The sequence below is a fragment of the Sciurus vulgaris genome (assembly GCF_902686455.1).
Source record: "Sciurus vulgaris genome assembly, chromosome: 7".
Taxonomy (NCBI): domain Eukaryota; kingdom Metazoa; phylum Chordata; class Mammalia; order Rodentia; family Sciuridae; genus Sciurus; species Sciurus vulgaris.
The window spans coordinates 135,130,973-135,203,061 of record NC_136467.1 but is presented as its reverse complement, the minus strand read 5'-3'; the positions used below and the strand labels follow the sequence as shown (position 1 = coordinate 135,203,061).

General features: G+C 40.4%; 2 protein-coding genes and 2 pseudogenes across 6 annotated transcripts; 3 read left to right on the top strand and 1 right to left on the bottom strand.

Moving 5' to 3' along the window:
• The first annotated feature begins 14,122 nt into the window (after positions 1-14,122).
• LOC306665112 (serpin B9-like) lies at positions 14,123-15,620 on the top strand (annotated as a pseudogene). Its single transcript, XR_013766723.1, has 2 exons — positions 14,123-14,434; positions 15,121-15,620. The product of XR_013766723.1 is annotated as a serpin B9-like (transcript).
• Positions 15,621-26,660: 11,040 nt separating this feature from the next.
• Positions 26,661-31,883, bottom strand: LOC306665794 (pseudouridylate synthase PUS7L-like; annotated as a pseudogene). Its single transcript has 2 exons — positions 31,788-31,883; positions 26,661-28,089 (listed from the first exon to the last, which is right to left on the bottom strand). The product of its transcript is annotated as a pseudouridylate synthase PUS7L-like (transcript).
• Positions 31,538-65,482, top strand: LOC306665109 (serpin B9-like). Of its 3 annotated transcripts, XR_013764917.1 has the most exons (8): positions 31,538-31,873; positions 33,447-33,624; positions 37,591-37,728; positions 38,267-38,384; positions 39,741-39,883; positions 40,747-40,902; positions 41,706-42,338; positions 64,852-65,482. XR_013764917.1 is itself a non-coding variant. In XM_079146386.1 (7 exons), the coding sequence occupies exons 2-7, from the start codon at positions 33,457-33,459 to the stop codon at positions 42,108-42,110; spliced, it is 1,128 nt and encodes a 375-aa protein (XP_079002512.1). In that variant the 5' UTR covers positions 31,538-31,873; positions 33,447-33,456; the 3' UTR covers positions 42,111-43,489. The 3 variants fall into 3 exon arrangements, 2 of the variants coding, with proteins under 2 accessions (XP_079002512.1, XP_079002513.1); XM_079146386.1 differs by lacking the exon at positions 64,852-65,482 and having other exon boundaries at positions 41,706-43,489; XM_079146387.1 differs by lacking the exons at positions 31,538-31,873; positions 64,852-65,482 and having other exon boundaries at positions 33,448-33,624; positions 41,706-43,493.
• LOC306665108 (serpin B9-like) lies at positions 53,453-64,708 on the top strand. The gene is made up of 7 exons (XM_079146385.1): positions 53,453-53,727; positions 55,282-55,459; positions 59,689-59,826; positions 60,433-60,550; positions 61,926-62,068; positions 62,901-63,056; positions 64,175-64,708. The coding sequence occupies exons 2-7, from the start codon at positions 55,292-55,294 to the stop codon at positions 64,577-64,579; spliced, it is 1,128 nt and encodes a 375-aa protein (XP_079002511.1). The 5' UTR covers positions 53,453-53,727; positions 55,282-55,291; the 3' UTR covers positions 64,580-64,708.
• Positions 65,483-72,089: the final 6,607 nt, after the last annotated feature.

Here is a 72,089-nt window from a genome sequence, read left to right as displayed (position 1 = left end):
CTCCGGCGGGGGGAGGGGCACCTCGCCGGCAGTTCTACTTTGCAAAGATCCCTGCTTTCGGGGCTACCGCCCTGTCCGGGGGCTACCGCCCCGTCCGCCTGCCCAGTGGGAAACACTCACCCGGCTGCTTTGAGTTGGTCCCAAGTCTCTCAATATCTCCTTTTCTTGAGTCCTGAGTCCACACTGCTCCTCCGGATAGCCGCCCGGAGCCCTGGTGCAGCTGATCCAATTCCAAGCGACGTGCCGAGCCCGTATTTCTCCTTCTCCTCTGGGCAGCCCCCTCTTCAATGCTCCCAGCTGTCTGCGATCACTGTTCCGGCGGGGGGAGGGGCGCCTCGCCGGCCGTTCTACTTTGCAAAGATCCCTGCTTTTGGGGCTACCGCCCCGTCCAGGACTCCTGCCCCGTCCGGGACGGCTGCCCAGTGGGAGACTCTCGCCCGGCTGCTTTGAGTTGGTCCCAAGGCTCTCTATATCTCCTCTTCTTGAGTCCTGAGTCCTGGAGCAACACGAAACGCAGCCACCCTCTAGTCTGCCATCTTGTTTTGAGTGGATCCTGTGTGAGAGTCAGCACAGGTAACTCATATGCTCTTAGGAAAGACTGGCAGAAACCTGAAGTACAAGTATAATAGTACTCCTCATCTAAAGTTCGTTTTTCTGTGGTTTCAGTAACTTGCAGTCAACCAGGTTTCAAAGTTAGCAGATGGAAAATTCCAGAATTAAACAATTTTTAAGTTCAAACTTGAGCAGCATTCTATGTTTCATGATAAAATGCCACCCCATCCTGCTCTGTCCTACAGAATCATCCCCTTGTCCAGTGTATCCACACTGTATATTCTACCTGCCTATTAATCACTTAGTAACCATACTGACATTCCAGCACTGCAATTTGGGTTCAACTAACCCTTAGTTTACTTAATAATGTCCTCAAAGTACAAGAATAGTGATGCTGACAATTCAAATGCACCAAAGAGAAGCTGTACAGTTCTTCATTTAAGTGAGGAGGTGAAAATTCTTGACCTAAGGAAAACACATGGTATCTATAGGGTTCAGGATTATCTGTGGTTTCAAGTATCCACTAGAGATCCTGGAATGTCTCTCTTGGATAATGGGACCACTGGAAAGATCTGACACACATTCTCCTGTACTTATTAATAAAAATACTTCATTAAAAATGGAAAAAAGTGTTCAGTGCTCAAACGGGAAGGACACCAGGGTAACAAGTGCAACTGAGACCTCAGACAAACCAAGTTGCATAGTCATCCTGTAGATATGCTGTATTCCAAGAGAATGTGATGATTACATTTCCTATTTAAATTTTCTATCTAGAACACACCCAATCAAGGCACCCCCAAAAGTAATGGATATATTTAGAAAACAAACATCCCCTTTTTGCAATCCAGCTACTTCTTGTTTAGTACTTTCAGGCATTCCCTTAGAATTAATGGAGAAAATAGAAAGGCAGTAATGACAGGCACCAGATGGGGTCATGTGAGAAACATTCTTTCTCTCACAATTTCCTTCAGACACAAAATCCAATAAAGTAACTAATAGGATGTCTACAAAGTGAGGTTCCCACTGGTTTGCATATTCCTAGGATAGTGTTAAGTTCACATCATTTCTCTCTAATAGCATGCTTTCATTTAGGGGACATGGTAAACATTTTCATATTAGTATGTTTTGGATTATCTACCTGACCACTTTATAGCTGAGCACTCAACTTTCAGACTGTGTTGATGTTGAGCACTACTAATTTAATTATGGCAGATAATAAAAAAAAAAAGAGTGCAGGAGATCTTAAATAAATGACCCATCAACTCTATGGACAGGCCAGGTGGTATCTAAGAAGGTTCTGTAATCATCTGAAAAGAGCAAAGTGGTATGAAGAGAGAAAAGATTTGGGTCAATTGAATATACATCTTAGTATAGTTGTATTGATTTCCATCTAGTCAGCATCAAACAGTCCATATTATTTCAAGATGAAATAGCAATGTAACTTCCATAAAATGGGATCATAGATCACGTGGAAGGACGCATCCACCCTGACTCCTCTTGGAGAAAATGAAAATTCCATTCCTTACAAGGCTCTCAACTAAGAACCTTCTCTTCCTCCTCCTCCAGGGTGGGGGAGCTGAAACCCAGGGCCTCACATATGCTAAGTATGTGTCTACCACTGAGCTGTCTCCTACTCTGGCCTCTGATTTTATCAGTACCTCTCATCATAATTATACTCTTCCTCCCTCACTGAGTATGTGGAACACTTTGATTGCTTATGACAACATTATTTCACAGGGGTTGGAAGAAAAAGCTGTGATCTGGCAAGGAGGACATAGGGACCTTGGGTTTGTTTCTCCCAGGAACTCTCCATGGCACTCATTCGCCATCCCTCTCCTCTGTTAGACAAGGGGAGCACAGTCGACAATCCCCTTAGCACTTTGTAGCTCCAGCAGTTTGTAATGTTCTGGGATTAATTAACGGAATGAACGTGCTTTTACCTGATGACTTCTCAAAATCATGAGAGCCTGATGTAGATCTTGTGGGGAGAGATGAGACAGGGACACAGGCAGTGAGCACTGCTGAAGAACAGGGCCAGTCACCAGTGTTGGGACCTACATAGAAGCCAAGTATGCTGCCTCATGATTAGTCCCAACTCTTCTTTCTCAGGCATGGGATTTCTTCATCTCACCCCAAGGAGTCAAGGGATTTCAACCCACCCTGGGACTCAGATGGTGTCTGGCTTCACTCTTCCCCTGGGACAGAAGAAGACTGAGGGAGAGGAGAGATGCTCAGAACCCAGACTGAGGGTTTTCTTAGATGTACAATGTCTGGAGCTGAGGGAATTGGAAAAAATATGTGCAGGGTTGACTGGGGGTTGAGGAGCAATGAATCATAGATTCTCTCCTGGACCAAGTTCTAGCCAGGCTCTGCAGAGTATCCTTCTCAGCTAGGCCTCAACTGTGGCCTATAAAAACTGCACACAATTTTGTTAATTTCTCTCTTCCACATTAAAAGACTTCAACAAACACTCACGTGATTTCCAACAGTTCAAGGCCACATCTATAGGATGAACCCAGCCCTTTTCCTCAAAGCACCCACCTGAGACAACTCAAGACTGCTGAAAGAATTTACCATTTGTTCAGCTAACATTTGATGAAAAGGCCCTGATATTCCTTTCCCAAAGCATCTTCTAAAAAGGATTTTTCATTGCAAGTCTTTCCGCATCCCTTGTGATATAGAAGTTATAATCTTAAATGGTCTTCCAGAGGTGGAGATAGTAGCAAAGTGCACTTCCTCTTCCTCTTCTCCCTCAGCACCGTTCCGTTGACTAGATCAGTGCGACCCCTAGCTCCAAGAGTGGATTAACAAAGATCATTCCCAGAAGACAGTTGTTCCTGAAACTAACAAAAGAATACTTACATAGGGATTATTTTGCTACTTCTAATAAAGTTTGGGCTTTAGGACTTATTCTTTCAAAACTCAGAAATATGAACTAAAATGCACACAGAACACTGTCTAGATAATCTGATCTAATCTAAGGGGCACAGGTTGCTTCTCTCCATATGCTTTCTCCTCCCCCAACCCACCACCCTGTGAACCTTCAACATACTCTCCAAGACATCAAGTTCAACAAATTCTATTCTCCTAAATGGCAACCATTCCTATGTAGTAACCAAAAATACTTAAAGGGCATTATTTTAGTCCCCTACTTTTACCATGTGATGTACACTTTTAAACACCTAGAAACACCACGTTTCCCAAAAGGACTTAAGTTTCCAAGTATACATTCAGTAGCACTGAATAAACTCCAACACTTACTTAACAAAGGCTAGACCTTGAAGCAAAAAATCCCTCTTCTTCTGTGGGACGGGTACTGGAGATTGAACTCAGGGGTACTCAATCACTGAACCACATCCACAGTCCTATTTTTTATTTCATTTAGAGGCAGGTTTTGCTGAATTGCTTAGTATCTCACTTTTTGCAGAGGTTGGCTTTGAACTTGCAATCCTTCTGCCTCAGCCTCCCAATCCTCTAGCATTACAGGCCTGCACCACTACACCCAGCTAAAAACCCTTCTTTTTAAAGGCAAGAATTTGAAAGTGTCTTACAAACAGGAACATTCTGGCCTAGAACCCTTCCCCTTCTCATCACTAATCAATCCAACATTCAGATACATACATGTGTAAGCTTAGAGATGACTGACAATTTCACTTCCTAAGTGGTTTCAAGAACAGTATTTCCTATGAATTTTAACACATCGTGTACTTGGTGTTAGTTTACTAACTCTACTTTTCATATCTGGCAACCTCTTTAACATCTAGATAGATTAAATTTGTCCTTTATATACACTATTTACACAGCACAGTAAAACAAAACTCACAGATATAAGGGACACTGGTCAATCTAGCTTCATAGAAATACATTGGTATATAGCATTTGCATTTTCTTTTCCTTCTTCTCCCTGAACCAGCACAAATACAATATGCACTGCTCAGAGAAGTGTTTTGATCATTCCATTTCCAAAACATAGTTATTTCATTGTGAATTTTAACAAATAGGTATCTACAAAGTGTTGTATCTACTACCTCTACTTTTAACATACTTTGTGCACTTCTAAACATCTACAAAGACTAGATGTTTCAAATAAGGACTTAAGTTTGTCCACTATGTACATCATAGTATTGAAAAAACTGCACACATGTAACAATGGCTATATCTGAATAAGTGTCTTCTAAGTAGGATCACTCTGGCCCAGAATCCTTCCTTTCTTCCACTTCTTTCTCCTATGTCACATGTAATAATAGGCACATTATCACTCAGAGGTGATGTTACACTTTCACTTCCAAAAGTGCTTTCACAAGAATGCCTTTCTATGAATTTTAACACAAAGTGTACAAAATGTGTTAGTTTACTAACCCCACTTTTGTCATACATTGGCTACCTCTTTCACATCCAGAGACTGAACATTATAGAATTGGGACTGCTTTGCCCAGGATATACAAAATATATACAGTACAGTAAAGTTAAATGAAATGCACCTTACAGGGCAATGGGTAAGCTGAAATTTTCTAGCACATTCTAACAGAACACCTTGTGCAGCTTCTTCCCTCCCACCTCCCTCAGCCCAATGAATGCATAGGCAGTAAACTATTTGGATGTGGTTTAACAAATCCTAACAGTTTTTCCCATTAGTTTTTCAAAGCTATTTACAAAAAGTTTTATTCTACTACTTCTACTTTTAAATGTATCAAACATATCTAAATATATAAAAGGATTAGATATTCCTCTTATGAACCTGTGCTTGATGCACACAGCACTAGTAAATAAAATTGCACATGGTAGCAATGGTTATAATCTGAGGTATCTTCTCATATGAGCATTTTGTCCTTGAACCTTTCCCTCCTTTCCTTCTCTCTACTTTCAGTGCAGTGGACAATGCAGGCATATGCAACACTTACAGATGGCTAAACGTTAGGTCAAAAAGTCATTTACAGAGGACAAGCTTCTTATGAATTTCAACTCAATGTACAAAATGTGCTCATTTTACTAAGGACTTTGTCTTCTACTGGCAACCCCTTTAATATCTAGAGAATGGATGTTGCAATTTGGGACTCATTTGTCCACTATATAAACTACACAGCAAAACAAAATGCACAAAACATACAGCAAACTGACGTCTGAAAATGACCAAGTGTGAACATACTAGTATACTATCTTTTTTTAAAAAAAATTTTTTTTAGTTGTCAAGGGACCTTTATTTTACTTAATTATATATAGTGCTGAGAATCAAACCCAATTCCTCACACAGGCTATGCAAGTGCTCTACACTGATCCACAACCCCAGCCTCATTATTACCTTTTGCAGTTGCTTCCCTCCCAACTCCTCCACATCACTGAATAAGTACAGACAGTTCTATACTGCTCACAGAGGTGGTTTAAGAGTGCCATTCCCAAAGAATATATTTCATATGAAGTTTAGCAAAAAAATTTTCAAAGTGATATTTTACTACCTCTACATTTAAAATACATGGGGTGCCTCTAAACCTCTAGACAGACTAGATGTTTCAAGTAGGGACTCAATTTGTCCACCATGTACATGACAGTCTGGATAAATTGCACACATATAACAATAGTTCTAATTTGAAAATGTCTTCAAATTATTAGCTTTCTCACCCTTCACCCACCCAGTGTCCTATAATGTTCAAATTTTAGGAAGACAATCTGTCCTAGGAATTTTAAGACAAAATATACAAAATTTCTTTACTACTTTTATCATACACTGGCAAACTCTTCAACATCTAGAAAAACCAGATGTAGATTCAGATTCGGTTGACCTTTATATACACTATGGACACAGCAAACGTAAAACAAAACCCAGATATAAGGAACAACTCTTGCCTCATTGTAAGCACTTTGGCAGGGTGCTCCTGAGAACCAGCACCCAACTGTACCACAGGAGGCTTGGTTACTGTCCTCCCTACACTTTTCTTAAGAATTTTAACAAAAAGAAATTTACAAAATGTGTTCCATTTTACCACTTCCACTTTTAACATGTATCAGGCACTTTAGAACAACTAGAAAGTCTATTATTTCCGGAAAAAAAAAAAAAAAAACAACTTGGTGTTGTCAACCATCTGTACAGTAATGAGGAACAAAATGCACCCCACAAAACGATGTTTATAATACGAGAAGTGTCTTTCAGGTATAACCAGCCTGGCACGCGACCTCCTCCTCCTTTTCTGGGTTAAGTATTCTCCGGGAACGCCACTCCACCCAAGGGACGAACGTGGACAAGAGTGGCTCCTGGAGGTGGTCTAACAACTTCATTCCAAAGTCACTTCCGAAAATAGGTCGGATGTTTAAAAACAAATGGGCATTTACGAGGTTACTTTTGACTCTCTCACACCTCGGCAGCCTCCGGACGTTGGGAACGTCCAGATGCAGCGCAAGTTCTAAAAGGCTGGGGGCGCGCTCTTCCTGTGCACAGGTCTCTTTGTCTTAACCCGTTTTTGATAAGATAAAGGCAGACAGAAGGATGTCTGAGTGGGCATCTGTGGGATCAGAACCCACATTAAGTACACGGGCAGAAGAAATTCTGTTTGGGATTCTTTCCACAGAAGGTCTCCTTGATTTACGGGGCTACATCCTACCTTATGAACTGTCACACTTTTTAGGATATTGGGAAATCTTGTCTGGCCCTGATATGATCTGGAAGTGCATTCTGACTTAATATAGTTGTTTTATGTGTTGTTTTTGTTTTTTAACTTCACAACATTATTTTGTGAATTTTTTACAATACAAGAAAAAATACAGAAATGTAACATATGGATACAGCTAAATGCAGAATGATGACTTTTTTTTTCTTTTTAAGAGACCATGATGCCCATTTCTAATAAAAATAAAGAGCCTGTATATAGGTAGAAACAGAATGGTCCTTAGCTTCACAGTTTGCCTAGAAATTATCTATAAATGTGTTTTCCCCCTGCTACTTACCATAAAATGTAAAAAGGGAGTTAAAGGAAAATTTCCTTGTTGGGTCTTACCATTTGAAAGCTGATGTATTCTATTTTAGCAGGGCCAATATATGGAAAATAACTAAATTAAATGTTATTACAAAAATGAAACAGTAATGAGATTCTGGCTAATGAGGGCACTAAATGAGAATAATACATATTTAAAGACTCCACAACAAACAAAAAAGATGTTGTTATAAAAAAAGTTCTAGATACATTGTAAGCATATAAGTTTTTTTCCATGTGTATTTTTAAACAATGGAAATGTCAAAAGTTAGGGTCAGCTGTGTTAACTAAATTACATTATTGTATAGGCTGCATTGAATGGAACTGTATATAATTATCATATAAAAGCATGATTTGCATCTTATGGCAATTTATCCTTCATGAAAACCTTCCAGAGTCCTTTTATTTTGGAATATCCTGTAAACAATGAGATCACCAGAACATGATCGTACAACAGTAAAATGTTCTCTTGCATTGAATTGAAGATATCTTTTCAATAAAAATTTTTAAAAGGAAAAGAAAATGTAGAAAGTACTTAGAACTGTTACTTTCTAAGTATGCAACACCCTACCCAATTTAAGGCATCTTAATCTCCATCAAGGAAAACAAAAAAATAATTTTTGCCATGCTGTTAAGTCCACCATTATGGATAAAACTGCTGCAAATTGGTCAAATGGATTCAACAAACACTTATGTCCACACTGTCATGTTGGCAACTAATACATAACTGGTGATCACTCTGGTGAAGAGTTTAAAAGATCTTCCCTTTTTTCTTGTTCTTTTCCTAGGTCCTTGAAGAGTTATATTGTTCTAAAATACATTATTATCGACCTTCCCAATATGCTTTCTCCTCCTCAAACTGACAGTGTTTCCCTCTGATTCCTTATGTTGGGCTTCCAATTTCTTTTTCTTTTGCTCATGCATTGCTGAACCTCAGCTTCAGACATGGTACTCAGTACAGCTGGTGAATAGGCATCTAAAGGTTCAAACATCAGGCCATCATTAATCTTAGGGGCCAACTTTGGAACATGTCACTCTCTGAAAAAGAAGCAAATGAGGTTCAAACCCAAAAGGAGGGTGTTTTCAGTCTGTAGAACTGTGCAATCTGAAAAAATCTGCAGTTAATCTCTCTATCTATTTATATCAAGTTCAATTAAGGGGGATTAAATGGGAAACAGGAAAAATCAGTTCTCTTAACACAGAAAGGTGGTAGGGATAAAGACACAGATGCTAGGAAGAGGCATCCCAAGTGCATGACTTGGGGGAAGATGAGTCCATCAGTCTGTGTCTCACATGGTGCAGTCACCTGACATGTTACATAGTGGATAATTATTTCAACCCTGGGAAAATTTAGAACTCCCCATAGAGATGAGGAAGTAAGCGGAACTCATATAGTTAAAAATTTGGTGTTAAAAAACTCAGTAGTAAAATAAGTACTAACCCCATTTAAAACTACACAAAAGCACTTGAATGGGCATTTTGTAAAGAAAGATTGATAATAGGCCAATAATCACATGAGAAGAAGCTCGACATCATGACTCATCAGGGAAGTACAACTCAAAACTGTAGTGAAATACCACATCATGCCCACTAGAATAGCAACAATCAGACAATAGACATGGAGAAACTGAAACTCTCATATATTGCTAGTGGGCATTTAAAATTGTGCAGTAGCTTGCAAATTAGTTGGTAGTCCCACCAAAGGTTAAATATAGAGTTATCATATGAACAAGAAATTGCACACCTAGGTCTATATTCAAGGTAAATCCAAGAAAACTTGTTGACACAAAAATTGTACATGAATGTTCATAGAAGCATTATTATTAACAGATAGATAATGGAGAAAAACCCAAGTGCCCGTCAATTCATGAAATTTAAAAATGAACATGTATGCATTCAATATTATGAATATTTTTCCAACACAAAAAGAGATAAATGCCTGAACCTTGAACCATCAAGGATGAACCTTAAAAACATCAGGTTAGTCAAAGAAGGCAGTAACAAAAGATCTCATTTTAAGATTCCTTACATGAAATTCAAATACATAGAGAAAGAAATTGGATTAGTGGTTGCCAGGACTTGTGGGAGAGGGAGGAGGGAATGGAGAATAATTATGAGTACCCCATTTGTTTTTTAAGTGATGTAAATGTTCTGGAGTAAGACAGTGGTAGCAGTTGTACAGTTTTGTGAATATACTGAATATTATGACTTAAAGGGATGAATATTGTTCAACCAAAAATTTGAGATGTAGAGATCTCTGAAAAAAATGAGTTTATCTAGCTGTGCAGGTTGCTAGTTTGGTCCTGGGGCAAATTGCCTAAGTTCAAATTCACCAGCAGCATAGAAAGGTAGAAACAGGAAAAAAGCCTGTTAAATATAAGAATGTTTAATAGTAAACTTCCAGGGAGCAGTAGGTGCAAATTACTTTCATTAAACCTACGTTGGCTAGAGAGGGACAGGAAAACATGAAGTGAGCAGAGACCTGGGATAGAAACAATCTATACAGACTTGTTTCTATAGCTTCTTGGTTGGTTGAGTCTGTAAGGAGAATGCAATTTTGTCTCTATGGCTAATCTTGAAAATATGGGAAAGAAATATGCAGCAGTTATTTTTTTCCTATGTTGATTTTGCCTGAAACTATCAGTTAAACACTTACCTTTTTTTTCCTCCATCCTGCTGGAAACTTAATTTAGGAAGTCTCAGATTACTTCTCATCAATATTATGTTATGCATATTCATCTTTTCACAAGCGTTATTTATCTGTTTATTGGCTTGTTTATTCATTTATTTTTGGATACTGGGATTGAACCCAGGGACACTTAACCACTGAGTCACATGCCCAGCTTTTTTATTTTTTATTGATACCGTATCTTGCCATTTGCTGAGGCTGGCTTTGAACTCTAGATCCTCTTACCTCTGCCACCTAGTTGCTGGGATTACAGGCATGTGCCAAGGAAAAAAGGTGTTATTAAAAGAGTATTTTGCACCATTGACTGAAGTCCTCACTCTCAGGGTCATACAAATGGAGACTTGGCACCTAAGAAAGTGTGCCTTTTATATGCTTTGCCTCACCCTTGTTCAGGCACTCAGGAGAGAAAACTAATTTTCACTAATTCGAAAAAGGATGGGTAATGTGCTGATGGACAAGCTTCTAGTAAAAGCTTCCTGCTTCAGAGGAAAAGACATAGGTTTGCTCTTTTTCTGGGGATAACATGTCAACATGAAATATTTCCAATGTCTTTGAGCTGTTACAAAGAGGGATGGAGAAAGAGTGTGGATCTTGGGACATAAACACTAGATCAACTTGCTAGAAGTGTTTCCTGCATCTGCAACCACTGATGGACACAATTCAGGTCCTGAGCCAATTTGATTCAGTCTCTGTTTCTGTCACATTGCCAAAGTAGGGCTGCTTGTTTATACACCAGTGCCACAACTCGAGCACCATAAGTTGAAGAGTCTAGCTGCTAAAATTTGGGACTCCTGTGTTCTCTCTCTATGTGGGTCCTGGACTAGTACCAATTAGTTGGAGAGGGACTGGAAAAAAAGGTTTTTTAAAAAAACATTTTAAAAATGTTAATGAACACATAGCAATTATAGAAAACAAGGGGTTTCACTGTGGCAATTTCATACATGCATATAAAGTACTTTGATTGAATCCATTCTCTTACACCTCTTCTCTCCTCTTGCCCTTCCCCTGACCCCATCCCATTCCCTATTAGTCCCTCTTCTACTTTCTTGTCATTTTGTATTATCCCCTAGATTCTACATATGAGAGATAGCATGAGATACTTGTTTTTCTGAGATTGACTTTTTGTGCTTAACATGATGGTGTCTAGTTCTATCCATTTTCCTGCAAATCACAATTCCTTCCTTTGTATGGCTAAATAAAACTCTACTGTGCCATATATATACCACATTTTCTTTATCAGTTCATTTGCTAACGGGCACCTAGGCTGATGCCATAACTTGGCTTTTGTGAATAGTGCTGGAATAAACATGGGTATGTGGGTATCTCTTGTACTATGCTGCCTTTGACTTCTTTGGACATACACAGAGAAGAGTTATATAACTGGATCATACAGTAGTATTACCTTTAGTTTCTGAGGAATCTCCCCTCCCCTGTCCATTGTGGTGGAGCTAAGTGACATTCCTAAGACCAGCCTATAAGGGGAACAAACACATTGTATCTCGCTGAATCTCTCCTTTGTGTAAGGTAGGAGGCTCGGAATACAGATTTAACAGGATTTTCCTCCTCTAAAATCCCAGCCTGTCATTCTGCCTTTGCTTTTTGGAAGCAGGAAAGCCCAAAGTTCTAGCTTCTGTGCCCTTCTGCAGTCCACATTGTGTTTTTTTCCCTGCTACTGCCCCAGGGAAACTTGGTTGTCAGTCTCAGAGCTTTTGGTTTCAGAATCCTGTAGGAAACATGTGGGACCAACTGCAGCACCCCCCACTTCCTCCCCTGCCCCAAGAATGGTCTGGTGTTCTAGGGCTACTGTTAAGGGAATCAAGCAAGAAGCGGCAAACAGCATGGCACTGGAAGAGTGGGAGAAACCAAACTATTTTACACAGGTGGGCCCAGAGGAGATTAGCACTCCAAATTCTGAGCACCACTTACCAGTTTTTCACAACATTTATAGGCTATCTAGTGTGCTAAATTTTCTAGTCTAAAGTGATACATTGTTGTGCACAAAGTTTAAAAAAAAAAAAAAAAACCACATGATAAATTGTGGGTAGTGGTTTTCAAGCAGAAGTGTGTTTACAAAAGTAACACAATAAGGGAGACTAGCTCGTCTTACAAGGCCCATGGTAAATCTCTAGCCTAGGGCCAAGCCTTCACAGGGACTTTTACACTTCAAAGGAAAAGTAGTTAGATCCTAGGGAAAGTCCCTTACAATCCAAAAGGAAGGAGTGAATGGTGCTAATTAGGTTCCCTGAAAACCAGCTGGCAGGAACTAGGAGGGGAGCTCTCCCTTTCCCAGGCACTAATTTTTAAAGATAGCGTCCTAGTTTACTTTATATCCAGGCCTGGGTCAGTTACCCACTACACTACCAGTGGGTGACAGAGGCCAGGCGAGGGGAGCAAGAGCAAAGGGTGTCGTGACCCATCCCTGGGCAGGGAGGAGACCCCATCCCTGCCATGCCCCAGGTCACACTGGATGCCTTCCCTGGGGCAGTGACCTGCTGACTGGAAGACAAGAAGTTCCACAGCCAAATAGGGCTGACAAAAGGTTCTGGGAGGGCAGAGGTCCCAGGTCCCAGGATGAACCTGAGAGAGGCACAGCTGCAGGCTCCTGGTCCTGTGATTCAGGGGTCAGACCCCTGTGACCTGAGGCAGAGGCCGTGTAGAAGGTGGCAAGTAAGGGCTTCTTTGAGCAGGGCCAGGAGTGCCTGGGGACCAGGAGAGGCAAGTTTTGTAAACCCCAGGCCACCACTGGGAGATGGGATGTTAGGACCCACAAACTGAAAATAGAAAAACAAGAGAATCCAAGAAGGCAGTGCCTTCACTGTTTAGAGAAATGACTTCTGGGGTTATTGCAGCAGCAGTCAGTGGTGCAGCTGGTCCTTTCTTGTGGCCTGTCCCAGAGAAGAGCAGTGTAATTCCAACAAGACGAAGATGCTGCACAGCCTCCTGTCTTTACTGCTTGCCTCTTGCCTGCCCATAACTTGCCCTGGCCATCACCGTGGCTGTTCATGCTCCAATACCACTCCATCCTACTGACCCTATATACTCACCTCTCCTATCTTCTCAGGGAGTCACAGCATGCCTTCTGCCTTCTTCTGTGTGCTTTTAAAATCCCCATTCTCCAGTTCAAAATCAGAACACCTTTATTCATCTGAGATTTTTCCCTAATTTGCCCCTAATTGATGGACTCTTGCTTTTTCTGAGCATGCTCCCTGTGCTTAGAATCAGGATGCCAGGCACCTTTTCTGCAGAGAGCAGCCTGTCTAGTGGGTCCAAAAATGGATGAGACAGGGAATTACAAGGAGTGATGAGTCAGGGCAGGGGGAGGAGGGGAGTCCAGAATAAGACATCAGAGGCCCCCTGGTGGTGACTGAGGAAGGAAGAGTGAGTGGTTTGGCCTGGTGACAGGGATGAAATAGGGAGTCTTTTAATTTGGATAACAGTGTTTGCCAAGGCTCAGAGGTGATGGGGTTATCAGGGTGGGTAGAGGTGGAGACTGTGAGGGGGGAGAGGCTGCAACAGGGGATGGGCCAGGCAGATGGGAAGTCATTACAAAAGGCATATGTATATCAGACACCAGACTGGGGACAAAGAGGAAATGTGATAGATAACACATTTCTTGAATTGGGATTTTTGTTTTGCTCTGTTTTTATGTTTTTGTGCAGTAGGGAATCAACCCAAGGGCTTGTGCATGTTAACAAAGTGCTGAACCACTGAGCTGCACCCCAGATTTTCAATCAATTATTTTTAATATTAAAATACGCTTTCATTTGAATTATTGTTAATAATAACTTATCATATTGGTTCAGCATCTGCAGCTTCCTACCATTAAAATTGAGTGACAAAGGCCTTAGTCAACTGTGAGGTATAACTTTAAACAGAGACTAGTTTGTCAAATTCCCTAATCCCTTAAAATGCAATTTAATGTAATAAGGGATCTGTATGTATGAAACTGCTCCCCATCTGTATAAGGCATGTTTTAGATATCTGTTTTTAATTTGGGCAGTGCTGGACCACAGCAGAGTTGAGACTTTTCTTGCCCCTTTTCAAACTGTTTTAAATTCGTGCTCCTCTGGTCATTCCTGTCAGAAGGAGGAAAGGCCAGTGCAGATGATGTGTCAGGAAGCCAAGTTTAACTTCGCCTACATCAGTGACACAGGTGTTGGAGCTGCCCTATGCTGGCAAGGAGCTGAGCATGATCATTCTGCTCCCAGATGAGGAAGTGGACATCAGCCTGGTGACTCAAGAGGGCTTGCTGTCCTTTGAACTCAGAATTTCTGTGGGAGAATCAGTGACACCCTGTGCCCTTTTTCCACCAAAAGCCCAAATGGTCCATCCCTGTCCTTGCTTCTTTGTGGTATGATCCCTATATCCAGAGAGTCACCCATCCTGTCAATGGTGAGCAGTGCACTGTGATGACCTAAAGGGCCTCTGTGAGCAGAGCAGCCCCCATGGGCTCTCCCTCTATCCAGCTCCCTAACCGTGATGACCAGTTTCTACACACAGTGCCAAATCCTACCTTACCCAGATGCCCCTCTCCTGCAGTGGCTCACACTGAGAGCCCATTTTTTCCAGTCTTTTTTTTTTTTCTTACCAGTAATGGTTTGTGGTCTTCAAAATGAAGCCTGGTTTAAAACAACAAATACCACTAGAAAAGCATCTACTGGGCATGGGCACTTGTCAGAATAAAACATGTCTCCATAGTGGATGGACAAGGAGAGGGCATCCATAGTCCTCCTGCAGGGAAGTCACATATGGGATAGCTCGAGGGTTGATGGACAAGTCAGAGCCCCCAAAGCTTCCTGGCATATGAAGGAGCTGCCATGCCGTGTGGACAGTCAACATGAATTGTTCATGGAAATGTCTGTGTGCCCACAGATGGCACTGAAGTCTGAATGTGGACTTGCGATTCTGGTCTTCCAGGTGGAAAATAACCTTACTTTTGAGAAATTCATGGCCTGGACCAAGCCGACCTTCATGCAGACTATTGAAGTTTTCCTTCCAAGGTTTAAACTGCAGGAGAATTATGACGTGGAGTCTGTGCTTCAGCGTTTGGGAATGGATGATGCCTTTCAACAGGGCCAGGCTGACCTGTGTCTGTCCAAGGTTGTGCACAAAAGTGTCATGGAGGTGAATGAAGAAAGCGCTAAGGCTGGGGCGGCCTCAGCCATAGCGACTGTGAGCTATTGCTCAGAATCTTCACCAAGGTTCTGTGCTGACCACTCCTTCCTTTTCTTCATCGGGCATAAAAAAACCAACACCCTTCTGTTTTGTGGCAGGTTCTCATCTCCCTAAGGGTGTACTTCCTGTGCAAGGAGAGTTTCCCTCCTTCAGTGTCCCCAGATTCCCTCTGCAGTTCCATGAGCATGGGCCTATAGGTGAACACCAAGTGCAAAGATGTGGGCAGGGTCCTAAACCTTCCGAACAACTTGGCAACTCCTGATGCACCACACTCAGCTGGCCCCATGCTGCCCATTCATTTCTACCATCGAGCCAGGATCATTGAAAATAGGCTGTCCTGATTCCCTGTTGTATTTAGGATGAAGGCAGTACAGATGCCACAGGATAGCTTGCCGGTTTCCTTAATGGCTCCCAACATATTTCCCACTCATTCCACACGCAATTTACGCTACTTACACTGTGCTTTCCTGGTACCTCAAATCTTGTTACACACGTGCCTTAACCTGAATACCTCAACAATAATTATGCTGCTGAATACTGTTATTGCTCTTCTAGTTTAAAAAAAAAAAACACTTTAATGCACATTTTAATTTTATCTTTCTTTGGCATTCACCATTCACCAGGTATATGCTAAGTACTGCATTAGGAACTAGGGACACAAGGGGACAGAGTCATTGTCCTTGGACACCTGCTCTTTGATGTGTGTTCCCAATTCATATAGTGTTTATGTCAACCAGACTGGATGGTTGAATAAGTTTGCACTGACCAGGTGATCCCCTTTCAGCAGGATGCCTTGCCTGGTGGTGTTGTATTTCTCATCTAACCCCAACAGCTAAATTCCATTCAACCCTTAATGTTCAGTTCAGATGTCATCTACTTCAAGACATTTTCTACTCTCCATAATCAGATGTATATCTTTGAGCTTTCACAATAACCACCCATGATAGTTGCATTTTTGTTTATGAATTGCCCGTATTCTTAGTCCTCTGACTAGGCCTTAAATTCTCCAAGGGTTGTGATTATATCCTGCTGTGTTCATGCTACTTATAGTGCACTAATAAATAATTTGATCATGTAAGTCCTCTATAGTATTTAGTGGCTGAATATCACCACCTTCATTGTTCCTTTTAGATGTTTTTATCCCGATGACATTCACATTTACAGAGGCCAGTGCCATCTAATACATTGTGCAAAAATGTTGTGCAACCACGAGTTTTACTGTGCCCCCTAAAGTTTTCCCTACCTCAAAGAAAATCCAATATCTACTAATCAGTGAATACTCATCCCTTCCTCCTTCCAGTCATTGGAAATCATGAATCTGCTTTGTGTCTGTAGATTTACCTGTTCTGCATATTTCTTGTAAATTGAATCATGTTTCCTTTTGTGTCTGGCTTCTTCACTTAGTGTGATATGGTCTAGATTGAATCTTGTTGTAGCATGGGTCTTATTCCTTTTTATGACTAAATATTCTATTACCTGAATCTGACACAATTATTTTATTCACTCATCAAGTGATGGGAATTTGGATTTTACCCTTTTGTGGTTATTTTTAATAGTGCTGCTATGAAAGTACATATATGTGAATTTGCTTGAATACCTACTTTACACTGTTTTGTATATATACATATTTAGGAATAGACTTACTGATCATAAGGTAATTCTATTTAACTTTTTGAAGAACCACCAACCATACAGGTTAAACCATGTAACATTCCTACCAGCAATATATGAGATTCCAATTCTTCGTATATCCTCATCAAAACCATTATTTACCTTTTTCTTTTCTTTATTTAAAATCATGAACATACTAATGGTGATTTTTTTCATTGTGTTGTTTCATGCTCTGCCTCATCTCAGGTCCAGAGCACTGAATAGCCATGGACTGAGATGCTGAAGCAGTGAGCCAAAAGAAAATTTCCTTCTCAAAGTCATTCTGGTCAGATATTTTGGCCAGAGCAATGAAGAGCTGACTAACACAAATGTCCACAGATGATTGCAAAAGGCTTAGAATATGTGGTCCCAATAAATTCCTCCCAGGGTAGAACCTCTCTCTGGTTATCAGATTTGATAGGTTTCCATTGGTTTTAGGATAAAGATTAAGCTCCTTTTTAAGAGCTAACAAGAGGAACAAGAGTTTCTGATTTAACCCATTCTCCTGTCCCCATTTTGCCATTTCTCAATGGCAATCCTTCATTCCTGCCTTGTATAATTTTCTGTGGTTTCCTGACCATTCCCTGCTCTGCCATTTCTTTGGGGCTGTAGAGTGTTGACCAATGTTAATCAGCTTTCCATTACTGTGATGAAATACTTGAGGTGATCGACGCATAAGTAGGAAACATTTATTGTTGGTCATGGTTTCAGAGCTTTCAGGCTTGGTTGACCTCTTTTGTTGCTTTTGGGCCTGTGGCAAGACAGTTCATTATGGTGACAGTAAGTGACAGAGCATAGATGCTCTCTGACATTGTGGCCTGGAAGGCAAATGAGGAGGTGGCTGGTATCCTAAGTATTCCCTTCAAAGACACACCACCAATGACCTAACTTCCTCCCACTAGGCCTCACCTCCCAAAGATTCCACCACCTCTGAGTAGTCCCACAGGCTGGTGACTACACCTTCAACACATGGGCCTGAGGGACATACCATACCCAAACTACAGCACCATCTTCTCCCTAGAAACCCCTTCCTTTCTACAGTCCTGTTCTACCATCCTCCCTGCCTCAACCTATCACTGTCTAACCTTCACTAGTCCTTGCCAGGGTTAAAGACTCCACCTGAGTGCTTAATTATTTTGGAGCAGAAGCCTTTAGTGCACTGGATTAAAATGAGCTGCTCTCCATCTGCCTGTACTAGTTTGGGAACTTCCTGAGGGCAGGGTTTCCTGTTGTATGCCTGCCCCTAGCTCCAGGACTGGGTGTGTCATCGCTGAGGCCCAGTGCAAAGTGCAAGTGAAAGGCCTCTTGTTCAGATTTCAGGATATGGACAGAAGAGTGTCAAATCAAGGGGACCACACAGGTTAAAGGCTTCTGAAGCACACTCCCCCTAGAAAATGCTTATAATGGGGGTCTCTGAGACTGCCACTGCTTCTCAGAAAGCCACTGCCATCTTCAAAAAAAATTTCCTGTTAATCTTCAAATGGTGCTTGTGATAGTCTCTCATTTCTATTATTGCATGGTTTGAATTATTTGTTATCCAAGCATAGCAGGTACTCTTTACAATCGATCATTAAGAATTGACTGTCTTTTCTAACTTTCTTCACAATTTTCGAAAATTTTCTTTGTGGTGATTTCTCTGTCATTTACTATTTTAGAAGAAGTTGAAGTAAATCCTCTATCAAAGCCAGGAAATCCACCTCCAAATGCTGTTTATCCCCTGAAAGCAGAGGAAAACCAGCCACAATTTGACTTCTGCTTTCTAGGGCACCCTTTTGGTCCTCCAAAAAATCCTCAAATGTGTCTTGAAATCCTCAAATGTGTAATGAAAATGGGTGTTTTCCACCAAAATATTGCCTGAAGTCATCATCCCTGTTCCATAATGTAAAGTCAAACCCAAATAAACTGTGAAAATGATTTCTACCACATTCTCTACTACTTAAGCCTTCTTTGTCATATTTGACAAACGTGCCTTTTTTTAGCATCTGATAAATTCCTCATATGCCTCAGCTACTTGTTTGAATTTTCTCTCTGGGTCTTCTTTTATTCTCAGTATTTTTATCTGGATATCATTTTTTTCCCTTTTTTTAATTGTTTTTTTCTATTTAGTTATACATGACAGCAGAATGCATTTTCATTCATTGTACACAAATGGGGTACAACTTTTCATCTCTCTAGTTGTACACGATGTACATTCGTGTAACCATATATGTACATAGGGTAATGATGTCTGTCTCATTCCAGCATCTTTCCTTCCCCCCACTCCCGCTCCTCCCCTCCCCCATTTCCCTCTGCACAATCCAGTGTTCTTCCATTCTTCCCTTACCCCCGTCCCCTTTATGTATCAGCATCCACTTACTGGATGCCATTTAATGCCACTTTCTGGTATGCCTTTTTGATATTCTTGGGTGAGGCATGTCTCTGCATGCCTAGAACTTCATAGCAACACATCCTGTTTCAACAAATTGTTGGAACAAGTCCTCCAAAAAATCCTCAGGCAGCAGGAAGGACAAAAGGGAACAGTGGGCCTCCTAGGTCTCCTCAGGGATCCTCCTGCTTTCCTGTCTCTTCTCCTCACTTTCCATCACCTATTTAATGTATTTGTAACAACTTGGATAATTACAATTATATGTATTATGATAGTAGAGTATTATGAAGATCCTAAATATTTTCTCATATCCTTTGTATTTTTAAATAAATATCCCTGAAAATGGTGTTGATGAGATAAAAGTTGGGCATACTGTGAAACTTGTAAGCTGGTCTTCAAAATGTCGTACTGATTTTCTCTCCCACATACACTACCATTTATGTTAGTGACTGCTGCCTGACTTGCTTTTTATGAACTGAGCTGAACAGTGTCTGCTCCTCACTCTTGTTTGGGACTTGTTCACAACCTCATAAACTATTCATAACACAGCTCTTACTCAAAATTTATCAAGTTAGACCATGTTCCCCCTCAGACCACATTTATTTCAGGGGACACATTTTCCAAAGTGGATATGGCAAAAAAATGAATCCACAGAACCACAGAACCAGAAGCTTGTGTCTGAAAGTTTTATTTATTTCATCTCCTCTAATTTTTAAGACATATTGTTACATTTTTATTAAGGTATAATTGATGTGATCAATCTCACATATTTAAGGTACAATTTGATGAATTTAAACAGTGTATTCTCCAGTAAAACCATCACCTCCATTGAGGTAATGAGCATATTCATTACACTCAAAACATTCCTCTTTTGCAATCCCCTTTCCTACCCCTCCTTGGGTCACTCCACTCACATACTCTCAGAACTCATGCAACTGTCACAGGATGAGCCCTGAGGACATTGCCAGAAGGGAGGAGATTTCATCTCAGCTCTGGAAGGTTCTTGACTTATACCATAGAAAGAAATTTCAGGTTGCATCAAAACAAACTACTAGTAGTAGGAAAGCAAGGAGATGTATTCAAACAAAGCGAACAACAGAGCAGGATACACACCTAGAGGGAGAAGGAGTGTGGGTCCTCCAAAGTGAGGCACACTTTGGGGTCTCAGTCTCCTTCTTTTATAATTTTACTGAATTCCAATTTATTAGATCTTTTTATTTATGCACTGTGCTTTTCACATATAAGAACTCTTTGCCTAATTCAAGGTGACAGGGATCATCTCCTATGTTTCTTATTGAAGTTTTATATTATTAGATTCTACATTTGGTCCTATCTTTTGTGATCATGGTTTTGCATATGTTGAAAGATCATTCTTTCTTTTGCATATGTTGAAAGATCATTCTTTCTCCCCTGAATTGCAGTTGAATCTATTTCTAATTTCTAATTGATTCCACAGATCCGTGTGTCTATCATGATGCCAATACCACACTATCTTTGTTAGTTTTTTGAAGACTGGAGATTGAATCCAGGGCCTCCCACATGCTAGGCAAGTGCTTTACCACTGACCTACATCCTTAGCCCTTTTTATTTTGAGACAGGGTCTCACTAAGTTGCCCAGGTGGGTCCCCAACGTGCAATCCTCCTATCTCAGGAATAGATAGGATAATAGGTGTGTGCTGTCACATTTGGATCCCTCCAAAGCTATTATTATCAAAGTTGTTTAGGCTGTTTTTGACCCTTTGAATTTCCCTGTGAATTGGAGATTTAGTTTGTCCATATGTAAAAATGCCTGATAGATTTGTTGTTGTTGTTGTAGTTGTGTTGAATCTAACTATTAAATCGGACAGAGTAGCTAAATGTCTTAACAATATTTAAACTTCAAACACATGAACCAGACATTTTTTTCTCCATTTCATAACATGTTCTTTAATTTTTCACAAAGTCATTTTGTAGTTTTCAATGTATAGATGTATATAGAACATCATTTCTCATGTTTCTTTCCAAGGGTATCCTGCTTTTTGATGCTGATATAAATGGTGTTATTTTTTATTTCAATTTCTGATTAATTGTAGCTCGTATCTAGGAATATGATCTTTTAAAAATTTCAACCTTGTAAGCTTGCTAAAGTCACTTGATAGTAGCTTTTCAAAATAGATTACATTGGATTTCCTCTATAAATAATTTTATTTCCAGTTAATAAATACACATTTTCTTCTTCAATTCCAATTTGAATGACTCCCCCCCCCCCTTTTTTTGTTATTGTGCTGGTTAAAACTTACAGCCCAACATGCAGTCTTTCATTGTTATTTATCGTGTTAGCTATTGTTTTTCCACAGACACTCTTTATCAGGTTGGTGAAGTTGACTTCTATTTCTAGTCTGATGAGGGTTTTTGAACAGGAATGAGTGTACAATTTTGTCAAATACTATTTCTTTACCTTCAAGATGATCATATTTTCTTCCAGGTAATTAATACAATGAATTATATTGATTAATTTTCTAACATTACACAAATCTTGCATTACTGAGTCACTTTTTACCTTTGTTTTGAGCAACTTGTAGTACGATGTGCCTTAGAGTATATTTCATCATGTCTTCTGTGCTTGGGGATTGTTGAGATTTGTGGATTAATAGGATTATAGTTTTAATGAAATTTTTAGATATTTTAGTGATCATTTCTTAAAATAGTTCTCCTGTCTCCCTCCTCCCTAGGGGATACATATCAAACTGCTGAAGCAGTCCCATACTGCCTTCCCTTCTGGATATCCAGTGGTACCTTGTCAATGATCTAAGAGCATCCTTACTAATATACTGCCTGAAGAGGGCATCAGTGGTAAAGATTCCATGAAGAAATGGGGGAAATAATGACTCAGTCCCAAGGGAAACACTATCTTTCATTTTTGACTGTCTCCTATGCTAACAGAAAATGAATATTCCTAGTGGTACTCTCGGGCTTGAGTAGGACTTATCTCTGCCCTCTAGGATTCATGTTGAATGTAATCCTTATTGTAAGATATTAGGAAATGGAACCAGGTGGGTCATTTACTAGGTTCATTAGGTTCCAACCTAATGAACAAAATAATTTCTCCATTTAAAGCAAGATAATTCTGGGTTAATGAATATCTTGAGAGTGGGTCTCATAAAAAAATAATAACTGGTTTGTGTCCAGTGTGCTTCTTGTTTCTTTTTATTTCCCCCCCAACGGAAAGTCATTAAATACTTTATTGTAAGAATTTTTTAAGAGAGTACAGAAAAGTAATATTAACAATAAGAACACTTGTTTAAATTTATTGAGAATTTACTAGGTGCCAGACACTATTCCTAATGTTTCACAAGATTTTCTAAAATGAATTCCTTATCAGTAAAATTTTAAGATATGGCATATGTGATCATTAGTACCTCTATTCATAGCATCTTGAATTTGTATATTTTTCATAATTTGCTTGACATAACATTACCTGTTACTGACAAAACAGAGACAAACATTTTTTTCAAATCTGAGCATAGCACAACAGAAATTCAGTGGGTTACTAAAGTCATATACCAAAGCAGTGGCAGCGCCTGTGTCTGAGTTCAAGGATTCTCAACTACACCAGCATTTCTTAAACTTTAATAATTCATAAATTACTGTCATAATTACTGCTATATTTTCACTATTACTTTCTGAATACCTTTCAATTGATTCTCCCTTTTTAAAATTAAATTTAGTTTCAAAGGAAATCCAGTATTATCATATAGACTGGACACCAAAATTGTTTGCCATTAAATACACAGAAAGTGGAAAAATACATTCAATAAAACAAAGTGATCTTATTAAATTGTAGTTAGATATTGCTGCCTGCTGATATTCCTGAACAGGAGATCCTCGCTGTTTCTGTTAAAAAAAGTAAATCAGCAAGCATTACTAAAATATGTAAATTAGCATCAATCATCTTTAAACAGAAAGATTGATGAGAGGACTAAAAGCGAATTCGGCTACTTCCTCACTGTGCTTTTTCAATGATATTTAACATTGAACTAGGTACCACCTAAAACAACTCCCTAGGACCTATAATGGTTTTGCATTTCACCACAATACAAATTCCAAAATATTTTGCAAAATACTCCAAAATGATTTGGAAATTTCCTGAAGGATCTCTTTTACTTCTATTGTAGTCACAGAACATCAAAAGGAATCTTGTTTCTCTCAATACACTCTCCAATATGCAGGCAATATGAAGCTGGCAGAAATGAACATATTATCTAAAAAAAAACTTGTCTTCAGAAGACAAATATTGGGTAGATAAAATAGTACTGATGTAGGAAGCATAATCAAATTTAACCATACGCTATCTTCTTTGACCTTAAATAGGTCAGTAAACCACTCAAATGTTTTTAATCTACAAAAAAAGGGAGGGGGATACTACCTCACCATGGGGTGGGTATATGTATGGCTAAAATGAGAGACACTGGCATAACAGACACTCAATACATGACAGTTGGCTCAAAAGTTACAGGTAACCTTTAGTTTATTATGACTGACAAAATGTCCAGGTGTTTTTATCTTGATTAAAAGAATTAAAAATTGTTTTCCTTTACTAATCCAGAAGAACTGTTATTCAGTTTCAAATACAACCTTGAAAACTAAAACTAAACCAAAGGTTATGTTCATGAAGATATGAAATACCCCATAAAAAGTTTAAAAACCTGGGTGACTGGTCATCAGTTGATCCAAAGTACATTATAAAGTCCCTAAACGGAAAAAAAAATCAAGGCAAATATTATTAGTACATAAAATTATTTCCCACATGAATAATATCTGAATTTATTTTATAGTGGCTTGAAATAAATTAAGCAATCCTTCCTTCATTCGAGGCTGAAGTATTTACTAATAAGGTATTTAAAATTACAGTGCCATCTAGAGGCAAAGAAAATAAAGATGGCAAATTTTATTCCTTTTATATTTTCTAATAGCTACTCAACATTTGCAAGAAAAGTAGGATTTTAGTAATGTATATAACTCATTTTCTAATTACATGTATAGGATTTAATTTATCCTATGAAATAAAGTTAAAACATTTTTTCCTAGTTCAGTTGGTAGAGTACTTGCCTTGCACACCCAAGGCCCTGGGTTCTAATCTCCAGCAACACAAAACAAAAAATAAAAAAATCTTACCACCTGAAGAACATTACTGCATTCTCAATTTGATACATTAAAACTGTAAAGGCAATTTAAAAAATGGTACTATAATATATGATTTTTTGGTTTTGAGATTTATTTATTCCCAAATTATATAATGTCAATGACAGTAACTTTTCAGTATTAAAAAAAAAAAAAAAAAAAATCAAACACTCCATCATCTTAACAGAACATTTCTTTTTTCTCTTCCAAACTTGCATCTGAAGACATTTATTTGATAATAACTTAAGTGTCAGGCACTTCTTAAAGCTACTTTACATATTAAATATATTAGTCAATACTCAGGAAATCCTCACAAAAATCCTATGTAGTAAGTAAGGTCTATATTAAAATACCCATTATAAATGTTTAAACTGAAGCTCAGAAACTGAAGTAACTTGCCCAATGCTATAATTAGCAGAACCAGGGTTCACACTGGGGGAGTTTGTCTTCAATAATTGTTCTTTTAATCACCAGGCCAACATGCCTCTCATTGGTAACAGTTGAATTCAGTGCCTTACTCCAATTGTAATACCCGTGTTCTGCTTTTAGGGGGCAATATTTTCTAATGTTACTAAATCCTTTATCACCATTTTTAATGACTACATGTTTGCCATCAATTTGATATATTTCATTTAACTTACATTAGTTAGTTAATGTTGGTCTTTCAAATTATTTCAAATTTCTTTTACTATACATAAAAATACTGCAACAAGCAAATTTTGCATGGCACATAGATTTTTTTCTTCTTTTAAATTTTATTTTCTTATTCTAACATTCCCTAAATGGTTAGACTGACTTAAGTAGATAAAAGTGCCTTGTTATTGACATATAATGTTCCATACTGCTTTTTAGATTTCATCACGATATAATGCAATGAAAAGATCCTCAGATCTTCTCTTTTCAATTAATACATATAAGTCATCCCCTTCCCCCTCCACACACAACTTAACTGATATAAAGTAGTTAAGAATGATTCATGATATGGGACAGTAAAACCAACAAACATTAAGTTTTTCAAATGGGCAAAATGTTTTCTTCTTGTAGAACAGAAAAGTAGAAATAATCCTCTTATTTATCTTGATTCTCAAAAAGAATCAATAACATATACAAAGTCACTGGTAAATTATCAGAGCTGAATCTGAGTACAGATCTGATTCTAAAGTCTGTGTTTTAGATAATAATCCAAAAAGTTAGGAGTCAATATACATTGAGATATAAAAATTATATGAAAGTGTTCATTTCAAGCTTGGTCAAAGATTATCTCATAAAAGGGTAATAACTAACCTGGATTAGCTATTATAAAGAGGGATAATATTTTCCTCATATGTAGTTATGAGCAGTAATTTCAAAAAGAGGAAATGATGATATTATTAGTTAGCAAAATGCTTCATCTGTTTCTCTCCAACCAAAAATGATTTCTTTTTGCAACCTAGTTTTACCTACTTTCTAAGCAAGAAGTTAGAGGATATGAATACTATTTCACAATGTTTTTCTTAAGTGTTAGCTTGCAGTGTTATACATTCCTAATAGTTAAAAAAATTTGGGACTTTTATAACATAGAATAAATTCACTGAAGCATGATAAAATAGAAAAACATAGGCTTTCACACAGATCTTTAATTCAAACCCCTATACTTACTTGCTATATGTCCCCTGGAACTTTAAAGCATCCAATTCCAACTTCTCAGGATGTTGTGAAATTTAAAGGAGATGACAATCATGGAGCTCCTAGCACATGGTAGATACTCAAGAAATTTTAGCTCCCTTTCCTTCAGAGACACACACACACACACACACACACACACACACACACACACATACACATATATCAAGGATATCAGTTTTAAATGTCATGCTTCATTTTTTCCCTCAAACTGTGGCATAACATGAAGTGTCAAGATCAAAAGAGATCAAAAGAGATAAAGTTGATTCATCAATGTGGGAACCTTCCATTTTCACATCATGATCTCCCATTAGTTGGTATGAGAGATGATGGGCATGTTTCAAAATCTGTCTTTGACATCCTAGTATGTTCGATTTCAGAGTAGGTACTTTAAACCTATGTGTTTTTAGTCTATCTCTGCTAAGTATTTCTGGTACCACTACCCTCATTGGTTCTTTGGATACTGAATATTGTATCCAAGTACTGGAAGAACCAACTGGTTTATTGCATATGTTTTAGCTGATTCTTCTTTGATTATCAGATGATAATCTGATAATACTCATCAACATCTTTATCCAAACAGACCAAATCACCCTCCACTACTTTTGATCCATAGTCAGTAAGACACTGCCTCATTCCAAATTTTGGTGCTATGTGCATGAACATGGAATATGTGCATGGAATGAGGAAAAGAGAACCTTGCCTGGATACAACCCTCCTCTGTCAGGCCTAAGGGACGTAATGACTCCAATACTCTCTTCAAATCCAGGCATCAAGGAAAGTGTGCCTTTAGCATCCTCACTTTTAAGAAAATATTTCTTAAAATATTCCTGTATTTACAGGATCATTCGGGTCTTCTGGTGTAAGAAATAATCTTACGGCCTTCACCATTTCATTCTTCAGCAAAGCCAATCCAATTTGGTCTGTATGAACTTCCCAAATCTCTGCGGTACATAGTAATTCACAAGACCTTTATTCTTAACATTTTCTGTGGTCTCCAAAATTCTCTCTCTCAGATTTGCAGAATCATATATTTGATTTTGTAAATTTCTGATGGCAATATCAAAGTGATTCCCTTTGAGTTGTTCAAGTCTAAGGAAACTGCCTGCAGATTGAATATTAAACACACTCATTCTTTTCAATTTCTTTTTCAATATTTTTCAATCTCTCTGGAGTCACTTTTCTAACAATCATTGCTTGATGGGTGATGACTTTCTTGTCTTTAAGGCCTACATAACTAAAATCCGAAGAAATCACACCAAGGTTCATAGTTAAAAAACCACTGCTTCGAACATCTCCAGATTTTCCTTTCATAGTGTAAAAATCGTATATATAACTTTCCTTTCCTGGCATTCAAGAAGAGACCTTTTTCTGTGCTGTGTTTTTTTCCCAAAATCTTACTGTTCTCACTACATTTGGATCACCATCACTGTAATTCTCTTCAGGAAAACATTTAGTTTCCACAAGGTTTCCAAACTTCTTTTTTTTTTTTTTTTCCAAACTTCTTGTTGACAAAATGGTGGACAGCTTTTCTGTGGTCTTCCTTTGTATCAGATTTATAAGGTAAATTTGGAATTTTCTTTCTTTGCATCCAAATATTTTTAAAAGTCAAGTACTTCTTCTTCAGATACCAAATGGCAAAGATCTTTATACTCAAGATTTGGTTTTATAACAATTTCCCTGTGTTTTCCTACAGTTACTAAGAAAGGAAATTCTGCCTAATAGCACTGTTTAAAAAAACCCGTTTGGTTTTTCTCAAGAATTCTGCCTAGTGAGAATTCTGGAGATGGCCCAATTAGCTCAGTTTTTGAATTTCACTTCTCTTTTATATCACAGGCAAACTGATTCAGTAATTCTTTTTTTTTTTTTTCCATCTAAAAAGAAGTTTAATACGTCAGCTTTTACTTCTTCAAACTTGGAAGTACTATCACTGATGGTATCTTCTTTTTCTGAATCAGACCGATGATTTTGGTCATCATCAGAGTACCTAGCCAAAGTATTAAGTTCTTGGTAACTTCCATCTTTGAAGAACAAAGTTTGAAAATCTAGTTTTGGCTTTTTGGCAAAATTATTCAGCTCAGTTATTTTACCAGTCTCATTAGTTGGTTCATCAATGACTTGTTCATCTATCTCAATAAAGTTACCTGGTGAGCTTTTTACAGTACCCTGAATCCAACATGATCATTGATGAAACACAAACATTTAAACCTGATTCTATAATTTGTATCCTCTTCCATTCTTAAGTAATAATGCCTCCAAAAATCCCAATTCCTTGCAGATCATGTTATCAGACATTACCATCTGCTGCCATCCTCTCTCTTCTGAAGACTTTTCTTTATTCACTGATAACTTCTGGAGCACCATCTTCTTCCCAGCATTACCTCATGATCACTTAGTCATGGACACATACACAGTCCCCACGTGGTGCCAGAGCTTGCACTGGTGTATGTCCAGGTGAAAGCATTCCTCTCTGCCTCCTTGTTTCTGGACCTGCATTGCACTGGGACTCTGCCATCAAGTAGGCCATGGCCAGATAAGAAACCTGACCCTGAACCAGAACTGTGCGCCAAAATAAACCTCTTTTTTAAAATAATGAACCCAATCTGTGGCATTGTGTTATTAGCAACAGAAAATGAACTAAGACATGGCACTTAGTATAACTGGTGAAGAGGCACCTAAATGCTTCAAACATCAGACCATCATTAATCTTGGGGACACAGGTTGGACCATGAGGGAAGAAAAGACCTGGGGTAGGTATATTTTGTCTATATAGACAAGTTTTTTTGGCTTCTTGTTTGATTGAGTCTATAAGCAGAATGCAATTTTTTTCTTGATGGATAATCTTGAAAATATGGGGAAAAATATGCAGCAGTTATTTTTTTCTTTGTTGGTTTAGCTTGAAACTGTCAATTCAACTCTGACCTTTTCTTTCCCTCCATGCTGCCAGTGGCTTAATTTAGCCATCTCAGAATATTTCTCTTATAAATAGTATGGTATGGTATTTATCTTTGCAATGGTGTTATTTTCATTTATTTATTTATTTATTTATGTATTTATTTTTGGGTATCAGGGATTGAAGCCAGAAGACCTTAATCACTGAGTCACATCCCTAGCCTTTTTTATTTTTTATTGAGAAAGGGTCTCACTACGTTGCTAAATCTGGCTTTGAACTCTAGATCCTCTTGCCTTTGCTTTCCTAGCTGCTGGGATTACAGGCATGTGCCAAAGAATAAAGGTGTTATTAAAAAAACAAAAGGTTGTGAATGCAACATTTAAAGAAGACTTCATTCTCAGGGTCATGCAAATGCAGAGTTGTCACCTGTAATGGTTAATTTGAATTGTTGACTTGATTGGATTAAGAGATGCTCATGATTAAGAGGCTTCTGGGTGTGTCCATGAGGCCGTGTCTAGGAACGATTGGAATGTGGGATAGTGAACTGAAGTGGAGACCCTTCCTAAGCATTGGCAGCACTGCCAAATAGGATGGAATAAAAGTTGGAAGAACAAGCAAGCAGATGCAGATGCAAGCTCTGCTCTTCTTGAATGGATTCTTGATCACTGCTTTGTTTGTCTCAGGATATCAGACTCTCGCTTCTTCACTCTTCTAAGAGTGAGTTCTGCCAGTGATTCTCCAGGTGGTTTCCAGAAGCCTTGGTCTCAGACTAGGGTAGCACTGTTGAGCTTTCTTGTTCTGGGACTTCTGCATTTTAGACTGTGCAGCTGCTGTTTCTTCCAGCTCTCCAGCTGCAGATGGCCATTGTGGTCCTGTAAGCCAATCTAATAAATCCTTTTCATAATCATACTTCCTGTTGATTCTGTTCCTCTAGAGAACCCTGGCTAATACAGCACCTAAGTGTGCCTCTTAAATGTTTTGTGGTAAACATCTGTCTTGCTTCACTCTAATTCAGGCACTCAGGAGAAAACACTAATTTTCATGAATTTGAAACAGGAGGGGTAATCTGCTCATGGACAAGCTTCTGGGAAAGGCTCCCTGCTTCAGAGGAAAAGTCATTTGTTCTGTTCTGTTCCTGGGGACAACAACATGTCAACCTGAAATATTTCCACTTGCTTCCAGCCTCAGGATGAAAGTGGTACAGAGGGACAGGGAAGAGTGTGGCTCTTGGATGACATGAACTACTAAATCAACGTGCTTGAAGTGGTCCCTGCCTCTGCACCCCCTGATGGACACAAGTCAGATCCTGAGCCATTTGACTCAGTGTCTGTGTCTGTCACATTGCCAAAGGAGAGTAGGACTTCTTATACACCAGTAGCACAGGCTGAGCACCAGAAGTTGGAAAAGAGCCTAGCTGCTAAGATTTAGGACACCTGTGTTGTCTGGGAGGGTCCTGGACTAGTACTAGGTGGGGAAGGGGCTGGAACAAACAGTTTTTAACAACATTTTAAAAAATAATTTTGAGTGCATAGTAATTATACAGAACAATGGGTTTCACTTGGCAATGTCATACAAGCACATGAAGCACTTTGATTAGATCCACCCTACCTCTTACACTCTCTTGTACCCCATGCCCTTTCCCTGGTCCTACTCCCCTTCCCTATTAGTCCCTCTTCTATTTTGATGCCATTTTTTATTAACCCCTGGATTTCATATATGAGAGAAAACAAGAGATACTTGTTTTTCTGAGATTTATTTATTTTGCTTAAAATGATGATCACCAGCTTCATCCATTTTCCTGCAATTAGCTTGTTTTGTTCTTTATGACTGAATAAACTTAGCCATACATAAATGCCATACATAAATGTGGATATATATACATGTATATAATATTTTCTTTATCCATTCAATTGCTAACAGGCACCTAGGCTGATGCCCTAACTTGGCTTTTGTGAATGGTGCTGAGACAAACATGGGTATACAGGTATCTCTTGTACTATGCTGCCTTTGACTCCTTTGGATATACACAGAGACGAGGGGTATAACTGGATCATACAGTAGTACTACTTTTAGTTTCTGAGGAACCTCCCCACCCCGTCCATTGTGGTGGAACTAATTTACATTCCCAGCACCAGCCTGTAAGGAGAACAGACACATTGCATCTCGCTGAATCCCTCCTTTGTGTAAGGCTCAGAATACAGACTTAACAGGACTTTCCTTCCCTAAAACCCTAGCCTGTCATTCTGCCTTTGCTTTTTGGAAGCAGGAAAGCCCAGAGTTGTAGGTTCTGTGCCCTTCCGTGCCCCCATTGTGCTTTTTCCAGTCAATGCCCCGGGGAACCTTGCAGCCTGCCTTTGGTTGTCAGTCTCAGAGCGCTTTCGGTTTCAGAATCCTGTAAAGGGCATGAGGTACACGACTCCAGCCCCATCCCTGGCATACGATTTCCTGTTCCAGGGGATACCGGTGGGTGACAGAGTCGGTGGGGGCGGGGGGCGTGCCTTAGTGACTCATCCCTGGGCAAGGAGCAAATCCTAGCCTGGCTGTGACCCAGGTCATCCTGGGCGACTTCCCTAGGAAAGCGTGCTGTGGGCTGGAAGACAGAAATTCCCGCGGCTAAACGGGGCTGATAAACGGTCTCTCTGGAGCTGAAGCCCCAGAGTGAACCCAAGAGACGCACACCTGCAGGCGCCTGGTCCTGTCTTTGGAAGTCTGTGCCAGGCGAGCAGCACTGAGACCTGAGGCAGCGGCGGTGCGGAAGCTGGCAGGTGAGGGCATCTCTCCACAGGGCCGTGAGTGGTGGGGGAGCAGGAGAGGAAAGTTTTGGAACTCTATAGCCGCCAATGGGAGGTGGGATGCAAGGATGAGAGAGTGAGTTAAATAAACAAGAGAACCCCAGAAGGCGGTGCCATTCTGTGTTTACAGAAATAGCTTCTTGGGTGATCACAGCTGTCAGTGGCGCAGCTGGATCTCCCTTGGGGATGGTCCCAGAGAAGGGAAGCTTGATTCCCACAAGACGAAGATGCTATGCAGCCTGGTGGCTCTACTGGCCTCTTGCTTGCCACTTCACTACCTCCTGCTGGCCCTGACCCTCACCCTGGAGAGTGTTCATGCTCCAATACCACTCCCACTTACTGACCCTATTTGCTCACTTCTCCTGTCTTCTCAGGGAGTCACAACATGACTTCTGCCTTACATCTTCCTGTCTCCAGTTCAAAATCAGAGCCCTTAATTCATCTGAGATTTTCCCCTAATTTGCCCCTAATTGATGGATTCTTGCTTTTTCCTGAGAATGCGCCAAGGTGCTTAGAATCAGGATGCCAGGCACCTTTCCTGCAGAGAGCAGTCAGTCTAGGGGGTCCAATAATGGATGAGGCAGGGAATTACAAGAAGGAGTGATGAGTAAGGGTCGGGGGAGAAGGGGGATCCAGAATAGGACATCAGAGTCCTCTTGGTGGACTGAGGAGGGAAGTGAGTGATTTGGGGCTGGTGATAGGGATGGAGTAGGGAGCATATTAATTTGGATAACAATGTTTGAAAGGCTCAGAGGTGATGGGAGATATCAGGGTGGGTAGAGGGGGAGGCTATGAGAGGGGGAGGCTGCAGCAGGGGATGGGGCCAGGCAGATGGGAAGCCATTTACAAAAGGCAGTTTTGAGCTTTTCCCCAGGGCCATGGGGGTTTTCAGAGAGAGGTCATAAGATCAAGAGAGCACTTCTCTCTCAAGATGCTGTGTGTCTGTCCATCTGGAGTCCTGATGTGGGGAGCCCACGTTCTGCGGCTCCCCAGCCCCCTTGATTGCATTTTACTGAGCAGGGACTGATTGCAATGGGGAACACAGGGACAGGGAGGTCAGAGGCTCTGGAGAGGAGCCAAGAGGTTGGAATAGGCACAGGTCACAGGGAATGGAGTATGGAGGGAGGTAGGAAGATTTGGGAGGGGGCTGAAGGCAGGCTTGGACAATAGGTTTAGGGGGACCTGGGAGAAATGGAAGGAGTCAGGGAGGTTTCCCAGGGTCTAAGGTCAGCCACTGGTGAGGAGGGTCTCATTGCCCAGAGGTGCCCACTGGTGTTTACATTGCACCTCCTCTGGCTTCACCTACCACCTCCCTGCTCTTGCTCTGACCTGCCACCTTCTGGTCTTCTCTGCATGCTTTTCTGCTCTTCCTTGCCCTGCCAGTGTGCTGTCCTACAGGCACCAGTCCCTCCCTCACATGCATTATCTACTCCCTTGGCTGTTGCTGGCACTAATAAGGTTCTGAGTTCTCAAGAAAAATGAAAGCAAAGCAGAGACAACAGTGTTCTCAGCCCATTTCACTGTTTTCTTTCTTCTTGGCCCCCAGACCCTGCATCATGGATTCTCTTTCTGAAGCAAATGGCACCTTCGCCTGCCAGGTTTTGAAGATGCTATGTCAAGACAAACCTTCACAGAATGTGTTTTTTTCTCCCCTGAGCATCTCCTCTGCCCTGGCCATGGTCCTCCTGGGGGCAAAGGGGAATACCAAGGTCCAGATGGCTCAGGTAAACTTTCCTGTCACCCAGGAGGAGGGACTGGTCTGTAAGTCTTGTCTCCTGTCCCCTCCTTGAGTTTTTCCAGAACTGTTAAGGAAGGAGGTGTGTGTGTGGACCATTTCAGGGAGGAGGGTGAAGGAGGAAGGAAGGGAGGAGGCAAGAGTCTCCTCCAGTAAGATTTTTATTTTGTGTGTCAGGCATGGATGGTTTCCCCAATTACTCATCTGAAGAATACTCCCAAAAATTAGCCTCGCAATTTATTTAGAAAATGATACTCAGAACTGTGTGTGCAGCTCAGCAGTAATTCCTGTGCCTAGTATGCACTGAATCACATGTAGAGATCACGGAAGCATGAATAGCTCAGTTGAGCAAGCATTCAGTGAACATCTAGAAATGGTAAGAGTCAGTCTCTGCCTCTGAAGGTTTTAGGGGCAGGCAAGAGACAGGTGCCTGAGAAAAAGCCTAAAAGCTTTTGGCATTGTTGAGCTGTACCCGCTTCTCACACCTTTATGATGGGAGTAGTAGGCACTGATGTTTCAGTGTGACTTTCTGTTTCCTGGGGGACCCTTTTGAATAATGACTGTTCATTTTAATAATTTCCCACCTCTGATGAAGGAGTGAAGGTTTATGCATAGAGGGGACGTTCTTTCTGGTATGTCTTGGAATCTCTTTCTAGGTTTTAGGCTCACTGAGAAACCCTTTCCAACAAAGTGTAAATTGTGAATTACCAGTTCAAAGTCAAGAAATAAGAAGCTGAGGGAAAGGTTGGTCAATGGGCATTACATATCAGTTTGATAGGAGCAGGATGTTCTGGTGGCAGCTGCACAGGAGGGTGACTATAGAAAGGGATGATATAGTGTGTAGTTCAGTCTGTGACTTTACCAGATATGACATGGGAGAGCCACATGCCTCCAGGGTTCACCTGGATAATAGCCACATGCTTATGACACATTGTTGCTTATAACCAGAAGGGAAACTCTAAGGCTGTAGGAATATTCTTAAACATAATTTGTTTTCCTTTGTGTTATAAGGGGTAAAAGATCATTATAAAAATCTACATGACAGTAGAGTGCATTTTGACATATTACATATCCATGGAGTACAACCTGTTCTAATTAGGATCCTATTTTTGTGGTTGTACATGATGTGGAGTTTCACAGGTGGTGTATTCATATATGAACATGGAAAATTTATGTTCAACTTATCTACTGTCTTTCCTATTCCCATCCCTTCTCCCTTCCCTTCATTCCCTTTTGTCTGTTCTACTGAACTACTATTCTTCCCTCCACCCACTTACTGTGGGTTAGCATCCTCATATCAGAGAGAACATTCAGCCTTTATTTGTAAGGAATTGACTTATTTCACCTAGCATGATAACCTCTAGATCCATCCATTTACTGACAATAGCCATATTATGGCTGAGTAATATTCCATTGTGTACATATACCACATTTTCATGTGTGTCGAAGGGCACCTTGGTTGGTTTGATAGCTTAGCTACTATGAATTGAGCTGCTATAAACATTCATGTGACCACATCACTATAATATGCTGATTTTAAGTGCTTTGCTTATACTGTGGAATGGGATAATTGGGTCAAATGGTGGTTCCATTCCAAGTTTTCTGAGGACTCTCCATACTGCTTTCTAGAGTGGTTGTACAAATTTGAGGTCCCACCAGCAATGTATGAGAATACCTTTCCCCCTACATCCTTGCCACCATTATAAAAATCTTTAAAAAGGAAAGTAGAGAGAAAAGAAAAAGTCCCTGTGGACTCACTCTGAAGAGACAGTCATCTGAAAATGTTAAGTATTTTCTTCTAGTTTCATGTCCTCTTTTTGGCTTTACATTTTACACTTGATGATCAACAGTATCTTTATTTTCATAAATGTTCTCCAATTAGTGGGAGGTTTCAGTGAACTAATTCATCTAAAGCAAATGCTCAGTGAGAATTAGCTGTTATTACAATAGTGATATCATATTGTCATGCCAAATTGCTTTTAGCTTTCAGTTTCCAATTGTGGTAATACACACCCACATAATTTACCACCCAAACAATTTTTAAACCTACAATTCAGTGGCATTTGTTCTATTTTTGACAGATGTTCTCCTCAATGATGTATAAAATTTATGAACTGAATTTAGCTGCTTTTTATCTTTTTCTACAAAAGAGTATGCATTGTAAGAGAAATATAGCTATAGAATATCAGAAAAAATTCATTTCCAAAGATCACCTAAGCATTTAAAAATTTGTATCTTTTATTGTTTCTTCTTTGTATGTTCACATTTTGGGGGAATTTTTAAAATTAAAATATGTTTTAAATGATACATAGAAACATAAGAATTATTCATATTTGTGGGGTAACTATGTGATGTTTTAATTCATGTATACATAGTGTAATGCCAAATCAGGGTAAGCAGATCTATCACCTCAAATGCTTATAATTCCTTTGAGGTGAAAGCCTGGAACATTCTTTCTTTTAATTTCAAGTATATAGTACATCATCATTCTCTATATAGGCCTAATGTACAGCAGCCACAAGAACCTCTTGTTTCTAATGGTATCTCAGTGTCCACTTGCCAGCCTTTCCCCATGTTCATATCTCTGGACCACCATGTGGTAATTACACTTTAATGAAAATATTCTAGATTTCATTATTTTAACCTTTCCTGTGTCTTTTCTTTTTCATTTATAACTTTCATTGTGGGTACTTTAAAATTTTTTTTGTAATAGCTGATGTCTATTTCATGTGGATATATGTGCTTTCTTGGAAAGAACGAGTTGTTTTGCTCATAGACTACTTTATATTTTTCTCTAAATTCCTTAGTAATTTTTTGGTACCTTTTCTAACATCATGAGTTGGAAGATTTGTTGTTTCATTATTTCCTTAGAAATATGAAAACAATGTTGATTTTACTATCTTTGGTCAAATTCTTTGGTCTGGCAATATAATATGCATTTTGGTTATTTTCTAAACCATCTGTCATATATTTAGGATAGTAATTTAAATAATTATTTAGAGTCATTTATTCAAAAAGGACTTACTTATTTAGAATAAACAACTTGTTAGTTAGTTGGTTGTTCCTTCAGAGGAGTTGTATCTTTAGAAAGTGTTTTCAAAAGTTAACCTACTAGGTTAATTTCCATGCTGTAGATGTGTTATTTGTAGTGTTATTGACTTTAAGTTTACTATATTGAGGTCCTTGAATATAAACTGTGTCAACTGTGTAATTTGTGTATTTCAGAATCAACTGAAACATTTCATCTGGGCTAGTATATGCCAATTGTTTTGAACTATTAAAGTAGATTATATTTTCTCTCTAAGGTGCTGGTTAAGAACTCATTTATTCTTGCTGCAGATATGGCTCAGTGATAGCATACTTCCTGGTATGTAGGAGGCCCTGGGTTCAATTCCCAGCACTGCAAGAAATAAATCTTTAAAACTACGAATAAGTAAATAAGTAAAATTGTAAAAAGGAAAAAAAAGAAATAATTTATACTTATTAATTATATTGCTCATTTTATACTTTCATTTCCTTTCAAAAATTATCATTATGATTGCATTCTGATCAATTTATTTCTTGGATTTTTAGTATTTTTAACTGCACATTTTGTTGTTGCTGTTGTTGGATAAATGTTAGAGGCAAGTTTTCCTCTATCTCTGACCCAGTTATGCTGGCCATGGGATGCAGGACTCCATAGTCCTTTTCTGAACCTCTCTTGCCCCTTACACTTTTTTCTCTCAGGCCTCTATAAACTATGCAGAGAGCTCGGTGCAGGTGCAAGAGCCATGTCTTTCACTCACCAGTTTCCTGGCCCCTCTCTCCACCCACCCCACCAGTGTCACTTCTCAATTAGAAACAACTTCCTCTCAAAGGATAATTTTATTGGGAATTTGAGAAAAAAAAAATTGCTTGCAAATTCTTATTGAGACCAAGATCAAAACTGAGAGAGTTGTATTGCTTTCCTTCACAGGCCATGTCTTTAAACACAGAGGAGGACATCCATAAGGGCTTCCAGATGCTTCTCACCCAAGTGAACAAGCCTGGCTCACAGTACTTGCTTAGAACAGCCAACAGGCTCTTTGGAGAGAAGACTTGTGATTTCCTGTCAGTAAGTGGAATCAGTAGAACAGTAAAAGTCCTATTTAAACTACCTGGTTTAAAGAAAGACCCTAGAAGAAAGACCCTAGAGACCAGGCATGATGGCACACTTGGGAAAGATTAGTGGTAACCATATGCCTCATGTGCTCAAGGAATTTGCCTAAAGTACTCAAGGCCCTGGGCTCAAGCCCCAGCAACACAAAAACAAGCAAATTAATGAACAGAACCCTAGAGAACTTGAGAAACATATGGCAAACTGTTTTTATAAAGATCCCAATTTTATGATCATACCTTGTATTATTTCAAATTAGACTGTATCTAAAATTTCATGTCATTTCATTCATTCATCTCTGGTTATTCAGGAAGTAGGACATACCTCCTTACAAACTCAGATATTTCGTCAACTAGTAGCTTAAGATTTGATCATGTTTATGAGATATTGTGTTCTCTCTAATCAAAAAAGCATCTAGCCAGCATGCAGAGTGTCTGGAAGCTCATGGACATTTTATTTAGCAACATGGCCTCACTGAACCCTTTTCTCTCCAAAGACATTTAAGGAGTCCTGTCTTCAGTTCTACCATGCGGAGCTGGAGCTACTGTCCTTTGCCAAAGCTGCAGAGAAGTCCAGGAAGCATATAAACACTTGGGTCTCAAAAGAGACAAAAGGTCAGAGTCATTCCAGTCTCCTTCCACCCCACATCCATCCTCCCCGCCCCTCTGCTCCCCCTCCTCCTCAGTGCTAACGTCACTGTTGTTACAGAAGGTCAGAGCATGTTCGCCTGGCTGAGCCTCATGGTGTGCTTGAACCTTAATGGGCTCACAGAAGATGTGATCAATGCTCCAGTTTTCCAAATCAGAGATTAATGGTGTCTGTTCTCCTAGGACCAGACTGACTGATACAAGTGTCCTATTTAATACTTTACATAGAACATACTGTCACTGGCCTGTATTATTCACATGGCAGGTGACCGTCATATTTAGGAGAAGATCATTGGCCAGATCTTCTCCAAGTCCTGCACTTGGTCCTCCTCTTCCTGGGGTCATTTTGGACTGGCTCCCTGCCACCTCTCCATGTTAAGATGACTTCTCCTACTGCACACTTTCCTAGTTCTCACTTAAGCACCCTCTTTAGACTTGAGAAGTCTAGACTTGATTACTCAACTACAGAGCCTCTCTCACAGCTGATCAATTCCACAGACTGAAAACATCCTCCCTGGAGGGTTAAAACTTACTCATTTCTACTTCAGAGTGTGACACGTTCTAACCTTCATCCCCAAGTTCAATGATAGTCTGAGGTTTGAACCATTCACTTATACACCACTAGGAACATCACTATTTCTGCAACAAATGAGACCATAAAAAATGGAGGTAAGTCCTTTCCCCTATTTCTTCTTGGAATCTTTAGTGCTTGTGCCCTCTTGAGGCAGCAAATTAGCAGGGGTGCTCTTAGTTCCTTGGAAAGGTACCCTTTGAAGCCAGTGAAAGAAGGAAGTACCTTCACCTACCCAAATCATTACCTGTTCCAGGGATACCAGGTGTCAGGAGGATGCAATAGTAATATCTCTTCCAGTAATTTCCAGAAACTCCTCCTGTGCCCCTGGTGTGGAGCCGTTCATTCTGGCTGCCTCTGGAATGTGGCCAGGTAGCTGTTCAATGTTAGAATTGGGCCTGACGACAGAGCCTTAGACTTGACACTGCTCTTATCTACAGCAGGTAACTTCAGCTTCTACCCAGCCCCTTTCTCCTTTGTCTTCTTCTCCAACCTGGTGTCAATTTTCTACTTTGTCCCAACCTGCTTTCTTTCAGGGACTTGGAAATCTTTTACTGTCTTCCACTTGGTGATGTTTCAGTGTCTGTCATCATGAGTACCACTCAGAGGTGGCATTTTTAACTTTTTGTACATAACTACCCAAACTCACCACATTCAAAATCAGAATGTTTGGATCGGCTAAGACATCATGTCATGCTTATTCACCAAACGTCATAAAAAGCAACTGATAGAGTCTCTTCTTTTCTTGAAAGGTAAAATTCAAGAGTTACTACCAACTAACTCGGTTGATGAGCAGGCCAGGTTGGTTCTTGTCAATGCCATCTACTTTAAAGGACTGTGGGAAGAGCCATTTGACAAAATATGCACGTGTGAAATGTCTTTTAATATAAACCAGGTAGGGAGAATATTTAAAAACAATCATGCTAGTCTGATAAATAAATTCAATAAAAAATGTTAACTTCATAAGATGTAAATGGTTAAAAATAATTTCAAACTTAACATCTCTCTGAATGAATTTTAAATTTATTAGAAAAAAATCATATGAATATTTATTTAATACTTGCTATCTATTATGGTTATATCCTATTATATCTGTTTCTGATTCTCACACATTTATTGGTTTAACCTCATTCTGGAAACAAAGACTTTCCTGTATATACAAGGAGCCTGGATTGAAAGCAAAAGTATATGATATATATTATGTATATATTATATATGTGTGTGTATATAAAATATGTGAAACCACAAGCAGTATACAAAGAAGGAATGTGATAACACCTTTTTTTAATAAGAGTTTTGTTTTATTTTCTTCTTATGATTTTGCAGTACTAGTGATCAACCCCAGGGCTTGTGCATGTTAAGCAACAAGGCTAAAGGACTGGACTACACCCCATTCTTTTAATCAATTATTTTAAAAATTAAAAGAAGCTTTCATTTGAATTGTTGTTAATAATAACTTATCATATTGATTCAGCATCTGCAGCTTCCTACCATTAAAAATGAGTGACCTTAGTCAACTGTGAGGTATAACATTAATTAAAACAAATATTAGACTAGTTTGCCAAATTCCCTAATCCCTTAAAATACAATTTAATGCAATAAGGAAGCTGTATGCATGAAATTGCTCCCCATCTGTATAAGGCATGTTTTAGATATCTGTTTTTAATTTGGGCAGTGCTGGACCACAGCAGAGTTGAGACTTTTCTTGCCCCTTTTCAAACTGTTCTAAATTCGTGCTCATCTGGTCATTCCTGTCAGAAGGAGGAAAGGCCAGTGCAGATGATGTGTCAGGAAGCCAAGTTTAACTTCGCCTACATCAGGGAGGCCCAGACACAGGTGTTGGAGCTGCCCTATGCTGGCAAGGAGCTGAGCATGATCATTCTGCTCCCAGATGAGGAAGTGGACCTCAGCTTGGTGAGTCAGAGGGCTTGCAGACCTTTCAGGGCTGGGGAGATAGCTCAGTTGGTAGAGTCCTTAGGACCCTGGGTTCAATCCCCAGCACCGCAAAAAAAAAAAAAAAAAAAAAAAAAAAAAAACAGGGCTTGCCATCCTTTGAACTCAGAATTTCTGTGGGAGAATCAGTGACACCCTGTGCCTTTTCACCAGATCTCAAACCCATCAGCCCAAATGGTCCGTCCATCCCTGTCCTTGCTTCTTTGTGGTATCCACAGAGTCACCCATCCTGTCAATGGTGGGCAGTGCACTGTCATGACCCAAAGGGCCTCTGTGAGCAGAACAGCCCCCATGGGCTCTCCCTCTGTCCAACTCTCTATCTGTGATGACCAGTTTCCACACATAGTGCCAAATCCCACCTTAGGCAGATGCCTCTCTCCTGCAGTGGCAGACACTGAGACGCCATTTTTTTCTAGCCTTTTTTTTTCTTACCAGCAATGGTTTGTGGTCTTCAAAACGAAGCCTCATTCAAAGCAACAAATACCACTAGAAAAGCACCATCTACTGGGCAAGGACACTTGTCAGAATAAAACATGTCTCCATAGTGGATGGACAAGGAGAGGGCATCCATAGTCCTCTTGCAGGGAAGTCACATATGGGATAGCTCGAGGGGTGATGGACAAGTCAGAGCCCCCAAAGCTTCCTGGCATATGAAGGAGCTGCCATGCCGTGTGGACAGTCAACATGAATTGTTCATGGAAATGTCTGTGTGCCCACAGATGGCACTGAAGTCTGAATGTGAACTTGTGATTCTGGTCTTCCAGGTGGAAAATAACCTTACTTTTGAGAAATTCATGGCCTGGACCAAGCCGACCTTCATGCAGACTATTGAAGTTGAAGTTTTCCTTCCAAGGTTTAAACTTCAGGAGAATTATGACATGGAGTCTGTGCTTCACCGTTTGGGAATGGTTGACGCCTTTCAACAGGGCCAGGCTGACCTGTCTGCAATGTCAACTGAGACAGACCTGTGTCTGTCCAAGGTTGTGCACAAGAGTGTCTTGGAAGTGAGTGAAGAAGGCACTGAGGCTGTGGCAGCCTCAGCCATAGCGATTGTGGACTATTGCTCAGAATCTTCACCAAGGTTCTGTGCTGACCACCCCTTCCTTTTCTTCATCAGGCATAACAAAACCAACACCCTTCTGTTCTGTGGCAGATTCTCATCTCCCTAAAGGTGTACTTCCTGTACATGGAGAGTTTCCCTCTTTCAGTGTCCCCAGATTCCCTCTGCAGTTCCATGAGCATGGGCCTATAGGTGAACACCAAGTTCAAAGATGTGGGCAGGGTCCTAAACCTTCTGAACAACTACTACTGAGCCAGGATCATGGAAAATAGGCTGTCTTGATTCCCTTTTGTATTTAGGATGCAAGCAGTACAGATGCCACAGGATAGCTTGCAAAGTTTCCCAAGATGGCCCCCAACATATTTCCCACTCATTCCACATGCAATTCATGCTACTTACACTGTGCTTCCCTGGTACCTCAAATTTTGTCACATATGTGCCTTAAACTGAGTGCCTCAACAATAATAAAAGCCACTATATACTGTTACTGTTATTCTAGTTAAAAAAACTTTAACACACATTTTAGTTTTATCCTTCTTTGGTATTTAGCACTCACCAGGTATATGCTAAGCACTGCATTGAGACTCGGGACACAATGTTCCTTGGACACCTGCTCTTTTATGTGTGTTCTCAATTTACATAGTATTTATATCAACCTGACTGGATGGTTGAATAGCTTTGAACTGACCATGTGATTCACTTTCAGCATGATGCCTTGTGTGGTGGTGGTGTATTTCTTACCTCCAACCCCAACAGTTAAATACCCTTCAGCCCTTAAAGTTTAGTTCAGATGTCATTTTCTTCAAGTCATTTTCTTAGTCTTCATAAGTATCATATATCTTTGAGCTTTCACAGTAACCACCCATGGGAGTTGCAGTATTTATTTGTGAAATGCCTGTATTCTTAGTCCTCTGACTAAAGTCTCCAGGGGTTGTGATTATATCCTGCAAGTGTTCATGCTACTTATAGTGCAATAATAAATAATTTGATCATATAAGACCTCTGTAGCACTTTTTAGAGGCTGAATATCATTAACTTTATTGTTCATTTTAGATGTTTTTATCCCAATGACATTCACATTTACGGAGGCCAGTGCCATCTAATACTTTGTGCAAAGATGTTGTGCAACCACGAATTTTACTGTGTCCCCCAAAGTTTTCCCTGCCTCAAAGAAAATCCCATATCCCTAATCATTGAATACTCATCCCTCCCTCCATCCAGCCACTGGAAACCATGAATCTGCTTTGTGTCCATAGATTTACCTGTTCTACAAATTTCTTATAAATTGTATCATATATATTTTTTTGTGTTGTCTTCTTCACTTAGTGTGATGTGTTCTAGGTTGATTCATAGTATGTATCTATATTTTATTCCTTTTAATGACTTTTAATTATTCAATCACCTGAATGTGACACTATTGTTTTATTCACTCATCAAGTGATGGGAGTTTGGATTTTTACCCCCTTGTGGTTATTTTTTTTTAAATTTATTTTTATTGTAAACAAATGGGATACATCTTGTTTCTCTTGTTTCTCTGTACATGAAGTAGAGGCATACCATTTGTGTAATCATATATTTACCTAGGGTAATATTTTGATTCATTCTGTTATTTTTTTCCTTCCCCCCACCCCTCCCACCCCTCTTTTCCCTCTATACAGTACCTTCTTCCTCCATTCTTGCCCCCCCTCCCTACTATGAAAGTGCATGTATGCAAATTTGCTTGAATACATATTTGTTTTAGTCAGCTATTTTGTTGCTGTGACTCAAAGATCTGACCAGAACAACTTTAGGAGGAAAAGTTTATTTGGGGGCTCATGGTTCCAGGGGTCTTAGTCCATAGAAGGAGGGCTCCATTCCTCCAGTGTCAAGGTAACATTGAACATCATGGCGGAAAGAGGGTGGTGGAGGGGAGCAGCTTACATCAAGTTGATCAGGAAGAAGAGAGAAGCTCCACTCTCCAGATACAAAATATATACCCCATAGCCACGCCCCAATTCCTACCTCCTCCAGTCACTTCAATTAATCCTACCAGGATTAATTCACTGATTGGGTTATGACTCTTCCAACCCAATTATTTCTCCTCTGAAACTTCCTGCATTGTCTCACATGTGAGCTTTTGGGGAATACCTCAGATCTAAACCATAACACTATTTGACACTGTTTTGTGTATATACAAATTTAGGCATGGAATTGTTGGTCATAAGGTAATTCTATTAAACATTTTTTTGGGGGGTGGGTCACTGAACCTCTGAGTCACATTCCCAGTTTTAATTTGTATTTTATTTAGAGACAGAGTCCCACTGAGTTGCTTAGTACCTTGCTGTTGCTGAGACTGGCTTTGAACTCTTGATCCTAAGCCTCAGCCTCCCAAGCTGCTGGGATTACAGGCACTATTTAACTTTTGAAGAACTCCCATCCATATAATATTCCTACCAGCAATGTATGAGATTCCAATTTATCTGCATATCCTCACTAACACTTGTTATTTCCTTTTTTCTTATTTAAGAATCATGAACATACTAATAGTGATTGTATTTTTCATAGTGTTGTTTGATGCTTTGCTTCATCTCAGGTCCAGAACAATGACCAACCACGGACTGAGATGCTGAAGCAGTGAGTCAAAGGAAAATTTCCTTCTCTAAGTCATTCTGATCAGTTATTTTGGCCAGAGCAATGAAGAGCTGACTAACACAAATGTCCACAGATGATTGCAAAAGGCTTAGAATATGTGGTCCCAATGAATTCCTCCCAGGGTAGAACCTCTCTCTGGTTATCAGATTTGATAGGTTTCCATTGGTTTTAGGATAAAGATTAAGCTCCTTTTTAAGAGCTAACAAGAGGAACAAGAGTTTCTGATTTAACCCATTCTCCTGTCCCCATTTTGCCATTTCTCAATGGCAATCCTTCACTCCAGTCTTGTATAATTTTCTGTGGTTTCCTGACCATTCCCTGCTCTGCCATTTCTCTGGGGCTGTAGAGTGTTGACCAATGTTAATCAGCTTTCCATTACTGTGATGAAATACTTGAGGTGATCAACACAAAAGTAGGAAACATTTATTGTTGGTCATGGTTTCAGAGCTTTCAGACTTGGTTGACCTCTTTTGTTGCTTTTGGGCCTGTGGCAAGACAGTTCATCATGGTGGCAGTAAGTGACAGAGCATAGATGCTCTCCTCATTGTGGCCTGGAAGGCAAATGAGGAGGTGGCTGGTATCCTAAGTATTCCCTTCAAAGACACACCACCAATGACCTAACTTCCTCCCACTAGGCCTCACCTCCCAAAGATTCCACCACCTCTGAGTAGTCCCACAGGCTGACTACACCTTCAACACATGGGCCTGGGGGACATACCATACCCAAACTACAGCACCATCTTCTCCCTAGAAACCCCTTCCTTTCTACAGTCCTGTTCTACCATCCTCCCTGCCTCAACCTATCACTGGCTAACCTTCACTAGTCCTTGCCAGGGTTAAAGACTCCCCCTGAGTACTTAATTATTTTGGAGCAGAAGCCTTTAGTGACCTGGATCAAAATGAGCTGCTCCCCATATGCTTGCAGTCATTTGGAAACTTCCTGAGGGCAGGGTTCCCTGTAGTTGTATGCCTGCCCCTAGCTCCAGGACTGGGTGTGTCATCACTGAGGCCCAGTGCAAAGTGCAAATGAAAGGTCACTTGTTCAGATTTCAGGATGTGGCAGCAGAGTGTCAAACCAAGGGGGCCACACAGGTTGAAGTCTCCTGAAGCAGGCTTCCCCTAGACATTTCTATTGGGGGGGTGTCTGTCAGACTGCCACAGCTTCTCAGAAACTCACCCCCCCCTTCGTAAAAACAAGTTCCTGTTAATCTTCAAATGGTACTTGTGATAGTTTATCATTTTTGTTAAATGCATGTATTGGATTATTTGTTATCCAAGCATAGCAGCTACTCATTACCATTGGTCATTAAGGACTTTGACCATCTTTTCTATTTTCCACTCTTCCTTCACCACTCTGGAATATTTTCTTTCGGTAATATTTCTGTCATTCCTGTTTTAGAAGTTGAAGTAAAACCTGTATCAAGTCCTTAAAAGTCATGTCCTAATGATGTTAATTCCCTGAAAGCTGAGAAAAACCAATCACAACTTGTGTTCTGCTCTCCAGGGCACCCTTGGGTTCTCAAAATAATCCTCTCATGGTCTTCAAGTGATTGTAATGAAAATGGGTCCCTTCCACCAAAATATGTGTGAAGGAATCATCTGGATTTTTGGATTGTGAAGTCGAATTCAAATGGGCTGTGAAAATGACTTCCACTACCTCCTTCATCACTTAAAACTTCTTTGCCACATTTGACATACAGGTCTCATTTTTAGCATTTGACAAATTTCTTATGCCTCAGCCATTTGTTTGAATTTTCTCTATCTTCTTTATTCTCCAGATTTTTATCTGGATGCCACTTTTATGCCAGTTTCTGATATGCCTCTTTGATATTCTTGAGTGAGGCATGTCTCTGCACACCTAGAACATCAGAGAAATACATTAACAATTGTTGGAACTAGTCTGAGGTCTCTGCCACAGGCAGCAGGAAGGACAAAAGGGAACAGTGGGCCTCCTAGGTCTCCTTGGGGCTCCTCCTGCTTTCCTGTCTCTTCTCCTCACTTCCCATCACCTATTTAATGTATTTGTAGACAACTTGGATAATTACAATTATTTGTATTATGTAGTAGAGTATTATAAATATCCTAAATATTTTCTCATATCCTTTGTATTTTTAAATAAATATCCCTGAAAATGGTGTTGATGAGATCGAAGTTGGGCACATTGTGAAGCCACCTATGCTACCATTTACACTACTAACTGCTGCCTGACTGAATTTTTTATGAAATGAGCTGAACAGTGTCTGGTCCTCGCTCTTATTTTGGACTCACAGTTCACAACCTATTAAAGAAGCCATTCATAACAGCTTTCACTAAAAATTTATCAAGCTAGGCCAAGTGCCCTCTGGGACCACATTCATTTCAGGGGACATACTTTCCAAAATAGTTCTAGAAAAAAATGATTCTATAGAACTTCACATCCTGCACTTGGAAGTTTTATTTATTTCATCTCATCCTCTAATTTTTAAAACATATTTTTAAAATTTTATTAAGGTATAATTGACATGATAAACTTCACATATTTAACATATACAATTCGATGAATTTTGGCATTGTATGCTCCAATAAAACCATCACCACCATCAAGAAAATGAGCATATTCATTACAAAGCATTCCTTTTTGGCAATCCTTTTTCCCTCCACTCCTTATCTGACTCCACTCAAATACTTTTGGAATTCATGTGACTGTCACAAGATCAGCCCTGTGGATGTCCCCAGAAAGAAGAGCATAATTTTCCTGTGTTCATATATGAATACATGACCAGTGAAACTCCACATCATGTACAGTACTAAGAATGGGATCATAATTAGAATAAGTCATACTCCATATGTATATATATACACATATATATAAAATGCCAAAGTATACTCATGTCATGTTTACCTAAAAAAATGATGTTTTATATATATATAAATACTATATATATATACTTTATATATATATACTATATACATAATACTATATACAAATTATATATATATATATATATATATATATATATATATATATATATATAAATTCTTTCTCTCCTGAACTGCAATTGCACCTTGGCCAGTAATCAATTGATCATATATATATGGCTTATTTCTGATTTTTGGTTGATTTTTGTGATTCATTTGTCTATCATGATGCCAAAACTATACTATTATTCTTTCTTAAGACTGGATATTGAACCCAGAGCTTCCAGCATGCTAGGCAAGTGCACTACCACTGAGCTACATCCCTAGCCCTGTTTATTTTGAGATAGCATTTCACTAAATTGCCCAGGTTGGTCCCCAACTTGCAATCCTCCTGTCTCAGGAGTAGATAGGTTTACAGGTGTGTACTGCCACATTTGGATCCCTCCAAAGCTATTTATTGTCCAAGTCTTTTAGGCTGTTTTTGAACCTTTGCATTTCCCTGAGAATTTGAGATTTAGCTTGTCCACATGTAAAAATGCCTGCTTTTTTTTTTTTTTAACCATAGTTGTGTAGCATCCAAACATTAATTTGGAGAAAGCAATATTGAATCTTCCAACCCATGAAGCAGGTATGTTTCTCCATTTTTTAGTACTTTCCTTAATTTATCAGAGTGTCACTTTGTAGTTTTCAATGTATATGTCTGTATTGCATATCATTTGTCAGGTATACTCCTAAGAATATCCTGCATTTTGATGTTGTTATGAATGGTGTTATTTTTTATTTCAATTTCTGATTATTTGTTGTTAGTATATAGAAATATGATGCTTTTGCATTTCAAACTTGTAAACTTGCTGAAGTCCCTTAGTAGTAGCTATTCAAAATAGATTACATTGGATTTCCTATATAATTTTATCTCCAGCTAATAAAGATACATTTCCAATTTGAAATTCCAACTCCCCCCCCTTTATTCTTTCTTTCTTTTCTTTTCTTTTCTTTTTTTTTTTTTTGTATTATTGCACTGGGTAGAACCTAAGGCACAGTGCTCAGTCTTACTACATTATTTATTGGTGTTAGCTATAGTTTTTTAGTAGATGCTCCTTATCAAACTATTTCTAGTTTGATGAGGGTTTTTAAAGAGGAATGGATGTACAATTTTGTCAAATGCTATTTCTGTACCTTCAAGATGATCATATTTTCTTCCAGATTAATACAATGAATGACATTGCTTAATTTTATAACATTAAACCAGTCTTGCATTACTGAGTCACTTTTTTCTTTTGGTTTTGAGCAATTGTATTATGATGTGCCTTGGAGTATATTTCATCATGTCTTCTTTGCTTCAGGGTGTTGAGTTTCGTGGATCAATAGGATTATAATCTTATCAAATTTGGACATTTTCAGTGTAATTTCTTAAAATATTTCTTCTGTCTCCTTCCTCCCTAGGGGATACCTATTGCATTCCTATCAAGCTGCTTAAAGCAGTCCTATACTGCCTTCCCCTCTGGATAGCCAGTGGTACCTTGTCAATGATCTAAGAGCATCTTTACTAATATACTGCCTGAAGAGGGTATCAGTGGTAAAGATTCCATGAAGAAATGGGAGAAATAATGGTTCTTTCCCAAAGAAAACACTACCTATCATTTTTGACTATCTCCTATGTTAACTGAAATATGAATATTCCTAGTGGTACTCTCGGGCTTGAGTAGGGTTTATCGGTGCCCTTTGGAACTCATGTTGAATATAATCCTCATTGTAAGCTCTTAAGAAATGGGAGCAGGTGGGACATTTAATAGGTGATTAGGTGCCAACCCAATGAACATAGTCATTAATCCATTAAGCCAAGATAACTAAGGGTTAATGGGTTAAGAGGGGATCTGATAAAAGGTGGTTTGGTCATGTGTCTAGTGTGCTCCTTGTTTCTTGCCATGGGATACTTTGCATTGCATGGGAACTCTGCCCTTAAGTAGGTCATTGCCAGGTGAGGACCCCTGACCCTGGACCAGAACTGTGAGCCAAAATAAACCTCTTTTCTTTATAACGAACACTGTCTGTGGCATTGTGTTATTAGCAACAGAAGATGGACTAAGAAATGGCACTCAGTTCAACTGGTGCTGAGGCCATTGTTGATCTTGGGGAAAAATGTTAGAACATGTAACTCTAGGAAAAGAAACAAATGAGGTTCAAACCCAAATTGAGGGTGTTTTCAGTCTGTGGAACTAATCAACCCTGACAAAGGGCCTGTACTTAATCCATAAAGTGTAGGCTTCTCAAGTCTGATTAAAGGAGCTTGAATAAGACACATGAACAAAGCGGTTATCTTAACACATAAAGGTGGTAGGGATAGAGACACAGACACTAGGAAGAGGCATCCCAAGTGCATGACTTGGGGGAAGATGAGTCCATCAGTCTGTGTCTCACATGGTGCAGTCACCTGACATGTTACATAGTGGATAATTATTTCAACCCTGGGAAAATTTAGAACTCCCCACAGAGATGAGGAAGTAAGCAGAACTCATGTAGTTAAAAATTTGGTGATAAAAAACTCAATAGTAAAATAAGTACTAATCCAACTTAGTCAAAAGCACTTGAATGGGCATTTCTTGGAGAAAGATCCATAATAGGCCAATAATCACATAAGAAAAAGTTCAACATCATGACTCATCAGGGAAGTACAACTCAAAGCTGTAGTGAAATACCACAGCACGATTCCTTACATGACTTAGTTTCAATAGGCAAATGAATTGAGGGGAAAAAAAAAAAAAAAAAAAAAAGGATTGGTGGTTTCCAGGGCTTGGGGGAGAGGGAGGAGGCAATGGAGAATAATTACAAGTGAGTACCCCATTTGTTTTTGAAGTGATGAAGATACTCTGGAGTTAGACAGTGGTGACAGTTGTACAGCTGTGTGAATATCCTGAATCATATGCTTTAAATCCAGGGATGAATACTGTTAAACCAAAATTTTGAGATGGAGAGATCTCTGAAACATGTGGGTTTTTCAAGCTTTGTAGGTTGCTAGCCTGGTCCTGGGGCAAATTCCCTAAGTCACCAGTAGCATTGCCAGGTAGTGTCATGGGCTGACAGAACTAGCTCCATGAGAATGTTATAGGCCAGACTCTAAGGGAAATGACTACACAGACTCCATTTTGCTCTGAGACTCCATTTTATGTAGGAAATTAGCTTCTCCCATGGGAACACCCGGCTTCTGTGCCCATCATCAGTTACTTAGTGTGACACATTTAACAATACAGAATGATAATTCCTATGTAAAGAAACATTGCTCTCTTTTGATCCCTATTGCTCCTAAACAATGTACCATGTGAATGGTGATTGTGTGGATGTTAGTTACCATTCTTTAGTTTGTTCCTACGTAAGGGTCATTTTGACCCACTTCCCCCTCTGTCAATAATCCCATGATGTTAATGTGTAATTTTGAATCAGAACAACAGACACTTATGATTAATGTGATTTTTGGTATCAGAAAAGCCCCTACAACCCTGTGGTTGGGGCTGTTCTTCTAATAGCCCTTTTAACTTGTCCCCTCAGTGTTGGGGCATTGTGTGAGACAGTCAGCCGGCCAGCTTAATAAAGACTCTCAAATTTGGACTTTTCAGTGGTGATCGTTCTGTTCTTAAGTTGCGCCCCGTAACAGTAGCAGCTGAAAAAATGTCCACTGGATCTAAGGATATTTTATAATAAAAATCCAGGGAGTGGTGGGTGCAGATTAATTTATCAAACCTACTTTGATTCGAGAGGAAAGGGAGAGGACAACAGGAAGTGAGCAGAGACCTGGGATAGGAAGAGAATCTGTGCGGACAAGTTTCTGTCACTTCATGGTTGGTTGAATGTATAAGCAGTATGGCATTAGGTCTTGATGGCTAATCTTGAATATATGGGAAAGGAATATGCAGCAGTTTTATTTTTCTTTCTTAGTTTAGTTTGAAAGTATTAGTTAAACTCACGTTTTCTTTCCTTCATCCTTATGGTAACTTAATTTAGGATGTCTCAGAATACTTCTCTTATCAATATTATGGTATGCATATTATATTTTTAAAAGGCATTATTTTGTTAATTACTTCATTTATTTACTTTTGGGTACTGGGGATTTGAGCCAGGGCTGCTTAAGCACTGAGCCACATTCAGAGTCCTTTTTACTTTTTGTTTTGAGACAGGGGATCACTAGGTTGCTGAGGCTGGCTTTGAACTCTAGGTCCTCCTACCTCTGCCTCCCTAGCTACTGGGATTACAGGCATGTGCCAAACAATTAAGGTGCTATTGGAAAAGAAAATATTTTAAAAGTATGGCACCTAGGGTGCAAAATTTAAGGAAGACCCATAGTTGGAGCCTCCTTAAACTTTTAAGAAATTTTTAAAAAGTATGACTCTTAAATGTTTTGAGGTAAACATATGTCTTGCCTCACCCTGATCAGGCCCTCAGGAGAAAACACTAATTTTCATGAACTTGAAACAGGAGGGGTAATCTGCTCATGGACAAGCTTCTGGGAAAGGCTCCCTGCTTCAGAGGAAAAGTCATTTGGTCTGTTCTGTTCCTGGGGACAACAACATGTCAACATGAAATATTTCCACTTGCTTCCCGCCTCAGAATGAAGCTGGTACAAAGGGGCAGGGAAGAGTGTGGCTCTTGGATGACATGAACTACTAAATCAACTTGCTTGAAGTGGTCCCTGCCTCTGCACCCCTGATGGACACAAGTCAGGTCCTGAGCCATTTGACTCAGTGTCTGTGTCTGTCACATTGCCAAAGGAGAGTAGGACTTCTTATACACCAGTAGCACAGGCTGAGCACCAGAAGTTGGAAAAGAGCCTAGCTGCTAAGATTTAGGACACCTGTGTTGTCTGGGAGGGTCCTGGACTAGTACTCATTGGTGGGGGAGGGGCTGGAACAAACAGTTTTAACAACATTTTAAAAAATAATTATGAGTGCATAGTAATTATACAGAACAATGGGTTTCGTTGTGGCAATGTCATACAAGCACATGAAGCGTTTGATTAGATCCACCCTACCTCTTACACTCTCTTGTACCCCATGCCCTTTCCCTGGTCCTACTCCTCTTCCCTATTAGTCCCTCTTCTACTTTGAAACATTTTTTATTAACCCCTGGATTTCATATATGAGAGAAAACAAGGGATACTTGTTTATCTGAGATTTATTTTGCTTAAAATGATGATCACCAGCTTCATCCATTTTCCTGCAATTATCTTACTTTGTTCTTTATGACTGAATAAACTTAGCCATACATAAATGCCATACATAAATGTGGATATATATACATGTATATAATATTTTCTTTATCCATTCAACTGCTAACAGGCACCTAGGTTGATGCCATAACTTGGCTTTTGTGAATGGTGCTGAGATAAACATGGCATGAGGGTAACCTTAGTATGGTGACTTTGATTCCTTTGGTTTGATATATACCCAGAGAAGAGGGGTGTAACTGGATCATATGGTAATACTACTTTTAGTTTCTGAAAAAAAAAAAAAGAAAGAAAAGTTATTTTACTTTTAGGTCAATTGTGGTGAAGCTAAATGACATCCCAAATTCCAGCATGTAAGGGGAACACACACGTTCCATCTCATGGAATCCCTCCTTTGTGTAAGGCAGGAGGCTCAGAATACAGACTTACAGGACTTTCCTCCCCTAAAATCCTAGTCTGTCATTCTGCCTTTGCTTTCTGGAAGCAGGAAAGCCCAGAGTTGTAGGTTCTGTGTCCTTCCCCAGCCCCCATCGTGTTTCTCCCAGCCGAAGCTGCTTCCTGCCAGAGTTGGTTATCAGTTTAAGAGTACTTTTCAGTTTCAGTTTGTACAGAGCAGGCAGTGCGCAACGATAGCCCTCAGCAGGCATCTGGCGGGGGTTCCAGAGCATACCAGTAGGTAACAGAGGCCACGCCAGTGGCTCCAGAAGGTGATAGTGACCCATTCCTGGGTAGGGAGGAGACGGTATCCTGGCTGTGACCCACGTCACCCTTTCGCCTTCCCTGGGGCAGTGTGTTGCAGGTTGCAAGACAGAAATTCCCGCAGCCAAACAGGGCTGTTAAAAGGTCACTGCAAGCGCTGAGTCCCCAGAGTGAACCTGCCAGAGGCGCAGCTTCAGGATCCTGCTCCTGTGATTCAGACGGAGGTCCTTATCCTGGCCAGCCGCACTGCAACTAGAAGAGGCGGTGGTGCAGAAGGTGGCAGGTGAGGGCTTGGCTGGGCAGGGCAGGGTGTGGCCAGGATCCAGGAGAGGCAAGTTTTTGAAACGTGCTGGGAGGTGGGATTCTAGAATGGGGAAAGTGAGCAGGGTGAACAAGAGAACCCCAGAAAGGGTGCTATCCTGTTTACAGAAATAGCTTCTTGAGTGGTCACAGCTGTCAGTGGCACAGCTGGACCTGGCTTGGGCTGGTCTCAGAGAAGGACAGCATGATTCCAACAAGACAAGGGTGCTATGCAGCCCCGAGGCTTCTCTCCCAGCCTCTTGTCTGTCCCCTGGTTGGCCCTGGCCCTCACGCTGGTGGGACTTTATACTTCAACATCACAACCACCCACTGGCCCTATTTGCTCACCTCTCCTCTCTCCTCAGAGAGTCACAGCATGACTTCTGCCTTACCTCTTTCTGTCTCCAGTTCAAAATCAGAGCACCTTTATTCATCTGAGATTTCCCCCTAATTTGCCCCTAATTGAAGGAGCTCTTGCTTTTTCCTGAGCATGCTCCCAGGTGAATAGGTTTGCCAGGCACCTTTCCTGCAGAGAGCAACCAGTCTAGTGGGTCCAATAATGGATGAGACAGGGAATTACAAGAAGGAGTGATGAGTAAGGGTGGGGGGAGCGGTGGGCTCAGGATAGGACATCAGGGGCCTCCTGGTGGTGACTGAGGAGGGAAGTGAGTGATTTGAGGCTGGTGATAGGGATGGAGTAGGGAGCATATTAATTTGGATAACAATGTTTGAAAGGCTCAGAGGTGATGGGAGATATCAGGGTGGGTAGAGGGGGAGGCTATGAGAGGGGGAGGCTGCAGCAGGGGATGGGGCCAGGCAGATGGGAAGCCATTTACAAAAGGCAGTTTTGAGCTTTTCCCCAGGGCCATGGGGGTTTTCAGAGAGAGATCATAAGATCAAGAGAGCACTTCTCTCTCAAGATGCTGTGTGTCTGTCCATCTGGAGTCCTGATGTGGGGAGCCCACGTTCTGCGGCTCCCCAGCCCCCTTGATTGCATTTTACTGAGCAGGGACTGATTGCAATGGGGAACACAGGGACAGGGAGGTCAGAGGCTCTGGAGAGGAGCCAAGAGGTTGGAATAGGCACAGGTCACAGGGAATGGAGTATGGAGGGAGGTAGGAAGATTTGGGAAGGGGCTGAAGGCAGGCTTGGACAATAGGTTTAGGGGGACTTGGGAGAAATGGAAGGAGTCAGGGAGGTTTCCCAGGGTCTAAGGTCAGCCACTGGTGAGGGGGGTGTCATTGCCCAGAGGTGCCCACTGGTGTTTACATTGCACCTCCTCTGGCTTCACCTACCACCTCCCTGCTCTTGCTCTGACCTGCCACCTTCTGGTCTTCTCTGCATGCTTTTCTGCTCTTCCTTGCCCTGCCAGTGTGCTGTCCTACAGGCACCAGACCCTCCCTCACATGCATTATCTACTCTCTTGGCTGTTGCTGGCACTAATAAGGTTCTGAGTTCTCAAGAAAAATGAAAGCAAAGCAGAGACAACACAGTGTTCTCAGCCCATTTCACTGTTTTCTTTCTTCTTGGCCCCCAGACCCTGCATCATGGATTCTCTTTCTGAAGCAAATGGCACCTTCGCCTGCCAGGTTTTGAAGATGCTATGTCAAGACAAACCTTCACAGAATGTGTTTTTTTCTCCCCTGAGCATCTCCTCTGCCCTGGCCATGGTCCTCCTGGGGGCAAAGGGGAATACCAAGGTCCAGATGGCTCAGGTAAACTTTCCTGTCACTCAGGAGGAGGGACTGGTCTGTAAGTCTTGTCTCCTGTCCCCTCCTTGAGTTTTTCCAGAACTGTTAAGGAAGGAGGTGTGTGTGTGGACCATTTCAGGGAGGAGGGTGAAGGAGGAAGGAAGGGAGGAGGCAAGAGTCTCCTCCAGTGAGATTTTTAATTTGCGTGAGCATGCTTGGATAGTTTCCCCAATTAATAATCTAGAGAAGACTCTCAATATTTTGTCTAGTTGTTTGTTCAGGAAATGATGAGAAATCGGTGTGTACTGAGTGGTAAAGCAAATGCCTAGCATGCCTGAGGTCTTGTTTTGCTAATATCTATGTCTTATTTTGACGTAAAGTTCTGTCACTGTAATTATTCATTGGTGAGCAATGTTGATAAGTTTTGAGGTTTTTTTCTACCAGCCTGTCTTGCTGAGTGGGGGGATAAGCAAAACTATGCAAATATACAAAGGATGATTACACAATTGCACAAACATTCAGTGAACATCTGGAAATGACTGAGAATCAGTCCCTGCCTCTGAAGGTTTTGGGAGTGGGCAATGTTGGGTGCCTGAGAAAAAGGCTAAAAGTTTGTGGCATTCTTGAGCTCTACCGCCTGCTCACACCTTTACGATGGGAGTAGTAGGCCCTGATGTTTCAGTGTGACTTTCTGTTTCCTGGAAGACCCTTTTCAGTAATGACTGCTCATTTTAATAATTTCCCACCTCTAATGAAGAAGCGAAGGTTTATGCATAGAGGGGAAGTTCTTTCTGCCTAAGTCTTGGAATCTTTTCCTAGGTTTTAGGCTCACTGAGAAACCCTTTCCAACAAAGTGTAAATTGTGAATTACCAGTTCAAAGTCAAGAAATAAGAAGCTGAGGGAAAGGTTGGTCAATGGGCATTACATTTCAGTTTGATGGGAGCAGGAAGTTCTGGTGGCAGCTGCACAGGAGGGTGACTATAGAAAGGGATGATATAGTGTGTAGTTCAGTCTGTGACTTTACCAGATATGACATGGGAGATCCACATGCCTCCAGGGTTCACCTGGATAATAGTCACATGCTCATGACACATTGCTGCTTATAACCAGAAGGGAAACTCTAAGGCTGCAGAAATATTCTTAAAGGTTATTTGTTTTCCTTCATGTTATTAGTAGTAAGAGACCATTATAACAATCTTTGAAAAGGAAAGTTGTGAAAAAAGAAAAAAATCTCTGTGAACTCACTCTGCAGAGACAGCTATCTGAGAATGTGAGGCATTTTCTTCCAGTCTCATGTCCACGTTTTGGATTTAAATTTTACACTTTGATGATCAGCTCTGTTTTTATTTTCATAAAAGTTTTTTTTTTAAATTAATGGGAGGATTCAGTGTGTTAATTCATTTAAAGCAAATGCTCAACATTAGTTAGCTATTACTATAATTGTGATATCACAGTCTCAGGTCAAATTGCTGTTAGCTTTCACTTTCCAACTGTGTTAAAATACACATATGATATTTATCATACTAACAATTTTTTAGCCTATATTTCAGTGGCATTTTTTTCTATTTTTGACATATTTTCTTCTCAATAATCTATAAACCTGATGAAATGAATTTAGTTGATTTTTATATTTTTCCTTGTTATAGGAGAGTGTATATTGCATGAGAAATATAGCTGCTGGGGTCCAGCCTTAGCAGCAGTTGGGGGTTCTAGGTGGATGGGAGGCGTCAGCATGGTGGAGAAACAGCACAGAGAGACACCAAATGTTCTGAGGCTGAATCTGTCTTTATTTTTTCTGCCAGCCTTTTTATAGATATTTTTCTTTAGTAATGATTATATCATTTTATGGCTAGTTTAAAACAAGAAAAACCTTCAAAAGTACAATCTATGCTTCTTCTCAAAGTTCACATTCTCTCTGTATGACAGCCCAGAACAAAACAACCTTATTTCCCAGCTGGATTAAAACAACCTTGTCTCCCAGCTAAACTGAAACAAACTTGTCTCCCAGCTAAACTGATCTGCCAGCCTTCAACCTTCAGAACAAACACATCACTAGATTTTCTGAGAAACCACCCCTGCCATGAACTCCAGTGTTTAACAGTGAAAAGTTTTTACTATTATTAAAGGGTAAAGAAATCAAATTATAGTTAATATTTAGTCTATTGTAATTTCATATAATGGCAGACTACAATCTTATTCTGATTCTCAAAGAATTAGACTAAACGTAGGAAAAGCACAAATTATGTTTATGACTAACCTAAATGTTTTTATTATGTAAAGTATCTCTAGAATCAACTATTAAAACTAGGAAAGCAACAAAGGCTAAACACCGCATCCAAGCTCAGAGGAATGCCTCTTTATCCACCTATTATTATACTAAAGCCGTCATAGCCTCCTTTAAACTCAAGCACAGCCACAATTGTTTATTTTCATATATTTTATCTATGTATTACTGCTAAATTTTTATTGTGCACTATTTTGTGTCCCAATACAGTAAAACCTTCCCAATGTTTTCCCAATAAGTTTCTAATGATATATTTATTATTAATATTAAAAAGCAACTACACATGGAGACATGCCATGCCTATGGTCCCTATGAGGGAGGACGATCAACAGAACCATGTCAAGTGTTGAGTCCTCTATTCCAACAGACTGTGTCAAGTGTCAGAGTGGCAGGAAATAGATGCGGCAGAATATTAGAAAAAAAAATTCCCTCCAAGAGCATCTATACCTTTCAAGAATCTTACCTCTTATTGTTTCTTATTTGTATATTTGGACTCTTTTGGGGGGACTTTTTAAAATTAAAATAACTATTTAACTGATATACAGAAACATAGAAATTATACATGTTATGGAGTAACTGTGATGTTTTAATTCATGTGTACATTATGTAATGTTCAAGTCAGGTAAGCATATCTATCACCTCATTTATCATTTCTTTGTGGTGAAAGCATACCATATCTTTGTGCTGTACATTATCATATCTTTGTGCTGTACATTATCATTCTGTAGTCACACCTACCGTGCAGCAGCCACCGGAACCTCTTGCTGCTCTCTGTAACTCAGTATCCATTGAGCAACCTTTCTCCGTGTCTATATCTCTCTTCATTTGGTAATTCATAATTTACACTTTGACGAAAATAATTTAGTTTTCTTATTTTAACAATTTATCTGTATCCATTTATGTACGATCTCTTTTTCATCTATAACTTTCCTCGTGGATACTTTTAAAATATTTCTTATAATTGCTGATGTCTGTTTTGTGAGGACATGTGTGCTTTCTTTGAAAGAACCACTTCTCGGACTCATTGACCATTTCATGTTTTTCACTAATTTCTTAGGAATTTTTCTGTACCTTTTCTAATATCATGAGTTGGAACTTTCAGGATTTCATTATTTCCTTGGAAATAGAAAAACAATGCTGTTTTTACTTACCTTTGATCAAAGGTCTGGTTTGGTCTGGTAACATAACTTTTATTTTGATTATTTTCTAAATTACCTGTCATATATTTATAAAAGTATTTAAAATCTTAACAATCATTTATTTAGAAAGTGTTTGCAATAGTTACTTAGTAGGTTCATTTTCATAATGTTGGTGTATTATATGCAGGTTATTGATATTTAGTTTCCTACACTGAGGTCGTTGAATATAAACTGTGTATGTTCTGTATTTCAGAGTCAATTAAAACTTTTTATATGATACATTTTTTGAAATATGAAGTATAATATATATATTATCTCTATATGACGCTTTTGTAAGAACTTTTTATTCTTCTGAATCACACTGCTTATTTTTACCTTTCATTTCCTTTTGAAGATTATCATTATGATTGCATTCCTCTCCATTTTTTTCTTGTATTTTTAGTGTTTTTAACTGCATCTTTTTTTTTTAACTGCATCTTTTTGTAAGATAAACTATAGAGGCAAGTTTTCCTCCATCTCTGACCCAGTTATGCTGGCCATGGGATGCAGGACTCCATAGTCCTTTTCTGAACCTCTCTTGCCCCTTACACTTTTTTCTCTCAGGCCTCTATAAACTATGCAGAGAGCTCGGTGCAGGTGCAAGAGCCATGTCTTTCACTCACCAGTTTCCTGGCCCCTCTCTCCACCCACCCCACCAGTGTCACTTCTCAATTAGAAACAACTTCCTCTCAAAGGATAATTTTATTGGGAATTTGAGAAAAAAATTGCTTGCAAATTCTTGTTGAGACCAAGATCAAAACTGAGAGAGTTTTATTGCTTTCCTTCACAGGCCATGTCTTTAAACACAGAGGAGGACATCCATAAGGGCTTCCAGATGCTTCTCACCCAAGTGAACAAGCCTGGCTCACAGTACTTGCTTAGAACAGCCAACAGGCTCTTTGGAGAGAAGACCTGTGATTTCCTTTCAGTAAGTGGAATCAGTAGAACAATAAATGTCCTATTTAAACTACCTGGTGATATCCACTGTGGAAGAAAGACCCTAAAGACCAGGCACGATAGCACACTTGGGAGGCTGAGGCAGGAGGATGGAGAGTTAGAGGCCAGCTTGAGCAACCTAGTGACACCCTTGTCTCAGAAACAAAATTTAAAAATGTCTTGGGATGTAGCTCAGTTGTACAGCATTTGCCTAATGTGCTGAAGGCTCTGGGCTCAATCCCCAGGACTACAAAAAAAGCAAATAATTGAACAGAACCCTAGAGAACTTGAGAAACATATGGCAAACTGTTTTTATAAAGACCCCAATTTTATGATCATACCTTGTATTATTTCAAATTAGACCGTATCTAAAATTTCATGTCATTTCATTCATTTATCTCTGGTTATTCAGGAAGTAGGACATACCTCCTTACAAACTCAGATATTTCGTCAACTAGTAGCTTAAAATTTGATCACGTTTATGAGATATTGTGTTCTCTCTAATCAAAAAAGCATCTAGCTAGCATGCAGAGTGTCTGGAAGCTCATGGACATTTTATTTAGCAACATGGCCTCACTGAACCCTTTTCTCTCCAAAGACATTTAAGGAGTCCTGTCTTCAGTTCTACCATGCGGAGCTGGAGCTACTGTCCTTTGCCAAAGCTGCAGAGGAGTCCAGGAAGCATATAAACACTTGGGTCTCAAAAGAGACAAAAGGTCAGAATTATGAGTCATTCCAGTCTCCTTCTACCCCACATCCATCCTCCCCGCCCCTCTGGTCCCCCTCCTCCTCAGTGCTAATGTCACTGTTGTTGCAGAAGGTCAGAGCAAGTTCGCCTGGCTGAGCCTCATGGTGTGCTTGAACCTTAATGGGTTCAAGATGTGATCAATGCTCAGGCTTTCCAAATCAGAGATTAATGGTGTCTGTTCTCCTAGGACCAGGCTGGCTGATACAAGTGTCTAAAGAAACTCATAGGCCAGATTTCCCATTTAATACTTTACCTTAGAACATACTGTCACTTGCCTGAGTTATTCACATGGCAGGTGACTGTCATCTCTAGGAGAATATCAATGACCAGATCTTCTCCAAGTCCTGCCCTTGACCCTCCTCTTCCTGGGGTCAGTTTGGATTTCCTCCCTGCCACCTCTCCATGTTAAGATGACTTCTCCTACTGCACACTTTCCTAGCTCTCACTTAAGCACCCTCTTTAGACTTGAGAAGTCTAGACTTGATTACTCAACTACAGAGCCTCTTTCAGAGCTGATCAGTTCCACAGACTGAAATCACCCTCCCTGGGGTTTAAAACTTACTCATTTCTATTTCAGAGTGTGAAATGTTCTAACCTTCATCCCCAAGATCAATGATGATATTTTAACCATACAGATGCTTATGCACCACTAGGAACATCACTATTTCTGCAACAAATGAGACCATAAAAAATGGAGGTAGTCCTTTCCCCTATTTCTTCTTGGAATCTTTAGTGCTTGTGCCCTCTTGAGGCAGCAAATTAGCAGGGGTGCTCTTAGTTCCTTGGAAAGGTACCCTTTGAAGCCAGTGAAAGAAGGAAGTACCTTCACCTACCCAAATCATTACCTGTTCCAGGGATACCAGGTGTCAGGAGGATGCAATAGTAATATCTCTTCCAGTAATTTCCAGAAACTCCTCCTGTGCCCCTGGTGTGGAGCTGTTCATTCTGGCTGCCTCTGGAATGTGGCCAGGTAGCTGTACAATGTTAGAATTGGGCCTGACCACAGAGCCTTAGACTTGACACTGCTCTTTCCCATAGTAGGTAACTTCAGTTCCTACCCAGTCCCTCTCTCCTTTGGTGCTTGTCTTCTTCTCCAACCTGGTGTCAATTTTCTACTTTGTCCCAACCTGCTTTCCTTTAGTGACTTTTACCATGTTCACTTGGTAGCTCTTCCAGTATCTGTCATCTTGAATACCTCCTACAGCTGGGATTTTTAACTTTTGTACCTAACCACCCAAACTCACCACATTTGAAACCAGACTGGATCTCCAGGACATAATGTCATGCTTATTCACCAAAGGTTCATAAAAAGCAACTGATAGAATCTCTCCTTGTCTTGAAAGGAAAAATTGAAGAGTTGCTGCCAATTAATTCAATCGATCAGCAGTCCAGGCTGATTCTTGTCAATGCCATCTACTTCAAAGGAATGTGGGAAGAACAGTTTGACAAAATATGCACGCATGAAATGCCTTTTAAAATAAACCAGGTGGGGAGAATTTTTTAAATATCATGCTCATTTGATGAAGAAATTGAATACGTTAGGTTTACTTCATAAGGTATAAATGGCTAAATATAATTTCAAACTTAGCATCTCTCGATTAATTTTAAACTCATTAAGATTATATGAATAAATAATTCTTGCAGTGTGTAATGGTTTGCATCCTTTGTTGGTCTTACTACTTCTGATAACTCTTATACATGTATTGCTATAACCTAATTCTGGAAACTAAAGTTTTCTGTAAACCCAGGTGCTTTGAAAGTAAACAAAAAATAGGTGATATTTACACATATATATATTTACAAATGTCAAACACAAGACAGGGTAGAACAGGGAATGTGATTACACATTTCTTTAAGGTTTTTTTTTTTTGTTGTTGTTGTTGTTTTATGCTTTTTCGATCCCAGGGCCTTAGGTCCCACTATATCCCTGAGCCACATGTCAGCCTTTTAATCAATTTTTAAAAATTAAAATAGGCTTTCGTTTGAATTATTAATAATGACATCATTATTAATTCAGCATATGTTGCTTTATAGTATTAAAAATGAGTGGCAAAAGCCTTATTCAACTGTGAGGTATAACTTCAATTAAACCAGAAATTAGAATAGTTGGCCAAATTCTCTAATCCCTTAAAATGCAATTAAATTCAATAAGAAAGCTCGTATGCATTAACTCCTCCCCCTCTTTATAAGACATATTTTAGATAACTATTAATTTTTAGCAGTGCTGAACTACCACTCATTTGACAGCTTCCTTGCCCCTTTTTGTACTGTTTAAAATTCTGTGCTAAATTCTGCACTCATCTGTTCATCCCTCCCAGAAGGAGGAAAGGCCAGTGCAGATGATGCGTCAGGAAGCCAAGTTTAACTTTGCCTACATCAGCGAGGCCCAGACACAGGTGCTGGAGCTGCCCTACGCTGGCAAGGAGCTGAGCATGGTCATTCTGCTCCCGGATGATGGTGTGGACCTCAGCTCGGTGAGTCTGTAGGGGTTGCAGTCCTTTGCACTCAGAATTTCTAAGGGAAGAATGAGGTTAGTCCATTTACCCTTTTTCACGGGAGCTCCATCACTGTTTCTGACACTTGCATTTGCCCTTCAAGCGGGTGATACATATCAACTCAGCATGCAGAGCACACTTCATTCAAGACTGATTTCCCCCTTACTCTATGTGAGACCCTGCCAGTGACATAACCCATCTCAGCCTCAGTTTTTTTCATCCCTAGAATGGGGTAATGATGATGTGCACCTGATGGTGGACACAATGGGGGCAACTTCTGTAACAAGCATAGCATGTCGCCTGACAAAGAGTAAACTCTCTACAGGTGGGATCCATCATCACCATCACTGTCAGCATTATATTTGAATTCTAAGAACCTCGACCAGAGGTTGAGAAAATCCTACATTTTGACCTAACAAAGCATGGAGGGGAGAATGGTGGCTGTTAGGGAGGTATGAGTTCCAGTGCTCAGTTGGCAGAACAGAGTCAGCCCAAATGGCCCATCCCTGTCCTTGCTTCCATGTGGTATGATCCCTATAGATCACAGCCAGAGAGTCACCCATCTTCTCAATGGTGGAAGTGGAATGTGATGACCTAAGGGACCTCTGTGAGCAGAGCAGCCCCATGGGCTCTCCCTCTGTCCAACTCTCTAACTGTGATGACCAGTTTCCACACACAGTGCCAAATCCCACCTTAGGCAGATATCCCTTTTCTGCAGTGGCTCACACTGAGAGCCCGTCCTTTTCCAGTCCTTTTTTCTTAGGAGTAATGGTTCATTGTCTTCAAAACGAAGCCTCATTCAAAGCAACAAATACCACTAGCAAAGCACCATCTCCTGGGCATGGACACTTGTCAGAGTTGAAGATATTTTGTTAGTGGTTGGGTAAAGGAGGAAAGCCACAGTCTTCCTTCAGGGAAGTCACATATGGGACAGCACGTGGGGTGGTGGACAAGTCAGAGCCCTCACAAGCTTCCTGGCATTTGTAGGAGCTGCCTGTCCTGGGTGGACAAGTCAACATAGAATTTTCATGGAAATGTCTGAATACCTGTTTATATGACTGAAGTCTAAATGTGAACTTGTGATTCTGGTCTTTCAGGTGGAAAATAACCTTACTTTTGAGAAACTCGTAGCCTGGACCAAGCCAGACTTTATGAAGAATATTGAAGTGGAAGTGTCTCTTCCAAGATTTAAACTGCAGGAGAATTATGACATGGAGTCTGTGCTTCAGCGTTTGGGAATGGTTGATGTCTTTCGACAGGGCCAGGCTGACTTTTCTGCAATGTCAACTGAGACAGACCTGTGTCTGTCCAAGGTCGTGCACAAGAGTGTCGTGGAGGTGAATGAAGAAGGCACTGAGGCTGTGGCAGCCTCAGCCGTATATCTTATGGGATGTTGTGCCGTCTGTTTACCAAGGTTCTGTGCTGACCACCCCTTCCTTTTCTTCATCAGGCATAACAAAACCAACACCATTCTGTTCTGTGGCAGGTTTTCATCTCCCTAAAGGTGTACTTCCTGTACATGGAGAGTTTCCCTCCTTCAGTGTCCCCAGATTCCCTCTGCAGTTCCATGAGCATGAGCCTATAGGTGAACACCAAGTGCAAAGATGAGGGCAGGGTCCTAAACCTTCTGAACAACTTGGCAGCTCCTGATGCACCACACTCAGCTGCCCATTCATTTCTACCATTGAGCCAGGATCATGGAAAATAGGCTGTCCTGATTTCCTGTTGTATTTGGGATGAAGGCAGTACAGATGCCACAGGATAGCTTGCAAAGTTTCCTAGACCACTCCAAGCATCTTTGTTACTTATTCCACATGCTATGTGTACTCGTTATGCTAGGCTTTTCTGGTACCTCACATCTTGTCACCCACTTGCCTTAACCTGATTGCCTCAATAATAATAAATGCTGCTGAATACTGAAACCAGAATTTTGAGATGAAACTTGATTCTGTTGGCAGGTGATATCTGCACAAGCTGCAGGCTTCTGCAGCTGAGAAGTGTTTTAGCTTTTAATGGTGGGCCATTCCCACCGGTATTGCAATAGACCACAGAAGCTCACCTTCCATTTCTTCCTCTTTCTTGTCTTATGACTTCAACGAATGAAATTCACAGACTAGGAGGGGAGAGTATAAAGGTAAAACTTATTGAAGAACAGGATTACTCTTTCACTGCAAAAGGGAACATGATAACAGGTTTTCTCTGACTCAGTGTGCTGTTCTAAGGGTTTATATAGGACTTGGTTCACTGCTTTTGGTTCAAACTTAAACTAATTAGAGTTTGGAAACCTAGGAATGCTATTGATCAATTCTTGAGTTCCAACTTACATTCAGGTCTGCCCCAATTCTATTTTTCATGGTAGGACAGGATGCAGGAGGTTGAAGTTATGGATGGGCTGCAGTGCTACGGAAGCACTGCATACCGTACCTAGGCCTGGCAGTTAAAGGATAACAGGTCCATACCGTACCTAGGCCTGGCAGTTAAAGGATAACAGGTTGTCAGGCCTGAGTGCCTATTCACCTGGGGCTAACTTACCTGGAGTTGGCCTGCCTGGGTGCTACCTTGCCCAAACTATATGGTGGGCTCCACAATGCTACAGCCAAGCTTGCTGACTCACCCAGGCTGAAACTCCTCTGCTCCACTACTCCATGGCTCTGCTGCCATTTTTCATGACCTGGGAGCCATGTTGATACCATTACTACTATTCCAGTATTTCTGGCACCAGGACTTAAAAAAAAAAAATTTAACACACATATTAATTTTACCTTCCTTAGGCACTCGCCATTCACTGGGTATGTGCCAAGCACTGCATTAAGCACTGGAGACACAAAATGACAGAGTTATTTGGTTATTTTTAAACAGTGCTGCTATGAAAATGCATTCATGTGAATTTGCTTGGATACCAGTTTTCCATTATTCTGCATATATACATACCTAGGAATGGAATTGTTGGTCACGTGGTAGTTCTATTTAACTTTTTGAAGAAGCGCACATTGGTTCCTCAAACACAATTGCATTGGCTTAACCATGTAACATTCTTAGCAGCCATGTATAAGATTCCAATTTCTCTGCATATCCTCACCAACACTTTATTTTCCATTTTTTTTTCCTTATTTAAAAATTATGACCTTACTAATAGGTGTGAAGTGGTCTCTCATGGTATTTTGTATTGTTTTTGGTTTTTGTAGTTTTTTGATTTACAGTTCTTTGACTAATGATATTGAGCATCTTTTCTTGTGGTTTTTTGCCATTGAAATGGTGTGTCTCCAAAAGCTCATATGTTAGGTAATGTAAGAATATTCAAAGGTGAAATGATTAGATTATAATTCTGATCAGTGGATTAATTCATTTGACAGAATAATAATTTGAAAGGACTACAATACTGTGTGGTAACTGTAGTCAGGTGGGAGAAGTAGGTCACTGGGGGAGTGGTCTCATAGTACATGTTGCCCCTGGCTCCTAAATCTCTCTTTTTGCTTTCTGCTAACACAGACTGTGCATCTTTGTTCTAACATATCCTTCTGCCATGATGCTCTGCCTCATCTCAGGTCCAGAATACTGGATTTGGCCAACCACAGACTGAGACTCTGAAACTGAACCAAAAGACAATTGCCTACTCTGTCATTCTGGTCAGATGTTTTGGCTACAACAAAGAAAAGCTAACATAAATGTCCACCGCTGATTTCAATGAGCTTAAATATGTGGTCCACCCTAGTTCAAAAACCTGTCTCTGATGATCAGCTTTGATAGCTTTCCATTGCCTTTAGGATAAAGATTTAAGCTCCTTTAGAAAAGCTAATAAGGTAGTTCCTGATTTAATCTATTCTCCTCACCCCGCTTTGCCATTTTTCAATGGCAATTCTTCACTCCAGCCTTACAGAATTATTTGTAGTTTCCTGATTATTTCATGTTTTGTCTTTTCTCTGGGGTTGCACAGTGAGATTTCCATTACTGTGACAAAATACTTGAGGTAATCAACATAAAAGGAGGAAAAGTTTATTTTGGCTTATGGTTTCAGAGGTTTCAGTGTGTGATTGCCTGTTTCTATTGCTTTGGGGCTTGTGGCAGCAGTAAGCAATGGAGCAAAGGAGATCACCTCATTGTGGCCAGGAAGCAAAAACAAGGGACTAGAGTCCTAAACATTCCCTTCAAAGACACACCACAAATGACCTAACTTCCTCCTTGCTAGGCCCCACCTCCCAGGAGTCCCACAGACTGGTGACTACACCTTCAACACATGGGCTTTTTGGGGGACATCCCGGATTCAAACTACAGCACCATCTTTTCCATAGAAACCCCTTCCTTTCTACTTTTCCCCTTCTATCAACCTCCATACTCCCACCATATCACAAGCTAATCTTCACTAATCCTTGCCAGGGTTGAAGACTCCTCCTGTGAGTTTGATTATTTTGTAGCAGAAGTATTTAGTGCACTGGATTTATATGAGCTGCCCCCCACTACAGTGTGAAATGCAAATGAAAGGCTCTTGTTCAAATTTCTGGATGTGGACAGCAGAGTGTCAAATCAAGGACACCACACAGGTTGGAAGCAGACTCCGCCTAGAAATACTAATCATGTGTGGGAAATACCCACTGTGCCTTTTATCATTTACGTGAGATTTAACATTGTAATTTTCTAATCCTTGGCTGAAAGGCAAAAGTGAAACCACATTTTTTTCTGATTAGTTTTTCAACAGGATGTTAAAGTGCTAAACTCTCTGACTCAGTTTTGCTCAGATGTTAAGAGTAAACCAACCACAAAACTGAGGCCATTCACTTGTTGGGCAAGGGCACCATCAGCAATTCTCTGAGTGGTTTGCTGAGAGGGAATAGTCTGGAATGTTTTAAAGGCTCTACAGGGAGAGTTCACGCGTGGCTGTGTTAATACAATAGCGTAACCCAGCGCTCTCTGGTCAGGACAGAGTGAATCCAATGTCTGCATAAGATCCCCATTAGAAATGTTTGAGGCCAGATCTCATAGCAGCCTGACATCCAAAGGTAAATCAACGCTCGTGGTTTTCTGTAGTCTTGGCTGACCATGCGTATGATGATTGATGGTTCTGGCAAGTGCTGCAGGAAGGGGAGCGTGTGGCTGATCTTCCTTCCCTCCTATGTATTTGGAAAGGGACTCAGATCTCTGGAGCCCTCACAGACGACAGATATCACAAAGAAGCTTTTCAGAGAATATTGGCAAAAAACTTTTCCCTGACAAGAGTTGTCGTACTGCTAGTGTCCACTGGTTCCCGCCTCTACCCATGTACATGGACCAAAAAAAAGAACAGCATTTCCACAAAGTGGAGCCCTCCTTGCCAGCTGGTCTCAGCACTGCCGTAACCATGCACCTACCTGCCCATGGCGCATGCGTACAACCCCAGTGACCAGCAGCTGTTCCGATAATGGAAACGTGCTGTGGTCTTTCCCCTTTAAATGTTTTCTCTTGAAACGTGAACGACTCCCTATTGTCTGAGGTTTCAAAAGGGTAAGCAGTGATCTCTGAAGCAATATCTTTTCAGGAAGGGATGGATGGCAGTACCCAGATCCAGCGACTGGAGCAGAATAGTCCAGGCTGTATAGGGAAATAACCCAGAGAAGAGCCAAGTTTGGCTGAATGATTACTTCCAGACCTCAGGCCATAAGATGGAGGAGGCAGAGCAGCTCTGTGGTAAGGACAAGCTCTCCAGTGGGTCCTGCGCCGCATTGGGGGCAGCAGGGGCCAGGCCAGAGCTGGCAGCAGCCTCCACCCTCCACGGAAAGGGAAGGCGCTGGGGGAGGGGACCAAAGCGGAAGGAAGGATTCACTCCTCTGGACAATCCCCTGCCCCCAACTGAGATCATGCTGGCGTTGGCCAGGACAGAGCTGCAGAGAGAGATGTGCCTTTCCCTGGCCGGAGCCGCCCTATGCCAGCCTCGCTTACTCAGATGTCCTGAGGCCTGGGAACACTGGGAAGAGGAGAAACGGCAACCTGGAACTTTAGGAAGCCGTAAAACTTGGAATGATTACTTTGGGTTTCGCTGGCCTTCTTCCACTTGTCTCCCTGGTCATCCTTCAGATCTTCAGGGAGAGTTGTAGGCTTTGGGGGAGCGCAAAGAAAGATCACTGCGATCTAGCGATAGGGTAACTGTGTGCCTAGGATTAGAAATAGAGGGCAGGTTGATTACAGTTGTAAGAGCAGAAACAACACCTTGTTGTCTTAACGTTTGAATATGAGGTGTTTCTTGAAAGCCCATGTGTTAATGAATGTTCAGAGGTGAAATGCTTAGGTTAGGACAGCTGTAACCTAATCAGTGAATTAATCCATTTGATAGGCTAATAATTTGAAAGGACTACTGTACTGAATGGTAACTGCAGGCCAGACAGGACATGGATGGAGAAAGTAGGTCATTGGACCCATGTGTGTGTGGGGGGGGGGGGCCCTTGGGGATTATATTTGTCCCTGGCTCTTTGCTGTCTCTGCTGCCCAGTTGCCATAAACTGAGCAGCTTTCCTCTGTCAAACCCTTCCACCATGCCCTTCCACCATGATATTTTGCCTCACCTAAAGGGTTGAGCAATGGAGTGTGTGACCATGGATGGAAACTTTGGAACCATGAGCCAAAATAAACTTTTCCTTTTCTAAGTTGTTCTTGTCAGCTGTTTTGGTCACAGCATGGAAAAGCTGACCAACACAATGTCCATTGTTTTAAGAGACATTGATTCTTCTTTATTAAACTTGGGATGCCAGAGAGAGCCACCATGAAGTAGAAGTTGGGAAGGGTCAGGAAGGAGAAACAGTGAGAGTTGCAATAAAGATACACCTATAAGTGCACTTGTTTTAGATATTAAATATATAGGCCCTGGAATTAGTCAACTATTTAGGGAAGACTCTGATGGGCTAATATTTCAATATGGCCTCCTTGATTATGTAATTGCTAGTGGAGTCCTAGGCCAGAGATCTGACTCTAGGGATCCCAACAAATCAGGTCCTTCTACTCATCCCAAACACCGAATGGAAAAAGTAATGGTGAAAAGCAGGAAAGAAACTGTAATCAGTATAACAACACCAGAAAGACAAAGGGGACCAGCATTTGCAGTCCTATCTCTGGGGGTTGCTGACACACGGCTTTAGGTTTAAACAGAGGAATAATCAGGTATGCCTAATTAAGCAGTCTTGATCAACTGAAGTCTGGTTGATCGTTATTTCAAGTCTGGTTCTTCCAGGTCCTGGAGAAATGGTTATCATCCTTGTTTGAGGGGACAATCTGATTCCCATGAGATGGTTTCTCCTGCTTAGGGAGACAACCTCAGTTCTGTCCTGGGGCAATTGCTTTTGATTAGAGTGGGTGATCTCATCATGGGGTGGTCTGTCTGAGGTTTTGGAGTCCTAGATGGCTGCAGATTTAGGGCAATGACTGTAGACTTGTAGGTGCCATCCTAGGGGGTTTGGAACAGAAAATTGTAAAAGCTGGAAGTTGAAAAATACTGCAAATCTTGGAAAATACCTTCATCACTCTTACCCTGCTGCTTTCAATCTTTGAAGGGGGAATATTATCAGCTTTAGATGAACATTCCTTAAATAATTAACATGCCTACGTGAAGAGTCAAGCAGGAATCTGACTCAGAGTTTAAGGTAATAAAGGTGACAGATACAAAGCGAAGATAGAGATGACAAGCTTTTTCCTGCTTTCATTGGACATCTTCAGGCCCAAGTGAAAAGCCTCTAAGTCCCTGTTATATTATCATCAGCATTTATTCCAATTGGTCAGTGCCCACAATATTTGTATTATCACCCTGGGGCTTGCTCTTCTGACAGGTGAACTCTAAGACTACTTTCTATCGCCTGGATGGCACTGTTCCCTGAGTCTGTGGGGTCTCCCAGGATATGAGCTAAAAACAAGCAGCCCAAGGACTGGTCCTCAAGGAAGACCCCTGTGGCTCTCTCCACCAAAGCTTGGGGAAGCAGAACCGCCAGCCAGGCATCCAGTTTGTCAATGCCAATCTGGGAGGACCAAGATAGGGGCAAGGACTTGGAGGAACACAAGTCCTAAAAAGACAAAAATTGGGAGAAAGTTTTGGGCTTACATAGGGCAGAGGGAAGAGGAGCCTGGGCATGGCAGATGTCTTCTAAGCCTGCCAGAGACCTTAGTCTGAGTGCTCTGGCCATTGGCTGAGAAAATCTCTACTCTAGAACGTCTCCACTGATGGGAGTTATTAGTTATATATGTCAGCATGGCTGAGAGGCAGGATAGCAGTTTAGGGGCATGAATTCTGCAGCCAGATGGCCTGATTTTAACCCTTGCTCTGCCATTTTTTGAATCCTAAAGAAATGACTTCTGTTTTCTGTACTGAGTTTCCTCATTCAGAAGGACATACTTGGGATAATACATGGAACATAGTAAGGGATCAAAATAAATGACTGACTTTGTCATTCATCTTTTAAAGAAGCTGTGTGAGGAGAACCTTTTATGCAATGTGCTTTTTATCTACCTTGAGTGTCTCCTCTGCCCTGTCTATACTCTTTCTGGAAGCAAAAGGAAATGCCATTTTCCAAACAGCCCAGGCAAGGGAGCCTCCATTGAAAAAGGCAGAGGGATTGTGAAGTCTTAAAGGTTTTGGTTTTCTCCCTTCCAGCACTTTATAGATGTTATCGCTTGAATGTGGTTTGTCCCCCAAGGGCTTGTGTTTTGAAAGCTTGGTCCCCATTTTGGCAATGTTAAGAGATAGGGGGACCTTTAAGAGGTGGAGCCTTATGGGAGGTCATTTGGTCATTGGGGGACATGCAGAAGGAATTGATGTAGTTTTTGTGGGACCCTGATTCATTCTTTGCAAGAAAGTTGTTATATAAGAGCAAGCTGGTCCCCTCCCTGTTTTCTGGCTTCCTGTCTCACCATGTGATCTCTCCCCCATACCATCTGCCATAATGTGACATCACCAGGGTGACCCCACCAGAACCACTGCCTTGCTGTTTAGATCTTTAGTCTCAAACTGTAAACTAAAACAATTCTTTTCTATATACATTACCCAAACTTAGGTATTTTGTT

Excerpts from the sequence above, each read along its gene's own strand:
- LOC306665109 (XM_079146387.1), top strand. The coding sequence starts at position 33,457 with ATGGATTCTCTTTCTGAAGCAAATGGCACCTTCGCCTGCCAGGTTTTG. Across the intron at positions 37,729-38,266 it reads AGACTTGTGATTTCCTGTCA|ACATTTAAGGAGTCCTGTCT; the intron begins GTAAGTGGAATC and ends TTCTCTCCAAAG. Across the intron at positions 40,903-41,705 it reads AGGAAGTGGACCTCAGCTTG|GTGGAAAATAACCTTACTTT; the intron begins GTGAGTCAGAGG and ends CTGGTCTTCCAG.
- LOC306665108 (XM_079146385.1), top strand. The coding sequence starts at position 55,292 with ATGGATTCTCTTTCTGAAGCAAATGGCACCTTCGCCTGCCAGGTTTTG. Across the intron at positions 60,551-61,925 it reads GGTCTCAAAAGAGACAAAAG|GAAAAATTGAAGAGTTGCTG; the intron begins GTCAGAATTATG and ends TTGTCTTGAAAG. Across the intron at positions 63,057-64,174 it reads ATGGTGTGGACCTCAGCTCG|GTGGAAAATAACCTTACTTT; the intron begins GTGAGTCTGTAG and ends CTGGTCTTTCAG.